This window comes from Thamnophis elegans, chromosome 11 (genome assembly GCF_009769535.1).
Source record: "Thamnophis elegans isolate rThaEle1 chromosome 11, rThaEle1.pri, whole genome shotgun sequence".
Lineage (NCBI taxonomy): Eukaryota > Metazoa > Chordata > Lepidosauria > Squamata > Colubridae > Thamnophis > Thamnophis elegans.
This window is the reverse complement of record NC_045551.1, coordinates 16,092,777-16,164,865: the sequence shown is the minus strand read 5'-3', so window position 1 is coordinate 16,164,865 and position 72,089 is coordinate 16,092,777. Positions and strand designations below refer to the sequence as shown.

General features: G+C 43.0%; 1 protein-coding gene across 1 annotated transcript; it reads left to right on the top strand.

Moving 5' to 3' along the window:
* Nucleotides 1–12,867: 12,867 nt before the first annotated feature.
* LOC116514737 (cysteine-rich protein 2-like) lies at nt 12,868–69,571 on the top strand. Its single transcript, XM_032226418.1, is given in 9 exon segments — nt 12,868–13,000; nt 35,289–35,383; nt 51,944–52,001; nt 52,754–52,891; nt 58,841–58,909; nt 61,031–61,125; nt 62,744–62,801; nt 68,351–68,393; nt 68,395–69,571. Coding segments are annotated over 9 exon segments (621 nt in total). The 5' UTR covers nt 12,868–12,957; the 3' UTR covers nt 68,417–69,571.
* Nucleotides 69,572–72,089: the final 2,518 nt, after the last annotated feature.

The following is a 72,089-nucleotide window of genomic DNA, read 5'->3' as shown; positions in this document are numbered from 1 at the left end:
TGCAATAGCGGCAGCGGCGGCCTGAATCTGGCGACTGCCCCTCACCACCTCAGGCGGCGCTCATACCCTCCCCTTTCCTGCGCTACCGTTAGACTCCTCTCAGCCCCCACCCACGCCCGCGGAGGGCGCCCGCGCGCCAAAATCGCGCACCCCCCATCTCCCCTCAAAAGACCCCCCCGCCCTCGGCTGCCCGACGTTCTCTCTCTCTCTCTCTCTCTACCTCTCCCGCCGTTCCTTCTCACAAGCCAAGGCCGGGCGGGGAAGCGCCGTCTCCGTCCCGGGCGCGCCGCCCCTCCCTGGGCAACTCGGAGACGACTGAGCCGAGGAGGACAGCGAGAAAAAGAAGAGAGCGGCCAGCAATGACCGCCGGGGAAGCCGCCAGGGCCTCCAAGGGCTCCGCTTCCAGCGCATGGTCCGCCCCCTCCTCGCCTCGCTTCCAGGCGAGCCGACTGAGGCGAGAAAGGAGAAAGAGGCGGAGGCGTTCACTGAGGGGACGGCTGACTCGGGGAGGGGGCGGAGGTGGTGTAGTAGCAGGGGATTGTTCCTCCTTGCCTCACTTGCTCCTGTGCTTCCGCGCAGCTCCCCCCCTCCGGCGACGGCGCTGCATGAGTGAAGAGTCGGCCGTTGCATGGCCCCCGGCCGCTGCGCGGCCCGGTGCCAGGTACTCCATGGCCCGGCACCGGTCCGCGGACCGGGGGTTGGGGATCACTGTTTTAGAGGATCCATTGGAAACCGCATCTAAATTGATAGAAAAAATAGAGGAATATGAAAAAGTAGCAGGTTTGAAAATAAATAAAGACAAAATGAAGATTTTGACAAAGAACATACTAGCAAGACAAAAGGAAGTATTGGCAGAAGCTTTGAAGATTCAGGTCACGAACGTTAAATATTTGGGGATATATTTGACAGCAAGATGTAGAACACTTAAAGAGAACAATTATTATAAACTTAAACAACAAATTACGACAGACCTGGCCAAATGAGAAAACTTACAACTATCGCTAAAAGGGAGAATATCAACAATCAAGATGAACGTACTACCCAGGATTTTATATTTGTTCCAGACAATTCCAATTAAATTAGGGAAAGATTTCTTTGAAGACCTTAACAAAATAGTATTGAAGTACATTTGGCAGGGAAAGAAAGCGAGAATAAAACTTAAACTGTTACAAGATGCTAGAATAAGAGGAGGATTTGGCTTACCTAACTGGGAGTTATATTACCAGGCAACAAGCTTGATGTGGGTTAAGGCAGTGGTCCCCAACCTTTTTATCGCCGCGGACCAGTCAGCCTTTGATAATTTTACCGTGGCCCGCTGAGCGCGCGCAGGGGTGGGGTGGGGGCGTTGTTTTAAATCCACCTTCCCAATTCAACACCTGAATCATATCCCACCTTCCATTTTGTATGTAGATTTTAAGGAATAAACAGCTGAATTAATCAAGGTCAAAGATAAAAAGAGCAAGGGCAAAATTAAATAAGCCAGAGGATAGCAATGTAAAAAGAATACAGTATTAAGGAGAGAAAGGAGAAGAAAAAACCTCGCTTCTGCTGAGGTCAGGGAAATGTTTGATACTGATCTGGCTGGGTAAGAGTCCAAGAGTCCATATCGCCAATAACTACGCGTGGGGGGAAAGGAAATGTGTTTTGTGAGGAAGAGAAAGAGCGCGCTTCACCGATGCCCGTTGGCGAAATTTTGGAAGAGAGGCAAGAGACTTCAGGCACCGAGCCCCCACCCCTGGCTGCGGCAACTGGAGCGGGCGGGAGGCAGGGAAGGGGTGGGCAAGACCGCCGCTTTTCCACCGTGCGCTGCAATAGCGGCAGCGGCGGCCTGAATCTGGCGACTGCCCCTCACCACCTCAGGCGGTGCTCATACCCTCCCCTTTCCTGCGCTACCGTTAGACTCCTCTCAGCCCCCCACCCACGCCCGCGGAGGGCGCCCGCGCGCCAAAATCGCGCACCCCCCATCTCCCCTCAAAAGACCCCCCCGCCCTCGGCTGCCCGACGTTCTCTCTCTCTCTCTCTCTCTCTACCTCTCCCGCCGTTCCTTCTCACAAGCCAAGGCCGGGCGGGGAAGCGCCGTCTCCGTCCCGGGCGCGCCGCCCCTCCCTGGGCAACTCGGAGACGACTGAGCCGAGGAGGACAGCGAGAAAAAGAAGAGAGCGGCCAGCAACGACCGCCGGGGAAGCCGCCAGGGCCTCCAAGGGCTCCGCTTCCAGCGCATGGTCCGCCCCCTCCTCGCCTCGCTTCCAGGCGAGCCGACTGAGGCGAGAAAGGAGAAAGAGGCGGAGGCGTTCACTGAGGGGACGGCTGACTCGGGGAGGGGGCGGAGGTGGTGTAGTAGCAGGGGATTGTTCCTCCTTGCCTCACTTGCTCCTGTGCTTCCGCGCAGCTCCCCCCCTCCGGCGACGGCGCTGCATGAGTGAAGAGTCGGCCATTGCATGGCCCCCGGCCGCTGCGCGGCCCGGTGCCAGGTACTCCACGGCCCGGCACCGGTCCGCGGACCGGGGGTTGGGGATCACTGGGTTAAGGAATAGATAACGTTAAGAAACTCTAGATTATTGACCTTAGAAGGTCATGATTTGTTGTTGGGTTGGCACACTTTCTTATGGTATAAGGGAACTAAAACACAGGGGTATTTCAGAAGGCATTACATACAGGAGGCCTTGTTATTATACTGTGAGAAGATTAAAAGGCAACATTATTTAAAAATTCCAGTGTGGTTATCAGCTACTGAAGCATTTTCATATTCAATAATATACAAAAAGGAACAAACAGTTAGATATGGTGAAATATTGAATGCTAAGGGTGAACTTAAATCTATGCAGGAATTAGAAGAACAAGGTATAAGAATGAACTGGTTTTCATACACGCAAATACATTCTAGATATGATAAAGATTTTAAAATAGAAGGTTTTTATGGTAAAATGATTGACTTGGATAAAATTCTGACAGGTACTGATCAAAAGATGATTAAAAAACTATATGGATATTTATTAGAGGTTAAACTAGAAGAAGAACAAGTTAAAGAATCTATGATTGCTTGGGGGTGGAATTTTGGTCATGGAATTGATTTAGAGAAATGGCAAAAATTATGGTCACAAAATTATAAAATGACAATGTCAACAGCATATAAAGAAAACTTGTATAAGATGTTTTACAGGTGGCACTTACTCCCAGCGAGAATAGCAAGAACAAGGACAAATCAGAAAAATGTTGGAAATGTCATCAGATACCGGGTTCATATTACCATATGTGGTGGACAAGTTAAAAGATATTGGACTAAAATCCACACTTGGTTGGAAAAAATGACTCAGAAACATATAGACTTTAAACCTGAGATTTTTTTATTGGGAATATTACCGGAAATATACAATAGAGACTTGAAATATTTGATTGTATTTGACGTGTTAACAGCAGCTAGAATTGTATTTGCAAAAAATTGGGAAAATGAGAAAATATCAACGCAGGAGAAAGTTATTCAGAAAATAATGGAAGGTGCTGAACTGAGTAAACTGACATTTGAAATTAGAGAACAAAAAGATGAACAATTTTATAAGGTATGGGATTTATTTTACCATTGGTTAGATAAAAAAACATGGAAATGAAAAACATTGGAGAATTTTTATAATATAAGAATAATAGAATAATACAAATAACAATACAAAGATATATGATAATTGAATAGATTTAGGATGATGTAATGAATTGTTATAATATAAATGAATCCAATACCTAGAATATTTCGTTCAAAATCAAGGAATAATAATTATAGTCAAATAAATGATGTACAATAATAATAATGTATACATATATACTAGATTGATAATTTGTGATTTTATATAAAATTGAAAGAGAGGACTATGGAAACGATGCACAAAAACTCTGCAACCAGTTTGGTGGTGTTTCATTCACAAGCTGCAGCCCAATTTCCGGTGGCTGGCAAGTGAAAGATGCTGGCCAAATTCCTTCTTGCTGACTGGGTTGAATTTCCCATTTTGATAGGGAATTTGTCTTCAATTCAGTTGCAGGGTAATGGGTCATTTCATTTATCGCTGTTTGAAAGGAGTCAAAATCTCCACTCCAGGTTTTTTTTCCCCAAGCCTTGGATGGGGGGAAGGAGGGGAAGCATGTACTCACGCTTAGTTGCTCAAGTTGATCTGGGACTTTCATTCTCCTTCTCTGCAGTGAATTAGTTTTCCCAGTCCCCTCTGGCTGCATCTTCCCAGACACTATTTATCTGAAATTTCCCTCTCCCACAAATTCCTTTGCTGCTTGGGAGAGATGTAGAGAACCGTCTTATCTCAGCTTCTTATCTCAAAAAGCTTTCTCTTAATTGTTCGCTGATATTTTACGCTGACCTGGTCAGCGTTGGGAAATCAGCACCACCTCACCAGCCCCCGGCTGGGGTGCTGGTGATTTATTTTAAAATGAGATTTGGGATAATGTCAGCGTTCCAAATATCATGCAGAATTAAATCAGAGTCCAAGGCAGAGCTATCCTTACAGTTCCAATTTAATAAGACAGACATGTTAGCAACGAACTGTGGAATCCCAAATCTGAAAACTTCCTGGGATTCCACCCAGTTGAAAGTTCATGATCTTATCTCCACACCCATAAATCCATCACATGGTCCAATCTTCTTCGGCCATGCTGGCATCTCCACCCAGTTGGTTCCGGTCAGGTACAAAGGTGTGGAGACAAAAGATGATCTTGGGCCTCTAGAAAAGAATGACAACACATTCCACAATTCTACTCCTTTCTATTCCCCCTCCCAACTACTACACTAATGAAACAGCACAGTGAAATAAAAGAGAGTGTGGCAGGCCAAAGATCCTAAAAGGTATATAACTCCAGGCCTGACACCACTGCAGCAGTAGTCACCAAAATTATATTGGAATAGATAGTACCTAAATATGGAATAGTAGATGTCCCTGACTGGTGTATCCAAGGAAATTTAACCACTGGAGTTGGTTAGTGTGGTATACTTTGGTCAATGTTACCATGACCCCTGAATGATATAATGATGAAGATATGAAAGCTATTGACACCAAACCAACCAATGCCTGGTTGGCTTTGAAATATCTTTACGCTAGAAAATCAGGGTATATATTCTCATTTGAAAGAGAAAACTATGAAGATTCCAATGGTAGTGATTCCTATTAATATTTCACAGATTTTAATGAATACTTCAAATATCCATTATAGAAATTTTGTTGTAAAAGAGAGACAGAACAAATATGGATACAAGAAATAGTGGGAAGCCTAAATATCCCCGATTGGTGTATCCAAGGAAATTTAACCGCTGGAGGTGGTTGGTATGGAATACTTTGTTCAATGTTACCATGACCCCCTGAATGATATAATAGAACTAATATAGATAGCGGCATCAGAAGCTTATTTCACATGTTCAAAAATGATTCTCTGTATGACACGTATAAGAATTTGACTAGTGATGATTCACAATGTCAGTGGTTCCATGCTTCGGAAATTGTGAATAATGCCATGATGCAGGGCCAGAAAGGCACAATGGTGTTGCTAATGCCTAGTGCTGGAAATAATATTTATTACTGTTGTGCAAACAAATGTTTCCAATATATGACATGAGGAGAGTTGGATGGTGTTAGCTTGCCAGGTTGGTGCTGGTAATGGAGATACAGGATGAAGCACATATACTCACAACAAAACATCCCACGTATTTGTTAAATAGAAGAAGAAAAAAGATGACTTACCGGTATTTGGAGCTGTGGATAAATGGTGGAACTTAGCTCCCTCGTTTACAGGATGGGGATGGGAAATGATGAAAAGAATAAATATACATGAATAATATGGATGAGATAATAACTATAACTCAAGTGACAAAATACTAAAGAAGAGGTACCTGATTATTCTGAACATAATGAACAAATAAATAAATTACAAGAAAAGGCTAGAGCCATAGGGAGGGATGGTTTAGAATCCCTTGAAAGGACTCAGTGATTGGATCCCTAACTTGGCCAGATGGGTAAAGCAATTAGTGATGTTGGGAATTTTAATATTGTTAATTGGAATGATTATGTGTTGTATACAACTTGGACCAATAATGATGACTTGTTGTAAAGACTGTATGGTTAGATGGAAAATGAAAAATGAGAGTGAAGCGGTTCAAAATATGTTGCAACAATTTGTGAAAAATGTATATAAAAATCAATATTGATTGTAAAAAGAAAGTGGAGGGATTGGGGGAAGCAGCATATTGCATACAAGCTTGTACTCAATCCGGATAAGACCGAGTGGCTGGTGTGTTTCCCTCCTACTAATTGGCCAAGTTTTCCATCTCTCAGGCTGGGGGGTCAAACAGTACGCCCCTCAGACACGGTTCGCAATTTGGGAGTCCTCCTGGACCCACAGCTGACTTTCGAACATCACTTGTCGGCTGTGACCAGGGGGGCATTTGCCCAGGTTTGCTTGGTGCACCAGTTGCGTCCCTACCTGAACCGGGAGGCCCTCACAACAGTCACTCGTGCCCTTGTGACCTCTAGACTGGACTACTGCAACGTGCTCTACATGGGGCAGCCCTTGAAGAGCATTCGGAGACTTCATCTTGTCCAGAATGCAGCCGTGCGAGCGATCGTGGGTGCACCTCGGTTCACCCATGTAACACCTATCCTCCGCGAGCTGCACTGGCTGCCTATTGGTCTCCGGATACGCTTCAAGGCGCTAGTCGTCACTTATAAAGCCCTTCATGGTATTGGACCTGGGTACTTGAGAGACCGCCTGCTGCCAATTAGCTCCAATAGACTGATTAGATCCCACAGATTAGGCCTCCTCCGGATTCCATCCGCCGGCCAATGCCGACTGGCGACTACCCGGAGGAGAGCCTTCTCTGTGGCTGCTCCGACCCTCTGGAACGAACTCCCCATGGAGATTTGAACCCTCACCACCCTCCAGGTCTTCCGCAAAGCCCTTAATACCTGGCTGTTCCGACAGGCCTGGGGCTAAAGAGCTGTTGCCCCGTCTCGAATGGTATGACTGTTGTGTGTTTTTAAATTATGTATTGTTATGTTTCGTCTTTTTATTTCCTGTCTGTACCCCACTTCCCTGATTTGAGTTGTGAGCCGCCCTGAGTCCCCTTCGGGGGAAAAGGGCGGCATATAAATGTAATAAAATCAAATCAATCAAATCAAATACTCACCTGTGCGTAGTCCACCCTCTTTGCAAAGTGAAGAATAAAATTACCATTGTTTTCTCTTGGAATTTATGGCTGGTGATTGTTTATTTCCTAACTAGACAAAGAATCCCACATCATGATTTGGTACTTAAATTCCAAACTAATGGACATATTATTTCCCCAATAATGATAATGTTCTTCTTGCAGGTGTGCATACTCTGGCAACAATTTATTGGTTTCTAATTTTGTTAAATAGAAAAGCCATGGTATTTTCTTCCTTGAAGAATGGTACTGCAATGGCATGCAGAGAATGTGTGCCTCTTCTCAGACTCTTATCCATTTGAAGTGTTGATTGCAAAGCATTTGTCTGTACTGTTTTGGAATGAATATTTACTCTTCTACTCCAAAAGCCTTTCAGCTTTTGGTAAGAGAGCAATAGAGAGAGAAGGGAATAAGTTCTTTTCTACTACTTGGAACTATTGTTTATAAAGTGGAGTTGAGCAGATCCCATCTAACCACAAGAAGGGATTTTTTTTTCTAAGGATATGATCAAACTTGCATTTGGGTTGCAGCAATGTTTTTGTTGTCTCTACTGTTCTTTCCTGAATATATATTTCTCATGAACAATAATTTTCCTTTTAATTGTTTGACTAATTTGCTAATGTTTGCCAAAATTCAGTGGGGATTATCTACAATATTACAGTGGAAGTATAAAATACAGTAGCTGGATTACATTAATCTGAAGTATTCATTCTTGTTGCTGCTAAAAATACGCCATGATTCAAGGTGCTGTTTGTCACTTTCAAAACCCTACATAGTTTGGGACCAGATTATTTAAAGGACTGTTTTTTCCCTGCCACATCTACCCAACCTACAAAAGCAAGAAGACAGGGAATGTTATGGTTCCTCTCTCCTAAGGAGGTCCATCTAGCAGGACCAAGAAGAAGGGCCTTCTCTGTGATGGCTCCCTCACTATGTAACATCATTCTCATGGATATAAGATTGGCCCCACTTTGACACTCTTTTGCAAAGCCACGAAGACATAGTTTTGCCAACAGGCCTGAGGACCACAAAGTAGGCTAGAACTTGTCAAATGCTTCATGTGATTGTGGTCACCGGAGGAGGGTGATATTGCTTTCTTATTGTTTTTGTAATGGGTTTTTATCATTGAAAGCAGCCCAGAGTCATGAAAGTCACTTGAGCGGTCATATAAATTTTCACAAATAAATAATAGAGTGTTTTAATTTAATACCATTAATAAATAAGTCTGGGACAAATAAACTGTATGCAATAGAGTTTAGAAGTAGATTTCTGGACAAAATTATTATACACATTGTTTTTGCATGATCCAAAATTATAGTTGAATTGACTCTTATTTGTTTTTTGCTTTGTTAGATTCTGAAACAAATCTATTCATTGTCATAAAAACAAGAATCATTTACTCTTGAATTCAGAATTGCTATAAATTATCTTCTGAACCAATGTGACATTTATTGTGCCAAATAAATCAAATTGTGTTTGCCCATTGCTTTCCTGAGAAAAGTAATCCAAATTCCCAAACCCTTTGGGCAGCTCCCTCACTCTAGAGCTTTCATTGCTTTCCTATCTTATCTAGTCTCAGTTACTACTGTTGAGCCAGATGCCATCTACTTGATACCCAGGGGTGAGTTCCAGCGGTCACTACTGCTAGTTTGTTTGTGGGCATGCCGCGCACATGTGCGCTTGATGCATGCCATGCACACATGCACAGTGCAATAAAAATTGTTCTGCGCATGGGCAGAAGAAAAAACAAGATGGCAGCGATAGGAACCCACCACTGTTGATACCTGTGCATTTGGTTTTTATTGCTTAACTGCAGGACCTTATTTTTGTCAACACTAAACTGCATCTTGTTGGCTAGAGGCCAAACAGATAAGAACATATGGCTGTGAGTGTAAGGTGCTGAAACAACTGCCTTCCATCTATAAACATCTGTAAGGTTGGCTTCAGACACTTCTAATTGGGATCTACAGAGTACAGAAACAGGAAGCAGTAAGTAGTCCAAAACAACAAAAAAGAGCAACCCAGGTATGTGAGGATGGAAAAGAAAAAAATAATATTGGTGGCCATAGTCATGTGCATTGGCATTTCTTCAATATCTACAACCAGTGCTTGACCAATCCCACCATTGCACATATCACACATCATCAAATTGCATCTCTGGCTTTTTTTTGCTGTGGGTAGACAGGCAAGCAGGCTAGAAAGTTAAAGTATGATGTATCACCTTGCTGTGGTCAGCCAAAGCCCATCCCTAGCTCATCCCAAAGTCTGGTCAAGGACAAGTGCACAGGATATCCTAGAAGTACCTGAGTAAGATCATACTGTGCTAGAGCAGGGATCCCCAACCCATTACAGTCCAGTAGTGGCTGTGGCCGGTTTGCAACAGGGCCATGCAAGCTATGGGCAACCACACACCTACATGCATGAAGCTCCACTTGTGCGAGTGATAGGCCCTTGCACTCGTACAAAGCTCCACTCATGCAAGTGGAGGATGTTCATGCACGAAGCTTTATTCACATGAATGGAGCATCGGATGTGAGCACAAGTGCCCTTTGGTCACATGAGTGGAGCTTTGGGCGATTGCAAGGGCCCACCACTTGCATGAGTGGAGCTACGCTAGCAAGTACAAGTACCCTCCAATCAAGTGCCCTTCGCTTACAATCCTTCCATCCACCCTCTAACCCTTCCATCCTCCCCTCTAACTCTTCCACCATCCTGTCAAAACCTATCCTTCCATCCCGCCACCATTCAGCTGATGATGCTTTTTGGATGAGATGCAAACTATCTTCTTCCTCCTCCTCAAAAAAAAAAAAAAAACAGTCAAGGTGCCTTTTTGAAAAAGCACCTTTGAGACTACTTTGACCTGAATGACTGAATCTCCATTGACATCCTATAAAGGCTCTGCACAGGATAAAAGATAACCCCCACTGGCATTTCTGCCATAACTTTGGCCTACAAATCTGCAGAGGTAATGACTGGGAAAAGATGATGGTTCTACCATGGCAGAATGGCATCTATGAGCATGCATGCCAATTCATGCTAATAATCCTCCTTCCATACTTTGTAGAGTGGTGCATAGCAGACATTTCTCTTGGTTGCCACCATATTGGCTGTTTACATCATTGTTATCCAGCTATGCAGAAACTAAGGCACACCTGAGGGGAGGTGAACCCCACCCCCACCTGCCATTACCAGAATGATCAGATTTCCACTCACAAAATTACAATTGACTGAATGCAAACTGTGGGGATGACAAATGCCAAGCATCTGTGTACAGCTGTGTAAGTGGAGATCTGTGGAACAATTTATTCATTCATTTGGCTGTCAATCTCAAATTCATGACTCTGGAAACTAATAACAATTAAAAATTATGCAAAAATATAGAACAATATACCGTATTTTTTGGAGTATAAGGCACACCTTTTTACCCCCCAAAAGAGGGTGATAATCTGGGTGCGTCTTACACTCTGAATGTAGCTCCACCCACCTGCTCCACATGTCGCATTTTCACGGTGTTCCATGCGGTGGGGATCTTCACTTTCACATGGCGCCTAATTCCTGAAGCTGCCTAGGGAACTGCGATGAAAGCCTTTTCAATGAAAGCATTTTTGGGCTGTAGGGTCCACTGCCCAATTACAAAAAGGGCACGTGCAGAGGTCAAACAAGTGCATCGTGTTTCAGGTGGCAGGCAGTTCCAGCACGCGCTGCCACCTGAAAATGCTTTCCTTCCCAGTTCCCCAGTGTACACTATAGAGCCACGCGCCCTCCTCCTCCTCTACAAACTCGCCGCCTGTTTTCTCCTGGCCAGCACCGTCGGCTGGGGGAGGCAGGGAGAAAAGGGAGAGGGCGGCACAGTCAGGCAAAGGCGCAGGAGCCAGGCAGGCAGATTAGAGGCAGCCGGCCGATTACCGGCTTGGCTGCTGGCAACCCGGAGTGCGCAGGCAGCAAAAGAAACTGGCGTCGTGGCTCTATTAAAATGTGCATTTTGTGCTGGGGCACAATTTGGGGGTGGCAGGTGGGGCAGGGGATGGGGTGCCTGGCATCCCTGCCAGTGGCAAAGAAGTGCCCCGAGCGCTGCTGGACCCTCCCCTCGCTTGCTAGGGAGGTGGTGGTGAAACTTCGCCCGGCGCACTGCCTCTCCTCTCCTGTCAGCTGTTATCCGGGAGAGTGAGAGCGAAACCATGGTCGCTGACAGTGACACTTACAGGTGTGGGCTCTAAGAACCAGCTGCCAGGTGGATGCTGCTGGGAAAGAGGCAGAAAGGTTTTTTTCCTGATTTCCTCCCCCAAAATTAAGGTGCGTTTTATACTCCGAAAAATATGGTAAGCATGCAAATCAGCAGCTGAGGTTAAAAAAATAGCAGCAAATTAACACAAACATATGGACTCTGACACAATATTAGGTCTGCAGTGTGGATTTCTCTTTATAGATAGCAGGCATCCAAAGCACAACAGGAAAGCTTTGATCAAAATGTGGCTAAACCTCTGTGGATGGGATTCCATTCTCCTGTATGAGGTTGGTCATGATAAAGTGAGATGGGGGAAAGTGAGCATCTTTGTGTGCAATAAGAATACTGAATACCAAGTACTGGAATCTAGGGAGTTCTGTTGAGTACCCAATATACTAGTTCACCCCATCTACATGAGTAGCAAGTGACTCAGTGACACCAACCATACTGATAAAATAAACAAAGTACAAATCATGTTCAAAAACATTTTGTAGAAGCCTATCAGTGATCCATTATGTCTTTGAACCTACAATGTTTCTATTGACCCAAGCATTCCCTTGGCTTTATTTGTCATAGTCTCAAAACAAAGATGCTTTAATAAGGAAGAAAAAAAAGAAAGAAAGGAACTCAGGAAACGTGAGGCGGGTGGTTATTCTGTGTGCAAGCATTTCGGAAAGTAAGAAAAGAAAGGGAACTAGGGAGGAGAAAACAATCCCAAAAAGCAAGGCAGGTATCAGTCAACAAGCCATCAGTCAACAAGGCTTGCATTTTCTGTGCACAGGTGAGAAGCACAAGAACAGTCAATAATTGCAAACCACTGGAATCTGGACTGGAACTGCTTCAACAATGGCTGAGAGTGGCATAGAAGATAGGCAACTTTGACTTGCTATGACCTTAGTTTGACAACAGTATCCTGGTCTCCAACTCACCTGCTTCAGTTAACTTCACATTACTGTCTTGTAACTGTTTTCAATGTGGATACTGCAGCTTTTGATTTTAGCAGCTGACTCTTGCCTTATCTGTGTAGAATGAATAAGAATAGGTATCTAAACGTCTGTTTAGATACCTGTTCATACGGTATAACCTTTCTAGGCCCAGGTCTCCCCACCACGCTATTTGAGAGCACTGACTAAAAGGAGAAGAAGCTGCTTCTTAGTGTGCAGCCTTCTTTCTGATGGTGGGCATTATCATTGCACTACCACTGAGGCAGCAGACAGCAACCAACCTAAGGACTAGAAGCAAAGCAGAGTTCATTTTCCCAGTCGCCGGAAGCTGCCTTTCTGCATGCTTGAAAGGATACAACAGGAAGATATCCCATTGCTCTATTTTTGCTCTTTCGTCAATAAAGAGGAGATGGGGGGAACCAATAGCTCCACCCAGTGTCGACTCTATCTACATCCCTCCTCCCTTGGCTGGAGAGCGGAGCCAATGGACGTGCGACTAAGGCGTGTTCCAGCCGGCGTGGGTGGATGAGAGAAGAAGCATGTTAGTGGGGGGCTGACAGGCAGAGAAAAAGCTCGCGTTTAGATTTTCATTATCCATCATGGCATCCAAGTGCCCCAAGTGCGACAAGACTGTCTACTTCGGTGAGTCTTTTTCTCCTTCTTTGCATTATTGTATTCCTCGGAGCGTGTATCTCTTTCTGTCTCTCCTGTATTAGTGTTTTCTAAATCCTGCAATTTAGAGATTTGAGTGCTTTATACCAGTTAATAGTGGTGCTTGGCTCTGTTTTTCAACAACACATTCCGGTTCTCTGCCCTGGCTGAGAAACTGCCTTCTGGGAACACCCAAACTATGTTGGGAGGGCTGGAAGGAGTGTCAGCCTCCTTTCCAGGGAGTTTTTTAGCTCAGTTTCTTTCCCCTCTCAAAAGTGCATCTCTGAAATAATTGTTATTGATTATATGGGAAAAAAAGAATACACTTTGCTGTGAGACCCCCAACACCAGCCAGTGTAAGTGATATCTCAATTCCCTTTGTTATCTATCATCACTCCTCACTTTGAGATATTTTCAAGTTGATGACTGAGATGCTCTTAAAACAAGAACAGATCTCCCTATGGAAGTGCACTATGATTTTCCTAAATCCTTGTGGATTAAGATTAAAAGTTTTTAATTTGCAGAGGAAGCAAGAAAACATCATTTTTTTTTCTTAAAAATCAAACAGTTCCTCTGTCTCTCTAGCTGCTTCTTCCAAGATTTTAGGAGTGGTTCAAATTCCCCTCTTCAGCCATTCCCATTTATTCTATCTCAACCACACCCAAAGCTATTGCTGCATTTCTGTGGTGTCCATGTCAGCTTCAGCCATGGTAAAAAATAGAATCTCCATTTTCATAACCAATATAATTCTAAATCTCAAAAGTTACAGATAAACAGAGAAATATATCATTAAAATACTCTACTTGGAAATTTCTTTAAAATGTATGGCTGGTAGATGTTGCAAACAGAACAGAGAGCTCCAGAAGTTCTGCCCCACGCATACTGAAAATATTTTTTTTTTTTTTAGGTTTAAAAAAATCCCCTCCTTTCCATATTAATTCCAGAGCCTGATAACTACTTTTCAAGAAGAAAAACTTCTATCTCAATCAGTTCTGTCTCATATTCAGAGTACATTACTATTTTTCTCACTGAGGCTGATGTTGCTGTTGTGTTAGTAGCACATCTGATTAGTCTCTGTTCTTGTTTAAAATAAGGCATTTTAACGGAAAGCTGCTTCACTAGCAGGACCTACCCAGCCCAACAAATATCTATTGGAACAGAGCTTTGCTTTCCTATATGACCTTAAATATTTGAGGGTGCATTGGTTGGAAGGAAATTGTCAATTTAAGCATGACATCAGTTTGGTCTAGGAGTTAAGGCATGGCTTGAATGAAGAGACCATGAGTTCAAATCCCGTCTTGGCCATGAAAATCAACTGGGTTGGGTAACCTCAGAATAGTCACTCTCTCAGCTCAACTCACCTGTTGTTGTGGGGAAAACAGGAGGAGGAAGGTGTGTTGGATGTGTTTGCTGCCTTGAATTGTTTGTAAAAATAACAAAGGCAGAAAACAAATTCTGTGCAAGTACAGGTGTCTCTGTAAGACAATAGTTGGTCATCTTGTTGCACCTTTACAAAAGTATCTGTAACTGGTCTGTTCCCATTCTTTTTGTTGGAAGCAGCTTCTATGTGAGAAGATGAGAAACATACATGTTTAAGTCAAATAGATATTTTCTATTATTGCAAAATATATGTTATCCTTAAAGACCAAAAGTGTTCTCAGAATGGTTTATAAATATCCTTTATTAAAGCCCTAATTGCCAAAAGCAGGTAGGAAAAGCACTGAAAATTTGGAACTCCTATAGTGAACAAGACATTCTGTACATGACATGAAAGTATGGAAATGTTGTAAAAGATCATATTCTCTAGTGTTTATATATTAGAAAATAAGGAACTCTGACAGTAGTACAGATTAATGACCATAATTATGTGTTGAACTGTGGCCAGCATTTTACGGGCTCATTATTTTTTTGTCTCTTACTGAATTTAATTCACATTTATATTGGTTATTTAGGACTTGACAATCTTTGTTCTTTGTGATTTTCAGAGCCTTCAAATATGTGGTCATATGTTACAGCAATATATTTGTGAAAGATTATCAAATTTATTCTTAAACCATGTTTTCTACCCTGCTGGGCCACTTCAGACCTCTCTCTGCATTTCCTGCCAATCTACATTGCAGAAAGGAATAAATGGCTGATAATTGATTGATTGATGCAGTACTAAAATTGACAATAATGTAGTCTCAAGTGCAGTTACTATTGGAAGAAAAATCAGATCCAATCAAAGTTGCTGAAATAAAGTAGAGGGAAGCTGCAGGAAAGAAGGTCTCCATTTATTTGGTAGCCAAAAACTTCAATGACAGCAGCATGTTTTTGGAGTGGTTGACAAAATGAGGTTGAGAGTAGGTAGTTTTTTATACATTCTTTGGGGCTTTGTGATTGAGATGTCTGTGTAAGAATATGTCCTTTAATATTTTAACGTCTGTTGCCAAATTCCTATGGAGTCGTGTAGGGGGTCATGGCTGGTTCTACAGGCAAAAGGGAAAATGCTAGATGTTTGTCTGAGCTAATTGTGTCAGTTTGGCCTATTGCTTATTTAGGATTTCTAGCTGCTCTTTGCTTATGAATAGATTGGCCCAGTCTTTCTGAATGAATACAAGTTCTTCATTCCTAAAGACTAGCCTCTTCAATAGAATAGAATAGAATGACAGAGTTGGAAGGGACCTTGGAGGTCTTCTAGTTCAAGCCCCTGCTTTGGCAAGAAACCTGGCCTATAGCATTTCAGACAAATAGTTACCAAATCCCCTCTTTAAAACTTCATCCATTGCTTCTTGTCCTGTCCTTAGGTGCTTTGGAGAATACCGTAGCTTGATTCCCTCTTCTTTGTGGCAGCCCCTGAGATGTTGGAACACTGCTATCATGTCACCCCTAGTCCTGCTTTTCATTAAACTAGACATACCCAATTCCAGCAACCGTTCTTTGTATGTTTTAGCCTCCAATCCTCTAATCATTTTTGTTGCTTTTCTCTGCACTCTTTCTAGAGTCTCCACATATTTTTTACATTGTGGTGATCAAAACTGGATGCAGTATTCCAAGTGTGGCCTTACCAAGGCATTATAAAATGGTATTAACACTTCATGTGATCTTGATTCTATCCCTATGTTTATGCAGCCTAGAACAGTGTTGGCTTTTTTGGCAGCTGCAGCACACTGCTGGCTCATATTTAAATGATTGCCCACTAGGACGCCAAGATCCATCTCACAGTTACTACTATTGAGCGAGTTACCACATATACTGTACCTATGTGTTTTGTTTTTCTTGCCTAAATGTAGAATCTTACTTTTTTCACCATTGAATTCCATTTTGTTAGATAGCGCCCAATGTTCAAGTCTGTCAAGATCCTTCTGTATCTTAAGCCTATCTTCTGGGGTGTTGGCTATTCCTACTAGCTTGGTGTCGTCTGCAAATTTGATGAGTTCCCCATCTATCCCCTCACCCAAATCATTGATAAAAATGTTGAAGAGTACTGGGTTTAAAACAGAGCCTTGGAGTACCCCACTGCATACATCCCTACATGTAGAGGCAGTTCTATTGAGGACTACACATTGAGTGGTGGTTGGTCAGGCAGTTACGAATCCATCTGGCGATGATGCTGTCTAATCCACATTTTTCTATCTTACCAAGTAGGTCATGGTCTACTTTATCAAATACCTTACTGAAGTCCAAGTAAATTATATCGACACCATGTCTCTAGTTTACTAATATTGTCACTTTGTCAAAGAATGCAATAAGTTTTTTTGGCATGATCTGTTTTTGACAAACCAATGTTGGCTTTTGGTTATTACATTGTTTGCTTCTGGTTCATTGCTTGATTGTCTTTTCAAGAATCTTCCCTGGTATTGAGGTCAGGCTGATAGGTCTGTAGTTTCCTGGATCTATTTCCCCCCTCCTTTTTTTGAAGCTCTTTTTCAGTCCTCTGGCAGTTTCCTGATACTCCATGATCTTTGAAATATATTGTTCAATGGTTCTGAGATCACATCTGCTAGTTTCTTCAGAACCTTACATGGGGCAGCCCTTGAAGAGTATTCGGAGACTTCAACTCGTCCAGAACGCAGCCGCGCGAGCGATCGTGGGGGTGCACCTCAGTACGCCCATGTTACACCTATCCTCCGCGAGCTGCACTGGTTACCGATCAGTCTCCGGATACGCTTCAAGGTGCTAGTTGTAACTTATAAAGCCCTTCATGGTATTGGATCTGGGTACTTGAGAGACCGCCTGCTGCCAATTACCTCCCACAGACCCATTAGATCTCACAGGGTTGGCCTCCTCCGGGTGCCATCTACCAGCCAATGCCACCTGGCTATTACCAGGGGGAGGGCCTTCTCTGTGGTAGCTCCGGCCCTCTGGAATGAACTCCCCGCAGGGATTCGGACCCTCACCTCTCTCCAGGCCTTCCGAAAAGCCGTCAAAACCTGGCTTTGCCGGCAGGCCTGGGGGTGATGAGTTCCCTCCCCTCTCGACATGTATGGTTGTGCGATTGTTGTCGACTTTTATTATTTGTATTTTGTTTTTTATGTTCCCCCTTTTTTCCCCCTTTGAATTGTTCGCCGCCCTGAGTCCTCCCGGAGAAGGGCGGCATACAAATAATAAAATACAAATACCAATACCTTGGAGAATAATCAGAGGTGGTATTCAGCCAGTTCTTACAGGTTCTGGTAGCGGAAATTTTGAGTATTTCAAGAGAACTGGCAAATAGGCTGGTCCTGCCCCTGCTGCCTCCCAGCTGATCTTCTTTTGTTGCCCTGAGCAGGAGAACAGAGCTGGAAAGCAGGTTAGTGGGGTGGGGAGGGAATGGGGATTTTGCAGTATTCTTCCCCTGCCATGCCCACAAAGCCACACCCATAAATCCATGCCACGCCCACAAAGCCACAACCACAAAACTGGTAGTAAAAATGTTTGAATCTCACCACTGGGTATAATCCATCTGGTCCTGGTGATTTGAACTTGTCTAGGGTGGACAGGTGCTCACTTACCATTTTCTTCCCTATTTTAACTTGTGTTCCTAATCTTGTTTTTTGAAGTACTATTTTTGATAGATTGGGCTGTTTTTTCCCTTTGTGTAAAGACAGATGCAAAACATGAGTTAAATCTGCTTTCTACCTGTTGCTTGTCACCTTCTTGCCACTTTCTCCCACCAATGGACCAATGGCGCCCTTGACTTTTTTCTTGTTTTTAACATGTTGAAAAATGCTCTTTTTTGTTATTTTTTTTACTTTTGTCTCAAGCCTTAGTTCATTATGAGCCTTAGCTTTCCTCACTTCATCTTTGCAGGGTCGGGCTATTTGCTGATATTCTACCTTAGTTATGTGCTCCTCTTTTTATACTTCTCCTTTTTGTCTTTCAATTTATCAGAGAGTTCTTTATGTAGCCATGCTGGTTTCTTTTGAGAGCAATTATTTTTCTTCTTCATTGGTTTTGTGCTAGACTGGGCTTTTATAATCTCACTTTTCAAAATTTCCCCAGCTTCTTGAGTTGTTTTCCCCTTGAGGATTCTTATCCATGGAATCCTTCCCAAACTCTCTAGTTTGACTGTTCTATTGCTTGTGCTTGCATGATGTTGAATTCCAATATTCCATGATCATTCCTCCTCCAAGGTTCTACAGCTTCAACATCTTATATCATTTCATCTGTTAGTGACAATTAAGTCCAATATGGCTGATACCCTTGTTCCTTTCTCTACTTTTTGGAAACAAAGTTGTCTTCAAGCTTCTGCTTGAGGCTCTTTTCCTATAGCAGGAAAACTGGGGTTGCTACTGGGGCTGCCTTTGTTAAGATTTTTTTCTCCTCTTCTCTTTTAGGGGAAATATTCTATCTTGCCTCTTTTTAATATTAAGAATAAAGAATATTTTAATCTGGGGAGGGGGTTCCAAATATGAGTAGAACTGTGATGTTGCATATGTGAATAAAAAGGAATAGAAGATATGAAGAAAGAGTATCTAAAACAGATTTCATTAGACTGGCCATCTAAATGTCCCTTAGTAATTAGAGATTTCTAATGAATAACAATCTTGACTAGTTTATTCTCTGAGTTATTAGTTGTTAGATGAGTTTTAAAAATGAAACGAAGGGCTAGTGAAAAGTAAGATTTTTTTACTGAAAAATCTACCCCATGCTCTTCAAGATGAAAACATCAAGATGAAAATATGCAATTTGGTATTTAAATGGATTCTCTAATGTCTTTATATTTCAAACGCTAAGTTCATAGTTGAAGAATGTTTGAGAAACACTGGTCTTAACTTTCATGGATTCTTTGTTGATTAAGCTAGTGGTAGGATTGAATAAGCAGCCAAATATTTATTTTAAACCACTATTCTTTTTCCTGCTCCTATCAAAGGAATGTTGCTTATCCAGAACCTAGGAAAACAATCTCTGTTCACCATTTTTTTTTCAATAGTAGAACATTGCTTTTTTACATTCAGCTAAACATCAATTCTATTTTGATCATCTGTTATGCACAAATTCTTTTTCCTTCCTGGAATTATTTGAGTTTGATAAATGTGACAACACAATACTCAATTTTCCAAACCCTTCCTGTAACTGAATTGTGTGCAACCCAATATGCTTGTTTCATTTTCACCATTTTCAAATGGCTATATTAATGAAGATAGGGTTTTTGTTGTTCTTTAAAGTTATTTACAGGAGTGGTTAAGTTTATTATGAAATATTTCTACATTGTTTCATTCTGAGAATATTCTTGAGCATAAAATTAGTATATTCATAGCATTTCCCTCTATGAGTGCTTTTGGAATCATTCCTGTAGAAAAATATCTACAGAAAATATAAAAGTCAAATTGAAATTCTGCATAAATTATGCAGAATCTTTGAGCAGTTATTGGCCTTCTTCAAATATAACAACATTGTACAAGGAATGGGCTGTTTGTCCATATGCAGCAGAAGAACACATTTTGGACTGAGGTTATCAACTGTCGTTACACATACTGTATGAGGCCAATTCACATTCCATTATTTATTGGATTTTGATTATTATATTGAAAACAAATCAAATCAGTATTTTTGGATACAATTTCATCTTATTTTAAATGTTTTTATTTACGTAGTTTCTGGGATATGTACTGTCTCAGCATAAAGGCAAACAAAACCTGGAATCAGGCAGTTTGGGGTTCCTATCATCTTGCTCAAGGAAAGAGAGATGTGTGTCCCAATGCTCAACAGAGCTTCATCTCCAGTTTGTAGCTTTCATATCATGAGGAATGCAAAGAAAATTAGCCATTTTTATATTAAATTCATTTTTTAAAAGTTATTTGGTGTATAGATTCTGCTACGCAGTACAATTGAATGTTTCTTAAGATACCTTTTCAAAATCATTTTAAGGGTGAGAAGAAGGCGGGGCTTAGCAGTGAGAAGATGGAGTTTTAGGCTACTCCTGAAATTCCTCTATACCAAAGGATTTTTGGACGGGTTCTTTGAACTCTAGCTGTCCCGAAGACGACAGTGAAGGTGGGGAGGGACCCAGGACCCCAGAGATATTCGCAAATCTCTGGGGGAGGGTATTAACTCCCCGTGCCAATTCCTTTTTGGATTAGCTGCGTGCTAACTGAAACTGCAGTTGCCCCTAAGAATGGAAGAAGTGATGTCATCTGGTAAGCTGATTTTATTACCTAAGAGAAACTGTTCGTGTTAAAAATTAAGCTAATTGAAAACCAAACAACAAGAAGATCTAGCGGCGAATTAGCTTTTTTAATGGATTTATGACTGGTGGTTACTTTACTTCTTAAATGCTTCAAGAAACTCTGCGACACCCTCCCCCCTCTGAATCTCCCTAAGTGGATTGTAAAACTTATCTCCTACTAATTAGCCCGTCACGACTCGACATTTTTATTACTTTACTATCTAGTTCTGTCTACAACTAGATAAGATTGACAGCCGGTAAGAGACTAAAAAAAAAAAAAAAAGTTAAAAGTGCTTTGAAGCCTGTGGGGAAAAAAAGAGAGCCCCTATTTTAATTACGACACATCATGGCGTCCCAAGATACCTCTAAGATCTCATTTCAGACTCTTTTCTCTGCGTGTAGAGGACTTTTTCATTCTTACCAAAGACTGGAAAGGAAATTGGATCAATTGATTCTAAAATATGAAGTTAAAACTGAGATCGTTGAATGCTTAAATGTTCCTGAAACACAAATGGAAAATGTGAGAAATGGTGTCTGGTCTATCTCAGAGGAAGAAAGGGAGGGGGAAGCTATAAAGAAGATTCATTTAAAGAGACAGTCTGCAGAAGGAATGGAGAATCCACCCTTGAGAATTAAAGTTAAATTGGGAAGCTTTATAAGCTTAGGACAACTTTATTATTTCATCACCGACATTCAGAATCTAAAGGTGCCGAAATATTTTTGTTTGGACTTGCTGATGGAAACATTTGGTAAATGGATCCAACGAATGGCTACTGGACGGAGGAAATTTTGCTGTTGGAGGGACACAGGCTGACAGATGCAATACAATTTAAAATCAGCTAGATCGGATTACTTTAATTTATAATAGATAAAGCTGAATAATGACTGATATGGATAGCAATATATATAATTTGGATCTGGCTGATAGATTGATGAATACAATTGAAAACTAGTTAAACCTAACTGTTTTCTTTTTGAGTAACAAATATTGCTGAATAATAATTGTTATTGATAGCAATGTATATAATGTGGAGTTGATATGATAACTAACAATTGGATATGAGAAAATGCCTTTAGATTATATATAAAGAGTATTAACTATAATAATTAGCACTGTTAAAAAACTAAGTAAAATCCATACAATCAAATATTAACCAATACTGGAAAATGTTATGATATATGATATAATTGAATATTATGGATCTTTAGCTAAAACAGAATCTAGATCGGATTACTTCAATTTGTAATAGATATAGCTGAATAATGACTGATATAGATAGCAATATATATAATTTGGAATTGGTTGATAGATTGATGAATACAACTGAAAACTAGCTAAACCTAATTGCTTTTTTGTGTAACAGATATTGCTGAATAATAATTGATATTGATAGTAATGTATATAATGTGGAGTTGATACGATAACTAACAATTGGATATGAGAAAATACCTTTAGGTCATACATAAAGAGTATTAACTATAATAATTAGCATTATTAAAAAACTAAATAAAATCCATATAATTAAATGTTAATCAATATTTGGAAGATGTTAAGATATATGATATAATTGAATATTATGGATGTTTAGTTAAAATAGAATATGAGGATTTGATGATAATAGAGGATTTTATAAATAAGTAAATGAACTGCCAGCATGTGTTATGGACTAATTCCTTAGCATAACTAAGGATGAAGGATGTTTAAATAACTACAATATTTAAAACCGGAGGTATAATGATGTTGATATGGTAAATATTCGAGTTAAGATATTTGAATTAATAGGAGTCAACGGAAGAGAAGCACCAAAACATGTTGTAACCAGTTGATATACTTCTTATTTTTTCATAATAGACACCTGTGTTTTGTTTTGTTTTTCTGATTGTTGTTTTTGTCTTTTTTTGTATTATTTGTAATTGATTGATATATTAAGAAAGATGTTGTACCAGTTTTAAACTAAAACTAAAAAACATTTAATTAAAAAAAAATCATTTTAAGGGTGCTATTTTGGTTAACATTTTTTCTTCAAACGAACAGAATACTGTGGAAACAAGTCAGATGACAACTGTTACACTTCCTCTATTGCCATCTTCATTGAAAACTCTGAGCACCAGGGGTGGGTTTCAAAAAATATTACTACCTATTTTGTGGGCGTGACCTATTTTGTGGGCGTGGCTTGGCAGTCATGTGACTGGGTGGGCATGACCAACGTGATGTCACTCACCAGGAGATGCCATGGATTGTGTAAAATGTGGTGAAGGTCATTTAACAATGCTCTTGCTTAGCAACCAAAATTTTGGGCTCAATTGTAGTCATAAGTCAAGGATTATCTCTGCCTTCCTCTGCATGGCAGCCTTGTCCTTAATAGCAATTTTCCTCTCTGTTAGAGGCACCAAAATAATCCAGACAATGTAAGCCTGCTGCAACAGGGGTTAGACTAGATGACCTCTGAGTAGCCTTCTAGCCCTAAATTGCTGTGCTTCTTTCTTTCTTTCTTTCTTTCTCCCTTCCCTTTGTGGGAAGCAACCAACCCGCCTCCCCCCCCCCCAAAATAAAATATTACTCCCAGAAAAGCTCATTCCACATTCTTGCCAGATAGAGATAATGAGATAATGGGCCTATAGAAAGTTTGGCTCCATTCACAAATAGGGAATAATCCAAACCCTTTTAGAAACACAAAGCCCATATTGCACAGACCCCAAAACTTCAAAAACCATATAAGAATCATTATCTTTTATCCAGCTGACCTAGAAACAAACTGCTGAATGTCAGTTTGCAAACCTCCTTCTGAGCAGCTTTTCCATTTAAAGCAGGTTTCAATTTAAAGTTTGCAGCATTAAGACTTGTGGACTGCAACTCTCAGAATTTCACAGCCAGGCATGCCAAGTTCCGATTTAAAGCAATAGCATTTGTTTTTCTCCTTTGCTGAATCTCGGCTGAAAAGTGAGTTTCCTCCCTCTCCCCCCTCCTTTTACTTTTTAAAACCTCTTTTCTCTTGCCTGAATCCGCAGGGAAAAAGGGCTTTTTAAAAAAAGCTTCTGATGGTAGAACAGGTTTGGGGCGTGGCCAAGCCACCATTACTACCGTTCCAGTCCTATATGCCAGATTTTCACTACTTATTTTACAGTACCATACCGTACCGGGAGGAACCCACCTCTGTCCTTGCCCTGGAGTGCGGTGGAAATGGAGATTTTACAGTATCCTTGGCCTGGAACGGGGTGGAAATGGAGATTTTACAGTGTCCTTCCCCTGGGAATGGGAAGGGAATGGGGATTTTGCAGTATCTTTCTGCTGCCACTCCCACCAAGCCAAGCCACATCCACCAAGCCAAGCATACAGAACTGGTAGTAAAAAAATTTGAATCCCACCACTGCTTTGCACCCTAAGGAAGTCATCATTAGTTCTACTTGGATAGTTACTGGTATTATGGTGTGATTTATCGGCAGGTTATTATCTCTTCTGCTGTCGCTCTCTGTTCTGGTCTTGGGGTCCTTGGTCAGAGTTCCTTCACCCTCAGTGAGAGAGGGGAACTCTACAACCTCCATTCTTCTGAATGTTATCTCTTTGGGCTTGGAAGGGTCTCTTTCCGTTCCCTCGGGTTTCCATGAGGCAGTCAGCAGCCTGATGACTCTCACTCAGTGCCACAGTGGCAAAGACTGGGGTTTGGCTTTGAAGACTCCAGTTTTTCTGGCCAAAAAGACTGTCAGTTTTCAGTTGGTACACACATGGTATCTGGCCAGGCCAATTTCTACCTCATCTGCCAGAACATACCAACCCTGGAAGGTTTGGGGTGCCCCCTTTGATAGGCAGGTATAGAGTACTTTGTTAGACAATCCCTCTTGGAAGCACTTGATCAGGCCAAGTTTTGGAACTCTTGAATGTAGACTGCGATGGACTGTTTTCTTTACTTGAGGCTTCTGATCCTGATCTGGGCTTTCTAGTTGGGAAGTGGGTCCTCAAACTGCTTCCTCAAGGCAGCTGTAAATCTGTCAAAATGGCACAATTCCACAGTATCATCATCATGGAGGGCCACCAGCCACTCTGCGGCCTCTCCCTCGAAGGCCATGGTGTCACACTGCACTCTGGCCAAGACATTTAGCAGGTCTGACCAATATTCTTTCATGTATTTCCTCACTTGGGTGAGGAAGAAGGTCAACTGTCAAATTTTACTCCTACCACCAATGGATGGTGATCATCCCCTCCCCGTGAGAGCAGCTTGGGTCAGTGCCTGAGCTGGTTAGACAGCGGCTGGATGGGCTGCACTAATGGTGGGTCTGGCCACTCTGGGAGGTTTTCAACTGTCAGCTTGTCAAAGGTCTCCATCAGAAAATTGTTTGCCTGTTCAAGTGCCACTGCATTGGTGTCTGGTTTGTCCAGCATGGCCTCATATGGCTTGGTGGCACGTTGGGCTTGAAAACAGCTCCCTCAGCTAAGAGTTACTGTCAGATCCATGAATCGGTCATTCTTCAGGGGAAGAGGGGACCCTTATACTTCCTTTAGACTTTTCTATCTTTCTTTCCTATATATCCTGTACCATGTAATTAATTGCTTTATAACTTCTAACCTGGTGTCCAGAGGCCTGGCATTTTCTCACCTTTCAGGGAGTGCGAGGGGAGGGAGGGACATGTGGACTGCATGGCTCAGGAAACGACCCTGGGAAAGTATTATTATTTTCCCAGAGCATCCGTTGCATCTGTTGCAAAAATATCTTCACACCTGTGGATTGGCTGAATCCACATCAGACTGTTGGGAAGGGACTCTAATTTCCTTTATTCCTATTGTATTGTAAGGACCCCAGATCCTGCTTTGTCTTCACCCACCTGTCACTCCTTTTTCAATAAAAGGTTCCTTTTGAAATGTTAAGTTTTAAGAGTCTTTACTTCCTTGATTAAGAAGAGGAGGCTGGGCCTTACAGTTACTCTGGGAGGAGATTTATCCCAGTCCTCCAGTCTCCCTACTCTGATTGACCACCAAGAATTTGGTCAGCTGCTTGCTTCTAGGAGAGATCTCTGCTTATTCTTCTAGCCTGGGTTACTCCTCATTGTCCCTCTGTCTTGAAGCAGCCTCCTACCAGGTCTCCATGTCCTCCTGCTCTCCTCCATGGTCTGAAATCTCTTGCATGATCTCTGTGAGTAGACTGTTACTGCAGATCTGGCTTAATATTAGACTTGTTCCAACTTGGTCATTTGGAAAGAAAGAGAGGTGGCGCAGTGGTTAAATGCAGCACTGCAGGCTACTTCAGCTGACTGCAGTTCAGCAGTTCGGCTGTTCAAATCTCACCGGCTCAGGGTTGACTCAGCCTTCCATCCTTCCGAGGTGGGTAAAATGAGGACCCGGATTGTTGGGGGCAATATGCTGACTCTGTAAACCGCTTAGAGAGGGCTGAAAGCCCTATGAAGCAGTATATAAGTCTAACTGCTATTCAACTGTGTCAGCCCTGTAGGCCATCTTTTTCTTTGGATCTTCAGGGCTGCCACAGTGCGGTGGGCAACTGGGAGTGGGGGATTTCACAGAGTGGTGGAGATATATAGCCATAACAACATTTTTTCTCTCTTAGCATCAAGGACATTCAACTTGCATCTGGAGTGGCACCTGGAGTGGCATGACTGGGAGGCATCTCCAGTTGGGATGCTGGATTGATTGGACCATGTGATGGACATGTGGGGACAGGGAATTTCTTTTGGGTGGGGAAAACCCAGAAGCTTTCAGAATTGAGTTTTTTCAGACGTGTCAATATGACATCTCTAATCAAATGGAACTTTGAGGAAATTCAAGCCTCGCAGTCTTCTTTTGTTGGGCTTGTTACTTGGAATCCTGATAGACTGTATTTGTAGCGAAAGGTGTATTTTTACTAAAGCCAAGTGTTTGCAAGTTAGGAAAAGCCAAATCTGAGGTTGGAGCCCAAAAACTTTCCCTGTGCCCAGGTCCACCCCCACCCAACTATCTCTGTAGTGTCCAACTGAATCCAAACGAATTGTTTTGGTAACAGTTCTGCTGTTTGACAGGCTCAGAGATGGTATGCATTCCATTCCCATGGTTGTGGCCTTGGGGTTAGTCAACCGATGTCTCTGGTAGGCACCCAAAGTAGTTTTGCTTTTTTGTCTTACCTCCCTCCCTGCAAGGGTTCATGGCAGCCTGGCATCAGCAAAGCAGCGATGGGGCAAAGCAAGGTGACAGCACTGACAACTTGTTCAAGTTGCAGTGTTTGAGAAAGCTCCTTGCTATCCTTGGATAGCAAACAAGCAAGGACTGAAAAATGAGACGTATTGCTGGAAGACAAAGTCACAAGATTCTGCCTTACTTATTTCAGTAATGTCATAGAATCAAATTCACTGGAAAAGGCAATTTTGCTTGAAAATGTCAGTGGTAAAAGGAAATGAGGCCACGAAAAAACACAGTGTCTACACCATTAAAGTCAATACAAGCCAGAATATAATATAAAACAACTGAAAGAAGGCACACAAGACTGGACAATGTGAAGATTGCTGGTATAGACAATTGTTGAAAATCAGACATGATTGAGTAGATAGCATCATCAAATTCAAAGGTATAGGTTGGATCTGACCCAGGGGTGAAATCCAGCAGGTTCTGGAGAACGGGCAGTGGAAATTTTGAGTAGTTTGGAGAACCGGCAAATGCCACTTCTGGCTGGCCCCAGAGTAAGGTGGGAATGGAGATTTTGCAGTATCATTCCCCTGGAATGGGATGGGAATGGAGATTTTGCAGTATCCTTCCCCTGCCACGCCCACCAAGCCACACAATGCCCACCAAGCCATGCCCACAGAATCGGTAGTAAAAAATGAATTTCACCACTGATCTGACTCAACCAGGTGGTCCCTAAATTTGGCCAATATATCAGACTAACTCTCTGTATATAATCTGATACCTAGAATCTACATGCAGTTTGCATGTAGACATGTATGCCAGTTTTTAGCAGCACACAGAACAAGTGCCTTCTGGCAAGTGCAGATTCTTCAAGCATATTTACAAGAAAGGCTTGACATATCAGGGGTGAAATCCTACCAGTTCGGGAGAACCGGTAGCAGACATTTGGCCTGGGTTGCTGAACTGGTAGCGACTGCTGGCTGGCCCCACCCCATCCAGTCTCTGCTTTCCACCATCCCAACCTGTCTCCCCAACTTCCTTGCCCATGACCCGCAGCCTTGCCATGCTTGTATGCCTTCCACGCAGCCTTCCCAGTGTCTTTGTGGCCAGTTTACGAAGACAGGCAACTGGAGGGCCACGTGGAAGGCAGGCAAGCATGTTAAGACCAGCTGGCTGCGTAGAAGGCAGCTAGCAGCCTACTCCTTTCCCCGCAGCCCTGCCATGCTTGCCTGCCTTCCACGCGGCCTTCCTGGTGCTCCCACACACCCACTTGCCTTCCGGGGTTGGCGTCCAGCCCGAGTGGGCTGGCGGCCCTTGGTGGAGATGCAGCCGCTGCTCAGGGGCTGAGAGGGGCAGCAACAGTGGTGGTGGTGCTCTGGGAGGGCAGGTGCCAGGCAGATGTCCCATGGCTTCCGCACATGCGCACCACCTGTCCTTCCAGACCGCCGCCAGATGCATGGAAGAGAGCTCCAACTCTCCTACACTGCAGGGCTCTCCTGTGCTGCATAGGAGAACTGGAGCTCTCCTCCCTGCATGTGGGGATGGCTGCTGCTGCTGCTTCCCATTCCCCTCCTTCCTGAGCCAACACGAAGGGAACTGCGGCCCTGAGGAAGGGGGAGAGAGAGAGAAATGAAAGAGAGCTGGAGGGAGAGAATGAGAAAGGGAAAAGAGGAAAACAAACCAGAGACATAGAAGGGGAGAGAGAGAAATGAAAGAGAGCTGCAGGGAGAGAATGAGAGAGGGAAAAGATAGGGAAACAAATCAGAGAGAAAGAAGGGTGGGAGAGAAATGAAAGAGCTGGAGGGAGAGAATGACAGGGGGGGAAAAGAGAGGGAAATAAATTAGAGAGAGAGAAGGGGAGACAAATGAAAGAGAGCTGGAGGGAGAGAATGAGAGAGGGAAAAGAGAGGAAAACAAATCAGAGACAGAGAAGGGGAGAGAGAGAGAACTTATGACCACAATTGAGCCCAAAATTTTGGTTGTTAAGCAAGAACATTGTTAAGTAAATTTCACATTTTACAAGTTGGCCATGCCAGTCACATGACTAAGCCACGCCCACCAAGCCACTCCCACAGAATCGGTAGGGAAAATTTTTGGATTTCACCATGTGATAATTAACAGATCATTTACATGTTTTATAAAATTGTATGCCTCTATTCATTTTTTTAAAAGTTCTTCATACATTCATATCAACAAACTCATCCAAACAAATCTGTTCTGGAACAACATAGCCTACTTTTTAGAATTATTTGGTAATAGAAAAACATAGATGTTATATCTCAATTTCTAATCTTTGATATTTTCACATTTGCTTCATAATGGAACAATAGCTTGATGGGGATTGCTTCATAGGATAGGAAGCAATTTTAATCTGAATAACCGGACACAGAAAATATATATATATATATAGAAGTATCAATTATGTGGAGTATGTAGAAGCTTTTTTAAAGTTTAGAATCTGGGTTATCTGTTTCAAGATCTGTCTTGTCTCTGAAATAACCAAGCCAACCCTATTTCTTCCTTTGATTGGCAATTCATAAATATTCTTTCATTGCTGTCAAGCCCACTCCATTCCCACAAATTTCATTATGTTATGATATTTCATAACTATTTATAAGTACCTGTTCTGTTCTGTAAAAAAATCCTTTTGAAAGGGAAATAACTAGACAGAGTGAAGCATTTTGAAAAAAAGTCCCCATTCTAAGTCAAGGCTTGATTCATCCATCTTCCTCTTAGATTTCTTTGAAACTGTTAAATGTTAAAGGAAAGAAGGAAACCTTAGCTTAAATCTTCTGGAAACACAGAAATCACTAAAAGCAGCTTTAAGCTTGTGTTTCCTAAGGATTTATTTTACTTTCCTCAGTAGAAAGCAAGTCAGTGTGCCTTAGTGTATCATTTACAACAATATGTCAAATCTTCTTTTCTTTTGGTGTTCTGCTTTTGCTGTTCATCCGCCCAGAGAAGGAATGTTTGGGATAGAAAGTAGAACTTTTTTATGTATTTTTGGAACTGTAGCACTCAGTAGGAAATCTTTTTCTGTTTGTTCACTAGCTCAGTTAGTTTCCTCTCTAAAGAGAACATTGTGTTTCTGTTCTGGCATGGTTATCACCAGACCTGGGTGTGGGACATTACATCATTGCTGCTTCCTGAATGCCAGACTGAATACTAAAATATGCTTTACATTTGGATTTTATCCCACACTCAAAGGGTGTTTCCCTGGTTGCCCAGTAAGTGCTGTATGTTTTCCTTCGTGTCTTTTATTTCTGAGTGTACACCATTAATTCTACTCTAGTTTTTCTTACTGATTTTTATGATATTTTTCAACTTACTTGAATAAAATTATCATACCTTACTGTATGCTTTAAACCAGTGTTTCTCAACCTTGGTGACTTTAAGTCCTGTGGACTTCAACTCCCAGAATTCCCCAGCCAGCTATGCTGGCTGGGGGATTCTGGAAGTTGAAGTCCATAGGACTTAAAGTCACCAAGGTTGAGAAACACTGCTTTACACAAACAGGAGAAAACTAGGACAGAAACATTTTGTCAAGTAAAATTCTGCATTAAAAACTAAAGGTACAAGAACAGATTAGGTGAAACCTGGCTCCAAAACAGTAACTGTAAGAGGGACCTTGGAGTCTTAGTGGATGATCACTGAAACATGAGTCAGCAGTGTGCAGTAACAGCCAAAAAGGCTAATGCAATCCTTGGTATAAACAGAGACATAGAATCAAAATCACATGAAGTATTAGTGCCACTTTATAAAGCCTTAGTAAAACCACACCTGGAATATTGCATGCAGTTTTGTCCACCACAACAAAAAAGATGTTGAGACTTTGGAAAAAGTGCAAAGAAGAGCAACTAAGATGATTAAAAGCCTGGAGACTAAAACATATGAAGAACAAGGATTGGGTTTGGCTAGTCTGCAGAAAAGAATGACTAGGCTGGACATGATAGCAGTATTCCAGTATTTGAGAGGCTGCCACAAAGAAGAGGGGGTCAATTTATTTTCCAAAGTACCAGAGGGCAGGACAAGAAACAATGGATGGAAATTAAATGTCAGCCTCTACTTCACTTGCTTTCTATCGGCTGCCATAGAAACGGAGAGGGAGTGAGTTTCAGGTATTTGGGATGGGAAACCTATGGTGCTGGAGGAGTTATCAGAAGGGAGGTTGATTCTCACCATGTTCTGCGCATGCTGATAGCCTGTGTTTGGAGTTGGTCAAGGTCAACTGTCTCTGCATATCATCTGAATGAGATTTTTGAAAATGCACCCCACACAACACTTTTGGGAGTTGCAGATTGGCCATTGGGTTGGGGTGATTGGGGGGAGGGTGCTGGGTAAATGTTTGATATGTACATGTTCATGCCTTTTGGGTTCAGATCTTGCTTTTCTTTTGCTGCTATCTTTTCATGACCAGTAAAAGTATGTTTAATTCCACAAACAATGGAGTTGGGAGTTTTCTTTCTTGGTTATTGATGGAGGCACGCCTGACACTAATCAAGGAGAAAAACACCCTGGAATTGAGGAGAAACCTCCTAACAGTGAGGACAATTAACCAATGTAACAGAGACAGTTAATGGAGATGCGGAGACAGACATCAAATGCTGCATTGGAAAAGCAACAACTGTTTTTCTTAAGCTTGATTGTTTTCTTTTTCAGCCATTCTGTTGCAGATTTGATGGTGTGTTTGGGATCATCCTGTTGCCTGACCCATGTTGCCCACTTTAGCTGTTGGGACAGATAGCCTCACATTTGACTCCAGAATACTTTGGTACACATAGGAATTCATGGTTGACTCAAATCTGCAAGGTACCCAGATCCTGTGGCTGCAAAATAAACCCAACTCATTACTCCTCCACCACTGTGCTTGGTGGTTGGTATGAGATGTGCTGATATGCTGTGCTTGGTTTTTACCAAATGTGGCACTATGCCTTATGGCCAAACATCTCCACTTTGGTCTCATCTGTCCAAAGGATAGTATTCCAGAAGTCTTGTGATTTGTTCAGATGCAACTGTCAACTTGTAAAGCATTTCCATGACTATTATCAAGTTGACATTGAAGGGAGGGAGAATTCCATGCATACCTTCGGCCAAAGTCAGATCTCATAATTTCTACAGATGTGTGAGGTGCGAAAGTTCATAGCCTGCTGCAGCACCTCGTTGGTGGATGTGATTTATGATGCAGATCAGGGGTGGGTTTCTCGCCCCGTTCCAACCGGTTCGGTTGGAACGGGGCTGGCGGCGTCCTCGTGCACGCGCGCGGTGCACGCATGCATACTAGGGTCTGCCCAACGCTCCAGCTGCTCCTGGACGATCGCGCAGGCGCTGTATGCATCCTGCGCATGCGTGGAAGCACAGAACTCGTCAAAACCGTGTAAGGACCGTGGGCGGGCGGGCGCACCCTTCGCCGTTCCCGGAAGTTACTTACTTCCGGGTTCAGCGACCAACCGGTTCGCAGGGACCACCGCGAACCGATTGAAACCCACCCCTGATGCAGATTGAGGGGAGGGGAGACACGGGGGTAAAGTTCAGATGCCATCAAACAGAAATCAGATTTGGCTCCGCAGCAGAAGAAAATGTCAAAATGTTCCTCCTAATAAATGACTGGGTTTCTTTTGAACTTTATCTCGAGGCTCATAATTTACTTAGGGCGTCTTTTGGAAACTTCACAGCAACTTGGCAAACCTAAGCCATGCTGCCGTATTCTTTTTTGAGAGAAGAGGCTTACTCCTGGCACCCCTTCCAAACTAAGTATACTTACTCTTTTTCTAATTGTACTTGTCATGAAAGTTAACACAACATACTGAGGCCTGTAGGATCTGTGATCTAACTCCTGGATATTGTTTTTTTGTAATTTCTCTGAGCATTACCTGGTATGACCTTGGGATGAATTTGCTGAAATATCCCCTCCTAGGAAGATTGGGAACTTTCTTGAATGTTTTCCACTTGTGAATAATTTCCCTCACTGTAGAATGATGGACTTTAAATTGTTTTGAAATAGCCTTATAATCCTTCCCAGATTGATGGCAGCAATAAGCTTGATGGCAGGCCGGAGGGCAAAAAACAACCCAACGCACAAACTGGAAGTTTGGGAATGGACTTCTGGGTTGTACGTAGGTCCTTTTTCAGGGAAGCCTCCGGAGGGTGGAAAACGGACAAAAATGAAAGCCGAAATCAGCTGGCCAGTGTGCGCATGCGTGCTGGAGCTGACAGGCAATGGCTCACATGCCCTAAGAAATGGCTGTGTGCCACCTGTAGCAGCGTGCCATAGGTTCGCCATCACAGGTTTATGGAGTTCATTTTCATAAAACCCTGGCTTGATTCTCTTTGGTATCAGCATGCCTGCTTGATGACTCATTTGTGTGGAATTTGCCTTCAATGGAATTTCTCTTTATTTTTGTCCGTGGGAATTTATTTTTAAATGCAAACTGCTCCAAAAAGAGAAATGCTTTTTCAAAAATATGTGAGCCTATAGGGCTGATTTGGACATTCATTCTTTTTTGAGTTTGCTTTTGGAGATTAAATCCTGTACTTGTTATCGGAAAAATCTTGAATTTTCTTTTACCTGAACAAAATTAATAATCCTTCTATATGGAATAGAATATTAATTTAGCTCCCTAGGCAATTTTGCATCTTGTAATTCCAGTTCTTTTACCTTTCCTAAGTAGAAGCTGATGCCTGTTAGTAAGATGTGTATTATATCTTTAAAGACTTTATTACTCAAGTGAAACCTGTGAGACCATGTAGTTTTTACTGAAATAGCTTTTATAATCCTTTCCCTATTTCATCTGCACTTTCATTTTCATCTATATTATTGAGAAAGCGGAGCAAACATCTTACAGAATATGTCATTCTCTTTCGCCATGTAATTTCTGTAATAGCTGCAAGTTAATGCAAATGGTTTCAGCACTGGAGTGCCTTCAATTTTTGTTTTTAAAAAGCAGACATTTTGAAACAGTCAAACATGCAACTGTTTACTCTGGAACTAGAGAACTCTGTGAGCATGGCTAATAACATCAAGAACTGCAACTTGTCAGGTTTTGCATTTAGTTTAATGAACCTTAAAATCAAACTGACTACAGTGCAATATTCATCAGGAGTCACAACAGAGACTTCCAGCTGAATATAATGAACATCATTTAATAAAATTTAAAAAGAACTGGAGCCTTTCTCTGTGGTGGACGGGCAGCACCAAGGTCAAAGGCCCGTGAGGCAGGGCTGTAGACACTTTTTAATATAGGATGATATGATTAAAAGTAAAAGTAAGAGATAGAAATAAAGGGAATATCAATGTATTACATTTCTATTTGATAAAATGAAAGTAATAATGAGAAATAGGTGGAATAATTGAATAATGATAGACTGTAACCAAATATAGATGTGTATTGTTATAGGTATTTTAGAAGTTGATTGAATATATAATAATGTTTAATTTGATTAGTTTTGTTTGTACTGGAATGTATGGCACCCAGGTGCCACACTGTAGACACATTGATTTGACATTTTTATAAAAAATTAAAATTTTGGGGGAAAAAAAGAAATCCACTAGTGCCATGATTAAAATAAAAAACTTACTGTATTTTTCACATTATAAGATGCACTTTTTACACCCAAAAAAGTGGGTGGAAATGTCTGTGCATCTTATTGAGTGAATATTGCAGTAGGGGAAGGCGGGTTGGTGTGGCGACACCATTCGCCGCCACCTGTCACTCTGCTGCCGTTTGCCGCCAGTGGGGAATGCGGGAGCCTTCACTGCTGATCAACTGATCAGCCTCCTGAAATGCCACTGATCAGCTGTTTTAAGTGGTGGAGATCACGGCTGTCAATCGCCACCAATTGCAACTGCCGATCACTGCTGCCACCAATCGCTGCCCCAAATGGTGGTGGCAGTGGTCGGTAATGGTGATAGGCGGTGGCAATCCCCACCACCTAGAACAGCTGGTCGGCGGTATTCTGGGAGGCTGATCCAACTGCCAATCAGCTGTTCCCTGGCAGCGGCAGCAGCTCAGCTCAGTTAACAGGTTGTGGGGAGAACGGAGCAGAGTCCTGATAAGCCACATGTTGGCACTGCACTAACGTGCTGAAGCTGACCAGGCACTTTGCTGTTTGCTGCAAGGACAGTAGCCAGATGAATACCGGATGGATGCTGGGAGGCAGAGGCAGATTTTTTTCTTGTTTTCCTCCTCTGAAGCTAGTGTTCATTTTATCATCTGGTGCGTCTTATAGTGTGAAAAATACGGTATATAATGAAGTGATGGTGATACTGTGAAGCAGAATTAAGTAGTTACCTCAGGCAGCTGATTGTGAGGTCATGAAAAGGCAAGCAATTTGTTTGATTATTTAAATTGTTAGTATATGTTTACTGAGGGAGAGGCTTTCTAAAGTGTTCATAAAACTCAGATTACAACAAATCTATGTGATTCTGTTTCCATTTACATTTTGTGAATCTTCAATAATTTTTAGTCCTTTCAAGTGAGTCTTGAAAGATGTAAAAGTTGAGAATCTGGTCTGTAGAGTTCTGATTCTCCTTTTTTTTTTTTGTACAGCTGAAAAAGTATCTTCCTTGGGAAAAGATTGGCACAAATTCTGTTTGAAATGTGAGCGTTGCAGCAAGACCTTGACACCTGGCGGGCATGCAGAGGTAAGAGATCAGATAATGAGAAGATGAAGCAATAAGCTTCTGTATTATTTAGAGTCAATGAGCTGTTCTGTGCAGGGAAAAACCTTGCACAGTAAAGAAAACCTCGTGACTGCAAGGCAATTAACAGCTTCTCGAATCTGGGAAGTTTTTCTTTTCCGGGCAAGGTTTTTCCCTGTACACAATGGCTGACAGACGCTTGCAGTGGGATGCAATTTGGGCATGGCAGGTAGGGCAGAGGCGGGCCACGAGATGCGGATCTTACCAGAGACTGGCAGCTCTGGATCTTGCGGATTTGGGGGGGTTTTCTTAAAAAAAAAACTGCTCTCCAGATGAGCTTAAAAGCTTCTGAGGTTGCTCCTGGAGGGGGCAGGCAGACAGGCAGCATTCCCCCTCCTTTCCCAGGTGCCTGCAGCCTCGGATCCTGCAGCAAGTTCTGGCCCTTGCAAAGTAAAGGCAATTAAAAACTTTCCCTCGTGAGATTTTCTTTACTGTGCAAGCAGCCAGAGCTGCTCCAAGGCTGCAGGTGCCCAGAGAGGGGGAAGAAATGCCCGTCTTCCCCCTCCCAAAGCAACCTCGGAGGTTTTCAAGCTTGCCTGGAGAGGTGTTTTTTTAAGAAAAACCCCCAAAAAAGCCACAAGATCCAGAGCTGCCACTCACCAGCGACTGGAAAGCGAGGTCATCCACTGCCTGTTTGCCCAGCACTCGCTCAGAGACCTCCTAGCTCCTACCCACACAATTCCTAAATTAATTAGGAAAATAGAAGAATATGGTGAAGTTCCAGGACTGAAAAATAAACTAAGAAAAAACCAAAATAATAGTTAAAAATGTTACAGACACACTGTAAGGAGCCACACAGAAAAAAGAACTAACAAGGAAAATATGTATACAGATAGTCAAGAAAGTTAAATATTTAGGAATTCAACTAACGGCAAGCAGGGTGGGATTCAAAATTTTTAGCAACCAGTTCTGTGGGCGTGGCTTTGGGCGTTGGCGTGGCTTGGTGGGCGTGGCTAGGTGATCATGTGATCGGGTAGGCATGGCCAATTCGACCGACATCACTTCTTTGCCCTTATGACAGTTTTAAGTCTAAAAAAGATATCATATATCAAAAGATTACAAGACTTTTAAAATATTAATGAAAATATTAAATACTTAACACAAAACAATCAAACTTATTTAAGGTATTGCCAAATTGCAGTTTTATTGGCGTCCTCAATTGCCCCTTTTTTCACTTTCACATGAGCATCATCAGCACTGTGATTTGCTCTCAACCTTTTCTTAACTACAGGAATAGGGTGCTATTCCTTTAGGGGTAGGCCAATTAAATTAATGGTCATTAAGTGAGTTATATTAGAAACAGGCGACTTCTGTTCTCTGAACATATGATGTTCATTTGTGAAAAACCCTTTTCCGCTTCTGCTGAACTTACAGCAATTGTTCTGACAATAGCTTTTGCTTTTTTGATACTGTCAGGAATTACATATTTCTCTGAATCGTTCAAAACATTTTCTATAAAATCTCTATATTCATTTATATTAATTTTGTAATTAAAATGTCACTAAATGCATCCTAATGCATCCAAATTTAGAAGTCACTAAATCAGTGTTTCTCAACCTTGACAACTTGAAGATGTCCTGACTTCAACTCTCAGAATTCCCCAGCCAGCATTCGCTGGCTGGGGAATTCTGGGAGTTGAAGTCCGGACATCTTCAAGTTGCCAAGGTTGAGAAACACTGCACTAAATGCTGTCAAATTTTTTGCAATACTTGCAACTTATTTTTTTTTTAAACTGCCAGTCATTCGTATTTCTCCCTAAAGTTGGTGTACTGTATTGTTGCAATGTCCAGCACTCGGGGAGATTATCTGCAATGTCGAAGTTATTGGAAGTACTTGCTGTGCTCATGCTCCTTTCTCCAAGTTGGAGTAGCAATGTGTTTTCACCTAACATTGTAGGGATCTGTTTTCATCCAACATTGTACAGTCTGTTTTCATCCATTGCTGTGAACAACTTGTAATGTACAAGTACAAATTGTCTGAAATGGTATAAGGTTTCCTGCCTGAGCAGGAGGTTGGAGTAAGACCTCCACGGTCCCTTCCAACTCTGGGTCTACTGCTGGGCCCATTCCTCGGGTATTTTAGTTCAACTCCCTCCTCAAGCAGGAGAACCTATGACAAATGGATGTCCAGTCTCTTCTTGAAACCCTCCAGTGATGGAGCACTTTCCACTGAATACAAGTTCTTGACTTATGATTCCATTGGATTATTGTTTGATTAACTTTGGTGGCCCTGAAGGAGTAGGCTGCAATTCGTGGAAACAAAAACGAAGAGGGCAAATTCTTGTCATGGCCAAGAATGAAATTCCTTTTTTAAATGTTTTTATTAGCTGAAAAATCAGATGTCAGATATTTTATTGCCATCGGGAGGGAAAACCCACACAAAATAATTAATATTTTTCTGAGCAGATTGCAATTACTTGCTGTCCAAGGATACCAAGCCAGGTCAGTCACTGGCAGGTATGTAAAAATAAGACAAATAACCTCCTGATCAAGTCCCCATCCCCTTGTTGAAAGCCTGCTGGGATGGTCACAAATGGCAATCACACGACTCCAGGGCAGTGAGACGGTCATAAATACATGCCAATTGCCGAACAGCCAAATTTTGATCATGTGAGCGTGAGGATGCTGTGATGGTCATAAGTGCAAGGACCAGTCATAATTCACTTTTTTCAGCCCTCTGAATAGTCCCTATATGTAGGGAAATAAAACTCAGCTAGTCCTCGACTCACGACCACCAACTGAGCCCCAACTTTCTGTTGCTTAAGTGAGATGTTTGTTCAAAGTGAGTTTTGCCCCCATTTTATGACCTATCTTGTCACCATGGTGAAGCGAAGCACCGCAGTTGTGAATTTTGTGTAATGATAATGATAATAATAAAAAAAATAATTCTGTGTGCCGAACCAGCAGTGATGCTGGCAGCCACCCATCCCTGATTTGAATATACATTATCATCCATTTAGAATGCTCAAGTAAGTATAGAATGAACTCAAATAACCCTTGAAAATAAAATCTAATTAAAATAATCATTTTTGTACAAAAACATGATGGCTTTGCAACACAATTGCATTTATATGTAGAATCATACAATGCAAGGATTGACAGAAACCTTCGACATAATCTAGTCCTTGCCCAAAGAAGGAATTCACTACAGATAGTCCTTGACTTACAACCATTCATTTACTGATCCTTTGAAGTTTCAACAGCACTGGAAAAAGCGATTTACAACCAGTTTTTACACTTAAAAACCTGCAGCACTCCCATGGTCACATGATCAAAATTTGGGTGCTTGATAACTGGCATGTCATTATGACAATTACACTATCATGGGCCATGTGATCATCATTCATAACCACCTCAACCATCTTCTGACAAGCGAAGTTAATGGGGAAAGCCAGATACATTTAATGACCATACAATTCACTTAACAATTGCAGTGATTTGTTTAACAATTGTGGCTAAGAAGATCATCAAATGGGGGAAACTCAGCCTTGCTTAGGTATAAAAATTTTGTGTTCAATTGTGGTGGTAATTCAATGACAACCGGTGTAGCACAAGCTAAGAAATATTGCTCCAATGAAGACTGACAGTTTCAATTTTTCAAATAAACTTCAGTCTCTCCATGCATCGCAAAAACATACAGATATACAAACATGTCCACGGAATTTTGCAGTCTTAAAGGCTATTTTCATTTAGGAAAACATTTTTATATATTAAAAAATGCCCTACATTCGCTGTCTAGTGTAGTGGTGGGCAACTAATTTTCCCAAGGGACCACATGAGGCACTGGAACTGTTGTGGTTTCTGCCATGAGCCCGACAGAGACTATCAACCACGGGCTGTGGCCCGTGAAGGGTAAAATATCCAGGTCTGGTTATTGTTAAATCCCACTGATTTCAGCAACTTCCTAGGTCATTTCTCAGACATCCTTTGATTTCTGGGAGTGAAGGAGGCATGGCCACTGGTCCGGGCCTAAACATCCCATTCCATCTGTATATTTCACGAACCAGAAGATAGCTGGAAAAATATCTACAGATGATGTCATCAGCTGCTGCCAGGCACCCGAGGTGTCGGCCAGCTGCAGGTTGCTCCTACTGCCTCCCTGATGCTGCCGGACAGGTGAAGGCTTTTCCTGGCAATTCTGAAGTTGCCACTGCTGCTGCACTGAAGCCAGTGGAGGCGCGAAGGCTGCTCCCGGTGTCACTGCAGCTGCCCTCCTTTGCCCCGAAGCTAGGGGCTGGTGGGGCCTCCACAGGTGGTGATGGCAGCAACAGCCATCCCCGCCGAGAGACCTACGCCCAACTGCAGGACGCGCTGGGTCTGCCTTTGTAGTCCTCTGCGACTGCCCCACCACGCAGCCACCACTCCCACTGGAAGCATGCACACCAATGTCTGCCCACCGCACGTGGAGGCCTCTCTGCTGCTGCCAGCTGCCCTGCCAAGGAAGCCCTAGAGCGGCGATGCTGATGGTCTACAGGGGGCTGCTGTCATGGCGCAGAAGCGATCACTGAAGGTCTACAGTTGGTGCCATAAGGGGTGCAGGATTTCGCAGGGATTTGGCTGCCTTGGGAGGGTTGGGGTTATGTGAGTGTGTATGAGAGAGGGGGGCTTATTTTCAGTAGAGGACATATATTTAGGCCCACCCCCAAAATCTGGCATGGCCTTATTTTCGGGACATGTCATTTTTTCGGGAAAACATGGTATTATTGCTGTTTATATATACACTGTGAGCTTATGTACTGAAGACAAATTCCTTGTGTGTCCAATCACATTTGGCCAATAAAGAATTCCATTCCTAGTTCTATTCCCAGTCCCTATTCTATTCATTATCTTATTTAATTCTCTCTCCAACTCCACTCCAACCCAACAGTTTCCTTCCTTATAAAGTTCATAATCAATGCAGATTTCAACAAAATGTCTGCCTAGAGTATCCAAAACAGTGAGATGGGCGATATATAAATTTAAACAGTCAGTCAGTAAGTAGATAGTCCTGTTCCCTAACTATCCATTATCACTGTGCGCTATCAATGTGGATATAAGGTAAGATCTGCCCAGTGTAAGCAGCCTTCAGACCACAGATGTCGAACCTGTGATGTTACAACGTATCACAACTTCTTTCCCCTTCGCTAAACCAGGGATCGGCATGGCTAATGTTTGAGGCAAGTTTGATACTTCCTTCAGGCAAACAAATATACAGATAGTCCTCAACTTATGACCACCATTAAGCCTAAAATTTCTGTTGCTAAGCAAGACAGTTCTTAAACAGGGTGCATTTAAATCATGATTTAAATCACTAGTAAAAATGCTTGATTTAAATCAACTCAATTTAAATCATAATTTTTAAAGAGCAACTGTCATCTGTCCCCACAGCGGCTCCTCCTTTGACTCCTTTTGACTCACCGACAGTCCCAATATTGCAGAATATACAGCCTCGTGTTACATAACTAAGCTCCATTTCATGCTGAATAAATTAAATTATTAATGTATATTAAATAGAAAACTATCTTTAAATAGATTTTTACCCCAAAAGCATTTTATTAAAATAAATTTGATAAATGTGATAAATAAAAAAACTGATTATTTTTTTAAAAAAATTGATTTTTTTTTGTTTAAAAAAAAAATACACCAATTTTTAGCCACCCTGTTCTTAAGTGAGTTCTGCCCCATTTTATGACCTTTTTACCACAGTTAAGTGAATCACTGCAGTCATTAAGTTATTACCATTACTGTTAAGTGAATCTGACTTCCCCATTGGGTTTGCTTATCAGATCACATAGAGGATTAACATGATCCCAGAACACTGCAATAATCATGCATGCCAGTTGCCAAGCATCCAAATTTTTTGACCATGGGGATGTTGTTACAGTCATAAGTGTGAAAATGGTCATAAGTATTTTTTTTTCAGTTCTGTTGTAATTTCGAACAGACTATAAATGAGTTGTAAGTCAAGAACGAACTGTATGTTACTTAATTTTATTTACCTTGAAATATTTAATAAAGTTATGGTTTAAATGGTTGAGGCACTTAAGAGAAGGGGTCAATTTAGAATATTTAATATGTCTACATCTGGAATCTACCACTTTTAAAACATCACTTTTCTAGAAAGAAAGAAAACAAATTTCATCTTTTTCTAAAGCACATACTAAGTTTTCATTCCCTGGAACTCTCTCATCTTCTTTTTCTTCTCGAGATCAGCCTTATTAGTATTATAAGTATCCTACTGTGGACAAAGTCTGATTTCTGAGAGGAAATACTGATAAGTTATGGACATTTTTCCTTGCAAGAAATGTTCCACTTGTGCTGCCAGCTAGCTGTCACAGAAGGTAACAATAGAACTGTGAGGAGGCATAGAGCAGCATTTTTCCTTGTCATAGCAACTTTTCCTCAGATAAGAGGACAGAGTGTGCACTACATTGCTCTATCACCCATCACTCACTTAGAAAAGGCAAAGAGAAGGGCATGCATTCTTTCTGCCCTTCTTTTTTGAGAATGTAAATCTATCAAGTAGAAAGTCCATCTACCGCATGTTGTAGTCCATCGTAAGAAAGTCCATCTACCATATGCTACCATGTGTTGTAGACCCTGCAGCCCAGAACGTGTTTCTTTTGCAAAAGCCAGTCCTTCAAAAATCCAAAGCAATTTACTGATGATCTGAGGGGAACCAGGAGGCACCAAACTGCGCCCAGCCACCCTCACTCCCTCCTGGCTAAGGGTGGGAGCGCCTGAGACAATGTCCCCTTTGTGTTGCCGGGATAGCAAAGTTCAAGGCAAAATGCAGGTGCTGGAATCGGTGCACTGTGCCTGCAACTTAATGCTCTCCAAGAAGCCTGCATTACCGGAACAGCAGAAGGAACAGCAGCAGGTGCCACTAAAGGAGCAACACTGAGGCGAGGATGTGAAAGAGCCAAGAAAACCAATCAGCCAGGAGGCAATCAGCCTCAGCCATGCCTACCAGTGCTCCCACAAGACCAACCCGAGCCTCCATACAGTGCTTCCGATATGGTCAGATGGGGCACTGAGCACCTGAATGCTTGGCAGCCACTCCCAAACCAAAAGCGGGACTGACAGCTCTGGGAAAGCCGAAAAAATCACCATGGAAGCCACCAGAGAAATCTAGCTTGGGATGCCAGGCCGTCAAGGTCCCCTCTTCCCCACACAAGGTCCCCTCTTCTCCACTCTGGCTGAAGGAGACCAGTTTCCCACCTCATATGACAGCAAGGATAAGAGAAAAAGAGACCTGATGGTGAGTAGAGCCATCTGCCATTTTTCAATTCCTGTGAGAATTGTGGCACCCAAATCAGGAGCTTAGGGGGAGTTTGAGGCCCTCATAGACTCATTCTGCACCTCATGTTTAATAAGCCTGCCCACAATGCTGAGGCTGGGAATCTGAGTGAGGAGGCTATCCAGGGCCATGAAGTTTGAACAAGTTTATGGCTCACTAATAGGAGGGACCCCAGTATCTAATTTTACCCAACCCGTGAAGCTGGAGATGGGTCAGCAGTGGGAGATTTGTGATTGCCCTGAAGGTGACAGAAGCTGTGATCCTGGGACTACCCTGGTTGGACAAGTGGGGCAAGCCTTTCCACAGAGGACAGGATCTGAGCGCTCACAACACAAGGGCTGGGTCAGATCAGCTACTGGGGATGCAAATTATCCCCAGAAAATACCAAGACCTGGCAGAGGTTTTTGGGGAGGAATGTGACATGTTACCTCCTCACAGGCCCACGGACGGAGCGATTGAGCTCCTGCCAATTCTCATTTTCGCCAAGATGATGGAGGAGCACGTCAAGCTAGTCTGCCAAGTTTTTAAGAAGCTTCTGGCAGCAAATGTATACGCTAAGCTGTCCAAATGCAAGTTCCACCAGACCTGGCTGGACTATCTGGGATATCGAGTATTGAGTGAAGGGGTGGGAATGGATCCAGGGAAGGTGAATAGCAAGCTCCTTGGACCTGTAAACAACTACAAAGCTTTTTAGGGTTCACTAACTTCTTTAGGCAATTCATCACATCCTTTGTGAGAATAGCCTTGCCGATCACAGAGCTACTGAAAACAGGGAAAACTGGGGCTAATTCCCAGCCAAACCAGCCGCTCCAATGGATGATGGAATTCCAATAGGCATTCGAAACTCTGAAAAGGCTATTTGCAAAGGAACCGGTTCTGAAGCACCCTGATCCCGAGGAACCCTTAGTGATCCAAGCTGACACCAATGACATGGCCGTAGGGGCTGTCCTCCTCCAGAGGAATGAGGAGGGGAAACTGCAACTGTGCATTTACATCTCTCAAAAACTCACTGACATGGAGAGATGCTGGGCCGTATGGGAAAAGGAGGCTTTTGCAGTCTGATAGACACTATTGACCTGGCACCACCTCCTGGGGGGAGTAATGTACCATTCAAAGTGTGCACTGACCATAAAAAATTGTGGGCACTTAGAACTCTTCACAAACTCTCACCAAAGCAGGTTCAGTGGACACAGTTTTTCAACTGATTTAACTTCATCTTGAAATACCTCCCGGGAGGAAAAGATTTTCTGGCTTACATTCTCTTGAGAATGCCCCAGTACAAGAGCACACCCCTCAGGAGGTGGTTAATGCTATTATTCCCCTACTTCAGGAAGCGGCCCAGGTGATCACACGATGATGAGCCATTCAGCAACTGACCACACCAGGGGAGGAACGGACCCAAAAACTAAGTTGCAAAGCGACCCTGGTTCAAGAACCACCCACAGCTCTTGACCATTAGGGATGAGCTGGCCTGGAAAGGGACTAAACTATACATCCCTAATAGCCTGCAGATACAGGTCCTTCAAAGGAGCCATGATGCCAGGCAGGCACAGCACTTTGATTCATAAATACCTTTCACCTGGTTAGACAGTTCTGGTGGCCAGGGATGAAAAAGGACATTGAGAGCTATGTAAAGAGTTGTGCAACCTGTACAATGATGAAGAAAAGACTGGGAAAGCCCCCTGGGTTTCTGAAACCAGTAGCACCTGGTCCTGGGAAGAGATCACAATGGACTTCATAGTCAGTTTTTCCAATTTTCCAACAGGGCCATTTCATTGCCTTCCCCAGATTATTGTTTGCCCACAAACTGACAAAGTTGTTCCTGAGGTATATCTACTGATTGCATGGAACCCACGGGAGGTTCAATTCACAGCTATGTTCTGGAAAGAGATTTTAAAGTTCATTGGTCCTCCAAGGGGCTTAGTTTGGCTTTTCATCTGCATGCCAATGGGGCAGTGGAGAGGGCTAACGCCATGGTGCAGCAGTACCTAAGGTATTATGTCAACTACCAGCAGACTAATTGGACAGAACTGCCTTTTGCTGAAGTGGCATACAATAACGTAGTGCACAGCAGCACTGGGCTTACTCCCTTCAAAGTTGTCAATGAGGTATACTTTGTCCCCATGCCAGAATAACCCCAGGAGCCCCCCTCTCCTATCAGTCTAATGGGGTCTAGGACTTTTAGTCTCCTGCTCTTCCTTCTCCTCGGCTGTTTCTCCTCGGCCGATTTACCCTTTGACTGACATGCCTCTACCGTACTCCGCCACTCATACCCATCGGCCCCTGCATCCCACTGCGTTGGCATGGCCCATTCACAGAAAGAGGGTTTGTCTTGGGTGTTCTGCCCCCTGGGGCAGTTAGCCCCCAACCAAGTGGCTAGAAAGGGTGGAAGGAAGGAAGGAATTATTTAGGACCATTAATAGAAATCCAATGTAAGGAGACAATCATAAAATAATTTGCCAGAATGCCTTCCTCACACTGTCTCTCTCCCACCCACCTCCCAATCTTCTCCTCCCCATCAATCCAGGGAGGAACAGTTGTGTCAGATCCCTAAAAGTGATACTGCCATTCAACTGGGAGGAGAGGACCTTGGAGTTGATTTATTAGCAGTGACTGTGACAACTGATGTTTTACAATTGGTTTCCTGGTGCCAAAGTGCCTTGAGATCACCTCACCTTTTGGGGGAATGTTTATGATGGCCATGTGGGATGTTTCACTTTAATGTCTAACGGAAAATAGCCATGGAAATGCATGTTTATTCGGCTCTCAGGGCAGTTGATAAAGGAAACATCTTCACACTTGTGTATTGGCTAAAATCTGCATTCTAACTACCAGGAGGGGTCTCTACTGCTTTAATTCTATTTTCATTGCCTAAGGGGATTCAGATGTTGCTTTGAATTCAATGGCTGCCATTCTACTTAATAAAAGGTTCCTTTTGAAATACTCCCTTTCAAGAGTCTTCACTTTCTTAAGTTAGGAAAGGAGCCCTTACAAGTTGGTTTACTCAACAGTAAGTCTCACTAAATTCAATGCTAGGATTGCAGCATGAAATATTCACGTAGTATTTTGGCTTACATGGAAGTAAATCTAACTAAATTCAATGCCATCAATACAGGGCCTGTTGCTCCTTCTTCACAGCCTAACTAATATCTTTTTAATAACTTCCTAACAGGGAAGTAGCAATAGCAATAGCAATAGCAGTTAGACTTATATACCGCTTCATAGGGCTTTCAGCCCTCTCTAAGCGGTTTACAGAGTCAGCATATTGTCCCCAACAACAATCTGGGTTCTCATTTTACCCACCTCGGAAGGATGGAAGGCTGAGTCAACCCTGAGCCGGTGAGATTTGAACAGCCGAACTGCAGAACTGCAGTCAGCTGAAATAGCGTGCAGTGCTGCATTTAACCACTGCGCCACCTTGGCTCAGGAAGTAGGTTTATGGAGGAATCATAGAAGGAAGGAACCTTCCTGAAATGCTAGACTTTTTGGTGTGCACATAATCCTTAAAGGCTAAGGTCCTCATGTAATATGAATGTTAAGTATTATTAAATATTCATGATGCCAGCAACACCCTCTGGCTTCTCTGATTGGCTGAAAGCCTCAGAGGGTGTTGCCGGCCGAAAGTTACAGTTGATTGGCCGAAGGACTGACGTCAGCGGTTGCTGTCTAGTCCCCGGCCGGTGATTGGTTAAAAGTTAGTATAAATACCTTGGCGCGCGTTCTGTTGTTCGAATCGCTGTCATCCTAGAATAAACCAGTTGTTATCTTGAACCCTGGCTGCCGCGTCGTCTCTCCGCCGATATATAAAACTGGCGACGAAGGTGGGATTGCGATTCCACGCATGCCTAGGGTAGAGAGAGAGGTTCTATCAGCCAGCTGCCACAAGCCGCTACTCGCGCCGGCACCGAACGATGAGGGAAAATTCCTGTCACGACCTCCTCTCCTCAGCCTTCCACTCCTCAGCCTGTCACTAACGTCCTAGCCAACATGAATTCTTTGCCGCCTTTCGCTCCCTTCGGCTCCGCCGGTGAATCCTGGGAAGGGTTCATGGAGCGGTTTGAGACATACCTAATTGCTACCAAGAACCAGGCTCAAACCGATGAGGAGAAGTGCAGTTTCTTTTTATCCTGCTGCGAACCTTCTATGTTCGCCTCAGCCAGAGCTATGGCTGCTCCCAGACCGGCTTATAAATTAGGTTGGGACAACTTGATGGCTAAACTGAAGGGGCACTATGCCCCGACACCTTCCAAAATTGCCCGCAGCTTTGCGTTCCGCAGAAGAGTGCAAAAGCCGGGAGAGTCAATTAGTCAGTTTTTAGAAGCCCTGCGCACGGTAGCGTCCCAGTGCGATTTCTCAAATCTTGAAGAAAATTTAGTTGAGCAATTCGTGTGCGGAGTGCGGGATGTCCATCTAAGAAGCCGCATGTTCCGCCACCACGATATTACTCTCCTACAGGCAGTGGAGATCGCCAGAGCAGCTGAGCTCTCTGAGCAATCCACCGCGGATCTGGAGCGGCTACAGCTTTCATCACAAACTCCAGGGCAAGTTCCATTCACTCCACCGGCCTCCCAAATCCATGACATTGACTATGATGATTTTACGCCGTCCGAGGACCCGGAGCCCGACAACATCGGCCAAGTCCGTGCCCAACCTCGGCGAAGACAACAGGCTCCTTCAGCGGCCGCACCGCAAAACCCCAAGGCGTCTTGCCTTAGTTGCGGAGGCCGCCACGACCGCCAGACCTGTCAGTTCTGGAACGAAATCTGCCGCCGTTGTCAGAGGCAGGGGCACATTGCCCAAGTCTGCCGAGCATCCTTGCCGGCCCCTGCCTTCTTCCAAGCCAATGAAAGACCCAAATCGCAGCCGCGCCGCCAGCCACCGAGACCAACTCGCAGAGGGGACGACTGCCACAATGTGTCCGCACCGCAGGAAATGGAGAGTTCAATCAACCAGGCCTCCTCCGGATCCCAGAAAATAACAGTCAATGTCCACCTGGCAGGTCAGCCGTGCCAAATGGAGGTGGACTCCGGTTCCTCCCGTTCGTTGCTGTCTTGGGACATGTTCTCCCGCCTCTGCCCTGCAGTGCCCCAAACAAAGTTAGCCCCAACCCGCTTGCTTTTAAGGGACTACCAGGGAAAATTGATTCCCGTCCTGGGGTCTTTCCCTATTCCTGTCAATTATGGCACTTTTAATGGGAAGCTGCCAATCATTATTGTAAAAAACGCCCTGCCGGCCCTTCTCGGCCTTGACTGGTTTCCAGCATTGGGGTTGTCCATTGGGGGGGTGCACCGGGTGAATTCCTCTTCAATTGAGGACGTCTTAAAGGAATTCTCTGACGTTTTCGATGGTCAGCTCGGGTGCTACAAGGGAACCCCCATCTCCCTTAGTTTAGATCCCCAGATTGCTCCCATTAGGCTGAAAGCCCGCAGGGTGCCTTTTGCCTTGAGGGCCAAGGTTGACGCCGAACTTGACAAACTCTTGGCGCAGGGTGTCATCGAGCCAGTAGATCATGCTCCATGGGAGACCCCCATAGTCCTCCCGGTCAAGCCGGATGGCTCGGTGAGAATCTGCGCCGACTACAAGTCGACGATCAACTTGGCCCTTCAGGCAAACCCCTATCCAGTCCCTGTTGTGCAACACCTGCTCCACTCCTTGGGGCAGGGTTGCATATTTGCCAAACTGGATATGGCGCAGGCCTATCAACAGCTCCCGGTGGATGACGATGCGGCGGCTGCCCAGACCATCGTCACCCATCGTGGGGCTTTCCGTTGTTGCCGCCTGCAATTTGGCGTGTCCGTTGCCCCGGGGATCTTCCAGAGCCTCATGGAGCGCTTGCTCCATGGACTACCGGGGGTTGTGCCATATTTCGATGATGTTCTGATCGCTGCAGCCAGCCGCTCAGAACTCATCGATGTATTACGGAAGGTCCTCAGTCGTTTCAGGGGCGCGGGATTGAAATTGAAGAGCAGCAAATGCTCATTTGCTGTCCCTAGGGTAGAATTCTTGGGCTTCTTAATAGATGCCCAAGGCATTCACCCTACACCGTCAAAAGTTGCCGCCATTAAGAACGCCCGTGCTCCCACCTCCAGGGCGGAGCTACAGGCATTCCTAGGGCTACTCAATTTCTACGCCCCCTTTATTCCTCACAAGGCGTCACTAGCCGAGCCGCTGCATCGGTTGCTCGACCGATCCGCGGCCTGGCGCTGGGGCAGCCGCGAAGCGCATGCGTTCGCGGCTGTCAAAGAGACGCTGACGTCATCGGCAGTCCTGATTCAGTATCATGACGGGATGCCTCTGACGTTGGCGTGTGACGCCTCCCCATTTGGTGTAGGGGCGGTACTGAGCCATGTCCTCCCGAATGGCTCAGAAGCCCCTGTGGCCTTTTATTCCCGGACACTCTCCTCGGCGGAGCGTAACTACAGTCAGATCGACAAGGAGGCTCTGGCTGCAGTGTCCGGGATTAAGAGGTTCCACGACTACCTCTACGGTCGGCACTTTACTCTTGTCACCGACCATAAGCCACTCCTTGGGCTTTTGGCGGGCGACAAGCCGACCCCTGCCATTCTATCTCCCCGAATGACTCGCTGGACGGAGTTCCTCGCAGCGTATTCTTATACGCTGCTCTACCGTCCTGGCAAACAGCTGGGGCACGCGGATGCCCTCAGCCGTTGCCCGCTACCGGAGACGGACACCGCCCCCGTCCCAGCCCTCTCCGTCCTCTCCATTGCCTCCTCCGGTTTCCCAATCTCCGCCGCCGACGTGGCAGCCCACACGAAGGCCGATCCAATCCTCTCCCAGGTCGCCTCCTGGGTTTTGAGGGGATGGCCAACAGACAAGGTGGCAGAGGGCTTCCGGCCCTTTAAAAATCGCCAGGCAGAGATCTCCCTCCACGGGGGTTGTCTCGTCTGGGGGGATCGGGTGCTGATCCCCGACGCGCTTCGGCCACAAGTTCTGGATCTGCTCCACAAGGACCACCCGGGCATAGCACGGATGAAGGCATTGGCCCGTAGCTATGTCTGGTGGCCCTTGCTGGACACAGAGATAGCGGCCTATGTAGGCCGCTGCACGACTTGTCAAGTGTCCAGGCCCAACCCCCCTGCCGGGCCTGCTCGAGAGTGGGAGGCTCCGAGAGGCCCATGGTCCCGCCTCCACATCGATTTCGCTGGTCCCTTCCACGGCCAGAACTTCCTGGTTGTGGTGGATGCCTACTCCCGGTGGGTGGAGCTGGTCCTCATGGGCTCTACCACAGCCGAGAGTACGGTCAGGGCTTTACGGAAATTGTTCGCAACCCATGGGTTGCCGGACGTGATGGTTTCGGACAACGGGCCCCAGTTCACATCCACCATTTTCCAGGAATTCTTGGCCGAGCAAGGGATCCGGCACGCGCCCATAGCCCCGTACCACCCGGCCAGTAATGGCCGGGCAGAGCGGGCGGTCCGCTCAGCGAAGGAGGCGCTGGGTCGCATGGACCGGGGCGACTGGCAGGCGAGGGTGGCGGCTTACCTGCTAAGCCAACATTCCACCCCCTGCCCAACCACCAACAAAAGCCCCGCGGAGCTCTTGATGGGTCGGCGCCTGCGGACTCCCCTGGATAGGCTTCACCCGCTCTATTCAGGGGATCAGCCGAGCAATCTGGGGGTTATCCCTTCCCGTTCCTTTAAGTTAGGGGATTCCGTATGGGCCCGGTCCTTTGCGGGGGAGCCGAGATGGGTGCCAGGTTCTATCGTTGCCCTGACCGGCCCATGTTCTTTTAGGATCCAGTTGGCTGACGGATCCCAATGGAGACGCCACCTGGATCAGCTAAGGAGGCGTCTCCCGTCGCAGGCTGGTGGCCGCGAAACCCCGATTGTCAACACCGCAGTACCGGGGTTGCCCTGTGAAGCCTTCGCCACTCCAGGCCTCAACCTGTGCCAACCACAACATACTCAAGCCGAGAGACCGCAAACAAGGGCCTTCGCCACTCCAGGCCCCCACCTGTGCCAACCACAAAGTACTCAAGCCGAGAGACCGCAAACAAGGGCCTTCGCCACACCAGGCCCTGCCTACCCAAGCGCCACCTGCAAGGACGCCGAACTTACATCTCAACCCGACCTAGGGAACTTTCAAACAGGCAACCACAAACCCGGGGACACTTCCCAGAAGGTCCCTCCTACACCTGGTGACGCGCCCCCACGGCCAAGCCTACCCTTGCAGTTGAGCCCGCCTTCTGGGCCGTTCCGAAATGGCGTGCCTCGGAGCTCCACTCCCTTCGGGGAGGAGCTACCACGAGGAGGTCCTCCTCCGCCGACGACTGCCCCTGTAATGAGAAGATCTGGGCGGGTCCGGCGCCGCCCAGCATACCTTAAGGACTACGCATGCTCCGTTTCGGGCATGCGCAGAACTGGGGGAAAGGGGTGTTAAGTATTATTAAATATTCATGATGCCAGCAACACCCTCTGGCTTCTCTGATTGGCTGAAAGCCTCAGAGGGTGTTGCCAGCCGAAAGTTACAGTTGATTGGCCGAAGGACTGACGTCAGCGGTTGCTGTCTAGTCCCCGGCCGGTGATTGGTTAAAAGTTAGTATAAATACCTTGGCGCGCGTTCTGTTGTTCGAATCGCTGTCATCCTAGAATAAACCAGTTGTTATCTTGAACCCTGGCTGCCGCGTCGTCTCTCCGCCGATATATAAAAATGAAGGACCCAGGAATGGGATTCAGCCGGTTCATACCGGTTCAGGTAAACTGGATGTTAATTTTAATCTGGTTCACCGAACTGGTAGTTGCAAGGACTGACCCCGCCCACCCCTTCCCTCCCAGGAATCTCCACATGGCCCGTTTTGGCTGCGAGGTAAGTGCAGGACCTAAGGAGGCTCTGGGAGGGTGGAAAATGGGCCTACCAGAAGCACCAGAAGTCTGAAAATGGGCCTGATTCCAGCTTCCAGAGCACTTCCAGAGCCCGGGGAGGCCATATTCGTCTCTTGGAGGCTAGAGGAAAGCCTTCAGAGCTGGGGAGGGCAAAAACGTCTTCCCCATCTTGGTTCAGGAAACCGACTAGGCCACGCTCCCATGGCCACGCCCACCCAGCAACTGAACAAAAAACTGGTTGTTAAAAATTTTCAATGCCACCCCTGGTAGGACCCTCAGGTTTTGATCTAGTGTTGAATGAAATGAAGCACCTGCTTGAAGCAAATTAAAATTTCCAATATCTTTGTAGTCTAATTCTTGGATTTTTTTTTTTCTATTTTAGCATGACGGGAAGCCTTACTGTCACAAACCTTGTTATGCAACACTGTTTGGACCAAAAGGTATGTGTCCCTTCCTGATAAGTTGGCAATTTAGCTCAGTATTGGTAAATTGCAGTCACTCTTTCTTCCCCGCTCTCAACTTCTTGTTCTTGTTCTTCAAAGCAACAAAAGGTGTCTAGTTTTGTATGTTTGGAAAATCGTAGTCTTCTCTGTTGTTGCAAAATTTGCCTATTTATGATATGCCCCTACGTCTGATATAGTGTTTAATGAACAAAGCGGTACGGACAAAATCATTCAAGAAAAGTGTTGTGAGAAGTTGTAATATAGAATAAAGGCATAAAGAAAGAAAAAGGGAGTATTCAGCTTTTTTCCTTTTGCCACTTTTTCTGATAGAACTGCTCCAGTCTTCTTTCTCCCATAATGTTCTACATGTTTTTTTTTCCACCAATGCACATGAAGTATTTTTGCCACTGTGCAAAAATAGATGGAGGGAGCAGCTTACCTTCTGGTTACCTCCAATGTATGAATTAAATGAAAAGTTAAAGGACTTTATTTTTTATAGTGACAAAATATTATTCCAAGGTAGTTATGTAATTAAAACATTATTAAAAGACAGGCAGCTTTATAGTGATAATCCTTACATATTAATGGAGAACAATAACATCTACATTTCTTAAAAATAGACTGCTTGCTTTTATACAACAAGAGTAACATTGACCTCACTTGATTTCATTAAAATACGGGAATATGGCTGATAGCTTCTGGCATTAGAAGCTTTTAATATCAGATTTATTTTCCTGTTCAATTTTCAGGTGTAAATATTGGAGGAGCAGGATCCTATATTTATGATAAGCCTCCTTCTGAAGAACAGCTTATTCCAGGGCCTGTTGAGCAAGCATCCAAAATGGAAGAAAAGAAAATGAATATTGCACCAAAAGGACCCAGCAAAGGTAAACAGTGAAGCAGAAGCCTGAAAACAGTTTTTGGTATGAACATTGTAAGACTGACTTGGAAGCAAAATTGTACACAAATCATGAACATGTGATTGCTAAAATGTATAAACCTTTATTGAAAATTTACTGGAGAACAAATTAATGTATATATTATAAAATGAGATAAAATTTCAGGTTATAATATACAGTTTAAAATATGTATAGAAAGGACTGAAATGGTATGTTATAACCTTAAAGATAATTTTTGCAATATGATGTACCATTGGTGTTGTGGCCCAGCAGGACCTGGTTGAGCTGCTGATGGAATTGGATAGTGAGGAACCATATGAGTCTGCCATGGAAGATGTGGAGGATCCTGTGCAGGGTTCAGATTCAGAGCAGGGACCAGAGAGGCTGGTTGGCCACCAGGTGGCGCCTGAGGCATGGAGCAGTGGGGAAGATCAAAGGCAGTTTGTCCCTGATGCTCGATTGAGAAGGGCTGAGAAACGCAAGCAGCAACTCCGTAGGCAGTCTCATAGAAGATAATTACGCACAGGTAGTTGTGGATGGGCCCCCTCCCAAGAGGGTTTATACGTAAGGCATTGGGAGGGGACATTGGCAGGAAACAACCGTTCGAACTAGTATTGAAGAAATCTGTCTGTATTCTAGCCGTGTCATTTGGATTATCTGTGTTACTTCATTTGAACATTCTGGTTTGCTGCCAAGCGATTATCTTGAACGTGAGTTGCCTGGCCCCTCAGCCAAAGGATTTGTTATCTCATTAATTAAATAGTGGCAAACAGCCAAGCCTGTGTTCTGGTTTATTCACAGGCCAGAGGGGGTCAGTATTCAGCAAGACCGAGTGCAACATTCTGCCCCCCCCCCCCAAATGAGGCATATTGCACCATCAAAATCATCCCCAGGGCAAAACTACCCAAACCCAAACTGTATGCCATGACGCCCCGGGAAAAGCAAAAAACATGCAAATACATAGACAAAAACCTAGCACGGGGGTTCATTGAGCCAGCCAAGCCACAGGTCACAGCGCCAATCCTCTTCAAAGAAAAAAAAATATGGGACTATGAGACACTCTGGACTTTAGAGGAATCAATGAAGTGTGCGTACACAGCCTATACCCTCTCCCCCTCATGAAGGACATGTTATCTCACCTGGCCAAGATAAAAGTCTTCACCAAACTAGATCTCAGAGAAGCATACTACCAAGTACGGATTAGGGAAGGAGATGAGTGGAAAACAGTGTTGAACTGCCCCCTAGGGAGCTTCCAATTCAAAGTGATGCCTTTCGGACTGCAGGGAGCCCCAGCAGTGTTCATGCAGTTAATAAACGAGGTGCTACATGAGCACCTCTACTAGCTCCTCGTCTACCTGTATGACATCCTCATCTACATGGAGATCATGAACGACCACATACCCCTGGTCCGACAGGTACTGTAAAAACTTCTGGCAGCCAACCAGTATATCAAGCTATCAAAATGTGAATTCCACCATGAACAGCTAGACTATCTGGGTTACCCAGAGTCAGATGAGGGAATAGAGATGGACCCAGCTCTAAAAGTGATCCAAGCAGATGCCAGCAGCATGGCAGTAAGAGCAGTGCTACTCCAAAGAAACAGCCAAGGAAACTTATAGCCCTACGCCTACACCACCCGCAAGCTCACAGATACAGAGAGACAATGGGTTGCATGGGAAAAGGAGACTTTTGCGGTGAGATGGGCACTGCTAACCTGGAAGCACCTGTTGGAAGGGGGGCAGAAACCGTTCAAAGTCTGGACTGACCACAAAAATCTGGAGGCTCTCAGGACCCCGCAGAAACTATCACCCAAACAAGTCCGATTTCAACTTCGTACTAAAGCACATTACGGGGGGGGGGGAGCTTTCTAGCTGACGCCTCTCCCACATGCCCCGGTATAAATGCGAACGGAAGCAGTTGGTGGACACCATCATTCCCCCTACTCAAATAGCTGCCCAAGTGACCACCAGACGACAACGCCACAAGACTCTAAAATTGCTAGCAGACCCCTGGTTCCAAAACAACCAACACATCTTGACAAAAAGTGATGACCTTGCATGGAAGGGGACATAACTCTGCGTCCCGGAATCCCTATGCACCCTAATTCTCCAGAGGAGCCACTCCGCCAAACTGGCAGGCCACTTTGGGTTCCTAAAGACTTTACACTTAACCTAGGGGCAGTTCTGGTGTTCCGGCATAAAGAAAGATGTGGTCTGTCATTCCAAAAGACTGCTAAAGGAAAATAGAGTGAATCCAATCTGGCACCGATTAGAACTGCTATGAAGACCTACCTTGTGATAGGTAAGAGAGATGAAACACTAATATTTATCTGCATTTATTGCATCTGCAGAGTATCTCACAGTGTCCCTGTTCATGGTCACCCAGTCCCTCCTCTGGAAGGAGAGCTCGCTCAATCATCTCGGATATCAGATGAGTTTGTGGAACACCTGTCAGATAAAATCGCTTGGATCTGCTCTCAGTTGGAAGTGAAGCTGGAGCAAGTCCAGTAGAAATGCCTGAGGAATGGACTTACCCAGTTAGCTGGGAACAGTTTGAACCTGTTGTGCAACCTCTCACTTATTAGGTCTGTGTCCCTCGTGGTTAGTGAAAGTTTTCAGGATGATGACACCTGGTGAGTTCTGGCAGTGAGTAATGCATCCCTACATTTAGGTCAGGGGTAGGTTGCTGCCGGTCCCCACCAGTTCTTGTGAACCGGTTGGTCACCGGACCCAGAAGTAAGCCTGCCCTGCCCCCGGCCCTGTATACCTGTCCCAGCCGGACGGTATTTTGTCCCTTCTGTCTCCCCGTTGCTCAGAAAAGCAACTTCGGGAAGATCCTTTGCTAGCAGGCAGGTTCTAGGATGCCTGCCGCCACCAAAGGACCTTCCCGGAGTTTTTTTTTCTGAGCAATGGGGAGACAGAAGGGACAAAATACCGTCCCTTTTCCCCATGCTCAGAAAAGCAACTTCGGGAAGGTCCTTTGGTGGCAGCAGGCGCCCTAGAACCTGCCTGCTAGCAAAGGACCTTCTCAAAGTTGCTTTTCTGAGCACGGGGAAAACAGACGGCAGCAAGACTGTTGGTGGCGCAATACTGGAAGAAGGAAGACTTGCCTACAACTCAAGAATGGACATTGAAAGTTACAAATTTAGCCGAGATGGCTAAAATATCGGCATATCTTAAAGATCACTCAAGTGAGAGATATAAACGAGACTGGAAAAAATGGATTGACTATATACAAAATAAATACGGGACCAAGAAATTCCAGTTAGCCTATGCTTAAGATCAGAAATGATTTAAATTGTTTAAAGTTAGCTCAGCAAGAAGAAGCTAAGGTCAATGTAGAATGTCATTAATTTCTTTATTTCTTTTTTTCAACAGATTTTAGACTGTGTTTGTTAAAAATCCATACCGTGTATGGGTTCTGGGAAGTCGGGGGGGGAAGTCGGAGGGGGGTTGGGGGGAGGGGGAGGGAGGGAGGGGTATGCATTAGGCTAGACAAGAATTTGGTGGTAAACTAGAATTATTTTGACATACAAAAAATTGTACTTTGATGTCTTACTGATTGAGGAATGATGAAATGTTTGTTTTAAAAGAAATAAAACTTTTGATTTTCAAAAAAAAAAGAATCGGACTTTTTAAAACTTGAAATGCAAAAAAGATACAAAAAGAAACAAAAAACTTGAAACAATAACACTGCTACTTGGAGGCTGGAGATTTGTGTATTGGAAACGAAACACTCTTATTTTTCTCACTGATTATCCTGGCTTGGCACTCCAAGATCTCACTGCTTGTTTATAGATAGTGATAAGAAGAAAAGCATACAGATGTCTCTTTGAAGTATACCTTTAACCAGAGAAAAGTGAAAATAAAACTTTATTGTGAATCTATGCTTAATCTTGTTAAAACCTTCCAAGCTAGAGCAGCAGTGTTTGTTAGCTGGATATAATGGCACAATTTCAACAGCAGAAAGAAACTTTAAATCTGCAAAAGATATTCTCAGAAATATAGAAATTATCAAATAAATATGAAAAGATAGAGAAGAAGTTGGAAGACAGAGCATCTAACAGTAAAATATGATGAAGAAGTTGGAGATGTTTATCAAGTGGGAAAAGTGGTGGTTAAAATCCTAAAAATTGAAGAGGAAAATGAATATAAAGAAATTAAATTTGCTGATATTTATGGTGATTGGTTTGTCTCTGAAAATGGAAACAGTGGAATACTGAAAGAGGAATTAAATGGAGGTGAAACATACCCCAGATGGCAAGATACAGAAGAAGAAAAAACAAAAGAATTTATGGATTTAAAGAGAGAAATTTTATTAGCAACATCATTGATAACACTACCAACAATCAAAGATAAGCTGATTAAGGAAACAGAAGATGGGCATTACAATTACATAAGAGATTTTATAAGCAATGAGTTGCTAAGAGGAGTCCATACAAAATTGATTAAGGAGATGATTAGAGGACTGACACCACAAATGGCAGAAGATATGAGACTGTTTTGCTACTGGAAAGATACAGGTTGCTAGATGGAAGAGTATAATTTAAAACTAGTTAAACTTAGTGAAATTTAGTGACAATAGATATAGTTAAATAGATTATTGATAATGATAATATATACAATGTGTGGTGTTATGATAAGTAATAATTGGGTATGAACATTGAATGATACCCATGAAAGGAAGATTAGAAATCCTTTTGGATTATATACAAAGGTTAATAAAAAAGAACTAAGTTAGATACAGTTAAGTCTTGATTACTAGGGGGAAAATGTTATGATACAGGATATAGTTAAATAAACGAGGGATAATGATAACAACGTATATATATATATATGTATGTATGTATGTATGTATGTATGTATGTATGTATGGATACAACATAAGGAAACTGGATGGAAATTGTAAACAGTGATTTGGAAAGGAGGATTAGAAAATTTTGTTATTAAATATTATGGATGTTTAGCTAGAATAGGACATAAGGATTCAGTGTTGTTGGAGGATTTTAGAAATAGTAAATGAATGCCAGTATGTGGTTATGTATTAAATCTTGGTACATTTTATGATGAAGGACATTTAAACAATTATAGTCAAATGAAAATGGAGGTATGATGATGGTAACATGTATAAATATCTGAGTTAAAATACTTGAGTTAATATGAATTATGTTTGATGACTGTGGAAAAGATGCATGAAAGTATTTTTGTAACCAACTGATACATTTTCTACAGTATGTAGAAGATTTTATGTGTTGTGTTTCTTTTGAAAATAAAAAAAATATTTTTTTAAAAAACAGTCTGGAATTGGGGACAGATCAAATTTTTCAACAAGACCTCACACATTCCAACACCTGCATTGCCAGTCCATTTTCTTCTGCAGCCAGCAAGGCTTTCCTGAAGGCCTCTGCAGCTGATAATAGAGCTGCAGACTGATCCGGAGCTCTGTTATCAGCTGAAGAGGCCTTCAGGAAAGCCTTTCTAGTTGTAGAAGAAATTCCTGAAGGCCTCTGACAGCGAAAAGGCCACTGGTAATAGCATAAGTGAGGTGAGTCAGTGGACAACATTCCCCCACTCCCAAAAAATAAGACCTGTTGTCTTTTTTGGTGGCAAAAAATATAATACCCAGTCTTACTTTTGGGGAAACACAGGTATTTTGGATCTGAGCTTCTTGGAACAATGATCTATATGTAATGCAGAGGTGATTGAAATCTTGCTTAGAATATTAAGTAATTAATCTAGCCACTTAACTCTTCTTCTATGATATTCCTATTTTGTTTCTTAATACCAGGGTAATTCTGCTTTTTTACTTTTTCACAAAAGATGCAGAGTAGATTCAGGGCATCAATATCAGGTTCAGAGCATATTTCCAAAGAGAACTAATGCAGGTTATCAGAATTTTGCTTGTGTGTGTAACTAAATGCATTATTACCTGTTTCAGCCTCCAGCATTACTACATTCACTGGAGAACCCAATGTCTGTCCACGCTGCTCCAAGAGAGTCTATTTTGGTGAGTTTTGTGAAGATCTCCTGTTTGCATTGGACCTGAATTATCTCACAAGTATAGAGGATCTTGCAGTTTCATGAAAGAAACACACTTCATCTGGAAATGGTAGATTTTTAAAAGGGAGTTATCCTAATTTTATTATGGAAAATACGTAGTATATATTTTTTTATACATAAGAGAAATTTAAGGATCATTACTGTTCTCTGAGATGTAACATAGCAATATAACATTCGAACCAACTTCACATTACCTCTTTTCTGATGAGAACAACTTTTGCATCTCATTTGGAAACCAAGGACCCAGAGTATGGAGGAAGAATGGAGAGGCCAATCAAGCACAGTAATCCCATGGTCATTGAACCAGTTTTTGGTGCTTTTGGCAAAAGTTGCTCTCATCAGAAAAGAGGACTGTGTACCACTGAGCAACAGGACTTTGGATCAGTGTGCTTCATTAAGACTAGGGTCAAGGCAGCCGTCTACCAGGAGATTTTAGAGCACTTCATGCTTTTTTCCGCAGATGAGCTTTATGGGGATGCTGACTTCATTTTCCAGCTGCCCACACTGCCAAAAGCACCAAAACCTGGTTCAATGACAGTTGGATTATTTTGCTTGATTGGCCAGCAAACTCGTCTGACTTGAACCCCAAAGAGAATCTATGGGGCATTGCCAAGAGAAAGATGAGAGACATGAGACCAAACAATGCAGGACACTATTGAAGCATCCTGGTCTTCCATAACACCTCAGCAGTGCCACAGGCTGATAGCTTCCATGCCATACCATATTGAGGCAGTAATTGCTGCAAAAGGGGCCCAATCCAAGTACTGAGTACATATGCATGCTTATACTTTTCAGAGGTCCAATGTTGTTCTATGTACAATCCTTGTTTTATTGATTGCATGTAATATTCTAATTTTCTGACATGGTGGATTTGGGGTTTTCATGAGCTGTACGCCATAATTATCACAATTATGACAAATCACGGCTTGAACTATCTTGCTTTGCATGTAATGAGTCTTATCTTATATATTAGTTTCACCTTTTAAGTTGCATTACTGAAATAAATGCACGATATTCTAATTTTTCAAGTTTCACCTGTATTTTAGAAGACAGACTCAATATTCAGAAAGTCCTGACAGCCTTATCAAAACATGCAATTCAGTGGTGAGAAAAATAAGGTCCTAGGCATAGGCAAGAATAATAAGATGCACAGGTATAGGAGATACTTGCCTCAATAGTAGCAACTGTGAGAAGGATCTAGACTTAAGTATGAGCCAACAGTGTGATGCACATTTTAATTGCTCTTCTCTGCACTTTTTCCAAAATATCAACATCTTTTTTGTAATGTGGTGATTAAAACTGGATGCAATATTCCAAGTGTGATTTTATACAGCAGTACTAATACTTCATGTGATTTTGATTTTATGCCTCTGTTTATACACGAAGGATTGAATTAGCTTTTTTGGCTATTGCCGCACACTGCTGGCTCATATGTAAGTGATTGTGATAAACTGTCTACTCATAGATTGTCTATTCCAAGGTCCCTCTCATAGTTTCTGTTTTTAAGCCAGGTTTTTGCCTAGCCTAACCTTTGGTTTTCCCTGCCCAAGTATAAAACCTTGCCTTTCTCAACATTAAATTTCATTTTGCTGGATAGGGCCCATTGTTCAAGTCTGTTAAGATCGTTTTGGATCTTAAGCTTGCATTCTGGAGTGTCAACTATTCCTGCCAATTTAGTATCATCTGCAAATTTGATGAGTTCCCCTTCTATTCCCTCATCTAAGTCATTTATGAAGACGAAACCTTGTGGTACCGTATTGCTTACTTCCATCCATGTAGATGTAGTACCATTAAGGACTACTTGTGGAGTATAATGTGTCAGCCAATTACAAATCCAACTGGTGGTGATGCTCTCTATCCCATATTGTTGAGTTTTAAATATAGTTTAAAACTATATTCAATTCAGAATATAATATTCTTTGAAGGTCTTGAAATCATCGTTGAGGACAAGGATGAAGTATTACGATTCTTATTTTTAACAACATGCAACTGCCTTTACTCCAAAGTGAGCATATTGATTTACACTTATAAAAAAGTTGAACTGCATGCATTTTCTTCTGTATTATAGCTGAGAAGGTGACTTCATTGGGCAAGGATTGGCACCGTCCCTGTCTACGTTGTGAGCGTTGCGGGAAGACTCTTATTCCTGGAGGCCATGCTGAGGTAGGAAACTATTATGTTGGATTCAGTTTTATCTTCTGGTGTTTTTGGAATTGAACCTTTTGCTTATTTTGCTCCTAGATGACATGAAACAAGATCTGGAAGAGAAGCAGATTTTGGCATCATTTCACATTAATATTTGATATCACAAAATAAACCATATATTGATTCTTTATAATTAATTATTCCTTACATTTTACTTCATAATCAAATGTTTCTTCCTTACTGTATCCTTTGGTCCTTCTAGATGTCTTTTGGAGAGTAATTCACAAATGTTCTGATATAATCTGCATCTGATTTATTTATCAACAGTATAAAGTATCTGTGTTGTTTGATTTCTATATTTTCTTACTGAAATTTTGGAGATGTATGTTTTTGTTTGTAAACTGTAATGTATGCTGCTGTTCTGAGTAGAAACCAGGTGATGTACCTGGTTGATCTGGACTGATCATAAAAACTTACAGAAGTCACAATGGTTACTTTTTGGATTGGAAATTACCAGGTAATTCTAGGGTTGTACGTTCAATTTACAAGTTAAAAAAATCTGAGAAGTGTACTTTGAATTAATTGATTAATTGAGAATCAATTAATTCAAAGTACACTTTACTTTTTGATAATTCTAATGTGTTGTATTATGGACATAGGAGTTCTTAGACCAAAGAGCTGCATTATCACTCTAGAACCGTGATGGCGAACCTATGGCATGCGTGCCATAGCTGGCATGTGGAGCCATTTGTCAGGGCACGCGAGGCGTTGTCCTGTCCGCTCCAGTGTGCATGCGCGCACTGGCTGGATGACTTCAGCCTTCTTTTGAGGCCATTTGAGTGCAAAAAACAGCCCTACGGGCAAACCAGAAATTCAGGAAAAGTGATTTATGGTTTGGCCGTAGGGCTGTTTTTCGCCCTCTGGAGCCTTCAGGGAAGCCTCCTGAAGGCTCCGGAGGGCGAAAAACGGCCCTATGAGCAAACTGGAAGTCTGTTCCCAAACTTCCAATTTGGCCGTAGGGCTATGTTTTTGCACTCCAGAGGCTTCAGAGAAGCTCCTGCACGAGATTTATATCAGATGACTTCTGAAGACTTTTACAGTTAGAAAATCAATAAACAGCATTCTTTTGCTGCTGCAAGGCAACTAACTGTATGCCAAAAGTATAACCAATGAAGACTAAATGACCCTAGGTACAGAGAGGTATTAGATCATTGTTCTGCACTGTCAGTCAGTGAGATTTGGGATCCAAAAGATGTTTTTGCATTCAGGCACAATATATACTACTTGCCATTAATGGACATAACTTTTAATTAAGTCAAAGGCTTGCAGTTTTATTTCTATGTATGCTAGAACTAAGGCAGTGGTCTTACGTTGTAATTGCCCTGAAATAGTATGAGATATACTAGGGGCTAAGACGATTGTTTTATTTTGGGTGCCTCCTCTAGAGTAGGTCTTTATATAAACTAGGTTATTTATACTTAATGTGCTTTGAGGTGTAAAGTTATTGAAAATATTGATGGGAACAAAAATTATTGGTTTTGTTCAAAAGTTAACAATGCATTGAAAGTTTTTAGCAGAAAGGGTGCTGATCTCATGACTTACATTAATGTATCTTTTTTTTTTTTTTTCCTACCAGCATGATGGACAGCCATATTGCCACAAGCCATGCTATGGCATCCTGTTTGGACCAAAAGGTAAAGTGATGGACAGAAATCAATTTAAATATTGAAAAGGCAATTGGCTTGTTTATTATCACTTACCTCTTCTGTTGGAATTAAAATCTAGTCTTGTATTTGACAATTCAGGCTTAGCAGATTTAGAGCAGAGATAGCAAAGCATTGGTTGGGGTGAGGACATAAGCGTTTGAAGTTTATGCTAGGAACCATGTTACAAAAGAATTGGGGCCACATCAAGAAACAGTAGAATATTTTAAATACTAGGCCAGGACAAAAATACATTAATATTATTACTTATAATAGATAATGTACCATATAATATTATACAGATAATATTATCAATAAAGGAGAATATATTACTCCTGAATAATATATTTCATTTACAGGTAGTCCTCTACTCACAATCATAATGGAGCCTGCTCATTATGGTAGTAAATTATGACAATTGTTATGCGAGGCAACCACATGATCTCCTTGCTTAATAACCCCCCATCCCACCTGTTAGTGGTGGGATTCAAATTTTTTTACTACCGGTTCTGTGGGCATGGCTTGGTGGGCATAGTATGGCTTGGTGGGCATGGCAGGGGAAGGATACCGTAAAATCTCCATTCCTTCCCCACTCCAGGGGAAGGTTCTGCAAAATCCCCATTCCCTCCTGATCAGCTGAGATTTGGGAGGCAGAGAATAGATGGGAGTGGGGCAGGAGTCAAATTCAGCAGGTTCTGACAGGTTCTGGAGAACCGGTAGCGGAAATTTTGAGTAGTTTGGAGAACCGGCAAATACCACCTCTGGCAGGCCCCAGAGGGGTGGGAATGGAGATTTTGCAATATCCTTCCCCCAGGAGTGGGGACCGAATTGGGGATTTTATAGTAACCTTCCCCTGGAGTGGGGTGGAATGGAGATTTTGCAGTATCCCTCCCCTGCCACACCCACCAAGCCACGCCCATAGAACTGGTAGTAAAAAAAATTGAATTTCACCACTGGGGCAGGGCCAGTCAGAGGTGGTATTTACCAGTTCTCCCAACTACTCAAACTTTCCGCTACCAGTTCTCCAGAACTGATCAGAACCTGATGAATACCACCTCGACTACTTGTGCTCTCTTTGATGCATTCATTAAGCAGAGCATGAGGTGCTTCAGGAATAGGGGTCCAGGACATTCAGCCCCACCTGCTCTGGACTTCCCAAGGCCTCGCTCACCCAAACACAACCCATGCTCTGCTTCTCACTCTTTGGGGATTTGGGACTGCTTCCCATTCTGCTGAGCCCAACCCCTCGTACCCATCCCCGATCACCTATTGTGTACATATCTTTTGAAAATCTCTGAAGTTCTGGACTTCGTGTTGGGGAAGCTTCTGCTGTAAGTATAGAATAGGTGATACCTGACTCAACACTAGTAACTATGAGAGGGATCTTGGCATCCTAGTGGACAATCATTTAAATATGAGCTAGCAGTGTGCTGTAACTGCAAAAAAAAAAGCCAACACAGTCTTAGACTGCATTAAGAGAGAGATAGAATTAAGATCACATGTAGTGTGAGTACTACTTTGTAATTCCTTTATAAGACCACACTTGGAATATTGCATCCAGGTTTGCTTGCCATGATATATAAAAATGTTGAGACTCTAAAAAGAGTGCAGAGAAGAGCAATAAAGAGGATTAGAAGGCTAAAACAGGAGGGAGGGAAGCAAGGAGGGAAGAAAGGAGGGAAGGAAGGAAGGAGAGAAGAAAGGAGGGAAGGAAGGAGGGAAGGAAGGAAGGAGAGAAGAAAGGAGGGAAGGAAGGAGGGAATGTAGGAGAGAAGGAAGGGGGAAGGAAGGAGGAAAGGAAGTGGGAAAGGAAGGAGAGAAGGAGAGAAGGAAGGAGGGAAGGAAGGAGGGAAGGGGGAAGGAGGGAGGGAAGGAAGGAGGGAAGGAAGGAGAGTAGGAGAGAAGAAACGAGGGAAGGAAAGAGGGAGGGAGGGAAGAAGAAGTAGGACCGTTGTAAGATAAGATGGATCTATGGGATGGTAAGAAAGCAATCTTCAAGTATATTGTCAACTGTAGGGAAAAATTGTTATAAATACATATTATTAATAACAGTTATGAGATCATATAATTGTGAATGTATATATGAAATTGATAAAATTAAAAATTTAAAAAAGAAGGCTAAAACATATGAAGAACTATATTTAGTTCAATTAAAAGGACTGAAGTGTTTGATAGAAGTGTTTCAATATCGAAGAGACTGCTACCAAAAAGAGGGGATCAACCTATTCTCCAAAGCAGCTGAGGGTAGAACAAGATGCAATGGATGGAAACTAATCAAAGAGAGAACAAACCTAGAACAAAGGAGAAATTTCCTGACAGAACAATTCATCGGTGGGACTTGCTTCCAAAAGTTGTGGGTGTTCCAACACTGGAGGTTTTTAAGAAGAGATTGGACAACGACTTGTCTGAAATGGTATAGGGTCTCCTACTTTAGGAGTGGGTTGGACTAGAAAACCTCTAAGGTCCCTTCCAACTGTAGAAGCAGCCTCTATTTTCTGAGCAGCCATAGGCAAGGGGGCCCAGGGATGAAGCAGTCCATCCTGCTTTCCTAATCCGATCTCTGCAACACTACAAAAAGCTCTGGGTCTTTCTGGAGCACTGTGGAGACTGCATTAGAGAAGTGGAGTACACCATTCACCATTCTCTGGGACATGTGCTTGCATCCTAGAAGTAGCTGCCATTTTGTGCAATGCAAGAATTATGACCACTCTAAAAATGGTAGCTGCTTCCAGGATGCAACCATGCAACCCAGGGATGCTGAGAGATGGAGTAGCCTGCCCTCTAAAGGTCCAAATCTCTAGAGATCTCCAAATGGTAAGTGCATGATGGGTGACTGTGTGTGGAGGAGGGCTTGGGGGACACAGCAGGATGGGATGGGGGATCTGATAAGCAGGAGGATGCTACAGTGTCCCTGTGGTTAGTAGTATGGGCAATGACCATAGGAATGCTGCAGTGGCCATAACCAAGTTGAAAGTAGCTTTTATTTATCAGCTTGAGAGCAGAGGATTTCCCCACTGACCGAGATAAAATGGGATTTATGATTAGCCTTCTCTCTGACTCGTAATTCCTCCATTTCACATGGGGTCATCGAGTATATCTGGGGCTTATGGAGTTTTTCTCCTGGGATGATTTCAATGCTGCAATCAGTGTTATCATTGATAACACTACTGACAATTAAAGATAAGCTGATTAAGGAAACAGAAGAAGGGCATCGAAATTACATGAGAGATTTTATAAGCAATGAGTTGCTAAGAGGAGTCCATACAAATTTGATTAAGGAGATGATTAGAGGACTGATACCACAAATGAAGGAGACATGAGACTGTTTTGCTACTGGAAAGATACAGGTTGATAGATAGAAGTATATAATTTAAAACTAGTTAAACTTAGTGAAATTTAGTGTCAATGGATATAGTTAAATAAATAATTGATAATGATAATAATGTATATATGTGCAGTGTTATGATAAGTAATAATTGGATATGAATTTTGAATGGTACCCATAAAAGGAAGATTAGAAATCTTTTTGATTATATATAAAGGTTAATAAAAAAGAACTAAGTTAGATTCAGTTAAGTCTTGATTATTAGGGGGAAAATGTTATGATACAGGATCAGTCAAATAAAGGATGGATAATGATAACTCTGTGTTTGTGTGTGTGTGTGTGTGTGTGTGTGTGTGTACACATACAAATATAAATATAAATATAGGTTCAACATAAGGAAACTGGATGTAAATTATAAACAGTGATTTAGAAAGGAGGACTAGAAAATTTTGTTACTAAATATTATGGATGTTTAGCTAGAATAGGACATAAGGATTCAGTGTTATTGGAGGATTTTAGAAATAGTAAATGAAATGCCAGTATGTGGTTATGTATTACATCTTGGTATATTTTATGATGGACATTTAAACAATTATAGTCAAATGAAAATGGAAGTATGATGATGGTAACATGTATGAATATCTGAGTTAAAATACTTGAGTTAATATGAATTATGGTTAATGACTGTGGAAGAGATGCACGAACGTCTTTTGTAACCAACTGATACACTTTCTACAGTATGTAAAGAAGGAAGATTCTTTGTGTTGTGTTTGTTTTTGTCAGCACCTCTTCATTGAGTAATTAGGAAAGAAGACCACGAGACTCCATTGATAGAAATCAAGTGTACTTTTACTAATTATAAATGATTAGAAGCGTAGCAAAGCGAAGACTGATTATTTAGGCGTGAAAATGAATGATATATAAAATAACCCATTCCCCACCCCTTGGCATCCCAGTTACAGTCCAATCATAATTCTCCTAAGTGTCAGGTGTGAGATAACTTCGAAAGGCATCACCAAGATGGAATGTCGGTGCCGTTGGCCTTGGCAGGAACCTCCTCCGCATACGTAGTCTGACAGGCAGCAGAACTCCAGAATCTTCCTCCAGCACAATTAATAAACCCCTCCCAAATACCATGCCCCCCCCTCTCTGTTTCAATGGCAGCCGAAGCAGCAGCAAAGCAGAGGCTGACAGTTTTGAAAATAAAAAATAAAAAATATATTTTAAAAAAGTCAAAATGGCAGGTGCAAATGTGATTGAAGACACACCTCTTCTTCTATATGCCTGGGATAAAGCTGCTGAAAAAGTCTAAGTCTTTGCTAAGTTAAAAAATGCTTAAAAAGTTTTTAAAAATGCCGAGGCACAGCTGATTGTCACACAGCTGATTGTTGGAACTTTTATTACTTTTTTAAGCAATGTTTTTACTACTGGATTTTGTGTGTGTGTGTGTGTGTGTGTGTGTGAACAGGATCATAACATAATATAATGATAAATAAAATCATTCTCCTATGGCAAACTCATTGAGTGTCACATTAGCATTATGGTTCCTTCCAGTGGTGGGTTTCAAATCCCGTTCCAATCGGTACGGTTGGAATGGGGCCGTCAGCGTCCTCATGGACGCGTGCAGCATGCGCGCACACATGTGCAGCACACGCATGTGTCTTAGTGCCACCATGACACTCCGCGATGCTCCAGATGCTCCATGGAGCTGTACGCGCCATGTCCCTGCGCGGAAGAACAGAAGCCTTTAAACACCGGTAAGGAGCTCAGGCGGGCGGGTGGGCCCTCCGCAGCACCGTACCAGAACGGTATCCGGTGCTCCGGGTTGGCTCCAGTACTTGCGTATCGGGGCGTACCGCCTGCAACCCACCACTGCTTCCTTCCTTCCTTCCTTCCTTCCTTCCTTCCTTCCTTCCTTCCTTCCTTCCTTCCTTCCTTCCTTCCTTCCTTCCTTCCTTCCTTCCTTCATTTTATCACATTGCCTCTTTCTCTCAGTCAAAACTATGCAGCCTCTAAGCATTTTCCAAACCCTGAGTTCTCTGAATTTGCTGATACCTACTTATATACTATATAAACATTCATTTTCCAATAATGAATTAACTACTAGTTTTCAAAGTCATATAAATACAAATATTCCCAAACTGTCCCAAACAGTCTTTTCCCTTTAGCTTATTTTCCCTTAATTCCTCTACTGACTTTTTCTTTTCTTTTGTAGGAGTGAACACAGGTGCAGTTGGAAGCTACATCTATGATAAAGACTGAAGCAAAAGACCAACCTTGAGAGCGTTTTTCTAGCCAACTATCCACCTGCTCAGCCCATTTGCACTGCATTCTCTTCATTAATCTTATGTGTGTAAATATAGTCAAACCTGCTTAGAAGCAGGAGGATGAGATAGCTGTATCTGTTCTTTTGTATGCTCCCCAGGCAGATGATATTCTGTTCCCTCTTCCAATTTTTAATGGTGTGCTTTAAAAAGATGGAGCTGTTTCTCCCTCACTTTGGTTTTACTTCAACTCTGTTATGTTGCTGCCATTACTTTGTATGACAGAATACAATTTTGTAATGTCCCCTCCAGCCTTTGGAGTTATTAGTTCATTTTTAAAGGTCCAACTTACCATTCACTATTAATGGCTGAACAATTGGAGGAATAAACAAACTCTTCAGCGAGGTTAAAAAATCAGGTATATCTTTGAACAAGGCTGCTAAATGTAGAATGATAACTCCTAGATTGAGAGCTAAAGTTCTTACCGGCTATGGATTGCCTTCCTGCATAAAGTTTCATTACAGTTCAGAGCTAGTCCCTTGTTGAAGCAGATGTCAGCAGCAAGTTCTTCCTAGCAGCCTGACATAGGGTCCACTATACTTAGTTGAAGTTAAAGTGTTGTTTGTTGAAAATAGTTTATATTCATGAGGAACCTGTCAGAAATTATGACCCTACTAATGTTATGCTAGACAGAATGTGGTCCAAACTTGGATATGGAAGTATAAGTTATTTATGTAGGTATCTGTCACTTTTATGTATACATGGAGAATATTATTGCTTGCCATCCAAGCAACTTGGTATAAAGCTCAAGCAGTAAAAGTGGGAGAAGTAGAAAAAGTCTCTGTGTGTGTGTTTATGTGTTAGAAAGGGACCGTAGCTGTTTGCAGAGGAACCAGTTCTGATCTTATTATTTATGTGCTTGAAATTTATTTATAGCCAGATAGTAAAGTTCTTTTTGGCTTTGGAAAAGAGTATATCCTTCTAGTGTTTTTAGGGTCCCTGGGTTATTATAAATTCAGAAGGCACAATTGGAACTAATCAAATGTATGAGCAGAGGTAGCATTGTACATTTTCATTGTAAAACCTGCACTACCCAACCTGTAGACTACTTTTTCTAACCCAGAATGCTTATCTGCATACCTTTTGCAATTAATAAAGATGTTTGACATGTACTGTGTTTGAAGCTATTCTTTGTAGGAGAGGAAGGGTAGTTCATTCTAAGCATAATGAACTCAGAGGAGTCTAGGACAATTATGCATCGCCCTTTGGTCATGACCATTTCACTTCCAGCCACCCGACACAGCTGAAACAAAGTAAGTAGCCTTCCTTCCACCAATTCTCCACTGACAATTGCTCTCAGCCCCAGCCTGCAAGCACATTTCCACCCTGGCAAATTGGTGCAGGGGACAAATAGCTGCACCTCCCAGCATCCAATCAGGGCAGTGGGGGTTGCAGGGGGGGGGGTTGTACAGCCAAAGGAGCTAATGCCAGAGGTGTACTTATTTTCTCCATGCAGAAAATGGCATATCTGTTGCATTTTTTGGTTGCATAAATGACTGAAAAGTCTTTTTTCTAGTTTTGTTTAATTACATCATCTTTATATATTGCTTGAATGAAGATATATCATTGATACATCTACATATATTCAGGGTTCCAAGTAATAAACTCATAACAAGCAAAACTCCAAGGCAGATGAATTCCTCAAAGAATACAGTAGCTCTATTGGAGATACCATATTGGCCCAGTCCTGGTGAAAACCAATTCTGAAGGTTCCCCTTAACCTCAAACAGTCACATGGTCCAATCAAGACGCTGTCTGGTTGCCTGGTGACCTTCCACGGGCCAGGTGTGAGAATGTCCTTGGTTCCCAAGAGAAAGTATTTTATTTTGGCTACAAAACCCTACCTCTAATCCCCTCTACCTACCCTCAGCTCCAGTGTGACAACATTGAAGCAACAAGATGTCTCCAGTCAGGTCAGCTTCAGGGTTGACAGACCCCACCCCACCCGTAAGATGACTTACTGCAAGACAAAAGCATACAGGGTGAACCTAGTCAAGGCTCAGCTCAACCCTCCCTTCCTCCTCCTGGAGATCCTTAGGTTTCTGGGGAACTCATCATGAAACTGTTTGACCAACCTATCTGCCTTCACATTCCAGCTCTTGACCCATGTGGCTCCTATACCACTATTGGTTTTGGGGGCGGCCCAATCTACTTGTTTGATCAGGGAGCCTACTGCCGGCTTTAACAAGCTGCTGTGAAATACTGCACGAACTTTCCCTAGCAGGTGAGGGAGGATAAGTAGGGTTAATTAGTTTCACTATAGGGAAAGGCCCTATAAACTTTGGTCCTAGCTTCTTGCACGGGAGTTTTAGCCTTAGGTATTTTGTCAAGAGGTAAACTTTGCTTCCAACCCAGAATGGCTTTTGGGGGCTGTGGCGGTTATCAGCTTGCGCTTTATAGGGTTTTGCCGCCTCTCGCAAAGCCCACTTGGTATTTTCCCACCCCCTCCTTCAGGGACTCCATCCATTCATTTAGTGACATAGATGAGGGGAGCTCCCTGGAGAGCTCAGGCATAGGGACAAATTCCATTCCACTGGTGACCTGGAAAGGGGCCAGCTGGTGCTGCTGTCCACAGCATTATTGTAAGCTACCTCAGCAAATAGCGGTAGGTCTGCCCAATTAGACTGCTGATAGTTGACATAGCACATTAAGTACTACTCTACCATGGTATTTGCACATTCCGCGGCCACATTGGTGCTCAGATGAAAAGCTAAGCTAAGTCCCTGCGAGGACCCAATGAACCTAATGAACTCTCTCCAGAATTTTGCTACGAATTGGACCTCTATAAGAAATAATTCTGCAGGGAACACCATGCAACCTATAAATATGTTTTATAAACAACCTGGCCAGGTTTTTTGCTGACAGGAAACCTGGGCAAGGTGAAACAGGCTCCACAATGAAGTCCATGGCAATCTCCTCTGAGGACTGGAGGGGTCTCCCAACTGCTGAAGTAGCTCTGGGGGTTTTCCTGGCCTTTTCTCCACGGTTGTGCAAGTGGCGCAGCTCTTGACATAGTCCTCAACATCTCAGGGTTCCAATAAACACCCCCAATGAAAGAAAACTCAGGCTTGTGTTTCCTCAAAGTTCCACTTTATTAGAAATGTCATGTTGGCACATCTGGGAAAACCCGAATCTGAAAGCTTCCAGGTTTTCCCACCCAGTTGAAAGTTCAATACCATGCCCCAACACCTAAAAGTCTATCACATGATCCAATCCTTCATTGTCACAAAGACAGATTCCTCTCATCCACATCTGTCCAGGTACAGGGACAAAAGCGGCCTTGACTTTCTGAGAAAGAATGTTATTATGGCTACACATAACCCAACTCTGTATAATCCCCCCCTCCCATTTTCCCACAGTAGAAAGTGTGGCAGGCCTGGAATCCAAAAAGGAAAAGATGGCTTCCAGGTCTGACAGGCAGCCTCCCTTCAGAAGCCAAACATGTCCTATAAAGAGAATAATGCAGGGGGTTAACATTTCCTAAATAACCACCTTTCTTGACTTACTTGACTTAAGTCTTTAGCGTCGGTACGGCATCGCCAATCCCTTCGCTGTAGAGTCGCATGCATCCCGAATCAACGGGATCCATGATTCTAGGCTGAGTACTACTTGAGCTCGCCGGGCCCAAGA